The sequence below is a fragment of the Panulirus ornatus genome, chromosome 35 (assembly GCF_036320965.1).
Source record: "Panulirus ornatus isolate Po-2019 chromosome 35, ASM3632096v1, whole genome shotgun sequence".
Classification (NCBI taxonomy): Eukaryota; Metazoa; Arthropoda; class Malacostraca; order Decapoda; family Palinuridae; genus Panulirus; species Panulirus ornatus.
Window position 1 is genome coordinate 12138035 of NC_092258.1, and position 68391 is coordinate 12206425.

The 68391-nt window shown below is 45.5% G+C and overlaps 1 protein-coding gene across 2 annotated transcripts; it reads right to left on the minus strand.

Moving 5' to 3' along the window:
• Nucleotides 1–1649: 1649 nt before the first annotated feature.
• LOC139760162 (uncharacterized) lies at nt 1650–48956 on the minus strand. Of its 2 annotated transcripts, XM_071683073.1 has the most exons (13): nt 48769–48956; nt 39840–40038; nt 25265–25300; nt 23425–23706; nt 21633–21925; nt 18437–18610; nt 17901–18051; nt 16551–16688; nt 10581–10758; nt 9550–9657; nt 8119–8255; nt 5143–5303; nt 1650–3259 (listed from the first exon to the last, which is right to left on the minus strand). In XM_071683073.1, exons 2-13 carry the CDS (start codon nt 39949–39951, stop codon nt 3095–3097), a joined length of 1935 nt encoding a protein of 644 aa, XP_071539174.1. In that variant the 5' UTR covers nt 39952–40038; nt 48769–48956; the 3' UTR covers nt 1650–3094. The 2 variants fall into 2 exon arrangements, with proteins under 2 accessions (XP_071539174.1, XP_071539175.1); XM_071683074.1 differs by lacking the exon at nt 25265–25300 and having other exon boundaries at nt 48769–48955.
• Nucleotides 48957–68391: the final 19435 nt, after the last annotated feature.

Genomic DNA, 68391 nt, shown 5'->3' on the forward strand with positions numbered 1-68391 from the left:
GGCCACGCCGAACATGACGCTGTAGGCCTGGACGAACGGTAGTTCCCCTTCGTCCTCCTGCGTCTGCACGTTACCTGCCTTACCTGTTGACTTGGTCGCTTCTGGAGCCTCGCCATCGTCCCTGCGGGTCAATCTTTCGTCCCGCCATAACTCCTGCTTCTACCTGTACACGACCAGTGGCACCTTGGTCGACAACATAACCCACCACAACTTGTTGCCGTGGCAGTCGTAGGGGGAGGAGAACCTGTCCTCGCGCTGCGAGCAGAGACAAGAGCCGCGTCCTCACACACACACTGGCCAGGGTGACATAACCCAGACCCAGAGCCGGGTGAGAGTGGCGGTGGCGCCAGACGCGGCCATGTATGGCTGGTGGCGCCGTATTCGACAGCAAAAATAATATTGTTATCTTGGTCGTCAAGTGTATGCCTAATGGCCTGTACCACTTGTTTACTTACGGTTTATGTAAAGATGGTTTAGCTAGGAAATATAACAAGATTATTTGTAAATTCAGGAACTTGAAAACTAAAGTTGGTCAATTTATCAGTCAATTCATCTTGTTCTGTATCGTGTTCTGAGTCAGTCATTGTAAATATTTATAGTCTCAAAACCGACACACACACACATATATATGTATATATATATATATATATATATATATATATATATATATATATATATATATATATATATATATATATATATATATATATATATATTCCTATGAGTCCACGGGGAAAATGAAACACAAAAATTTCCCAAGTGCACTTTCGTGTAATAATCACATCATCAGGGGAGACACAAGAGAGAAATATAACAGTCAGTTGATATACATCGAAGATGTATATATATATATATATATATATATATATATATATATATATATATATATATATATATATATATATATATATATATACGCACGATCCCTCCGGCTGTAAGTGGTAAAGCCGTAAACAACGAGTCATCGGACATAAAGAAATCCAGCGTTGTCAAGGATCTTCCAACCCTAAGAGGAGCTCCTCACCTTCCCCTGAACCTTCGCTATGCGGAGCGCAACACTGAAGCTGCAGCAACCACATAAAAGGGATCTTGAGGATACATGATGATACACACATGTACACGAAGGCTTTAGAACCAGTCACTCCTACACACAAACCTCATACTCCATCCACTGATCCTATACCTCCTCCCATACTTCCTCATGCACGGGTCTTGAGCTACTCCCCAGCTTCGTGTGGTCAGTCGTATAGACCATCTGGCATGTCTCCTGTCGTAAAGGATTGTGCCCCTGAACTAACTCCGATTCTGACTCGTCTATGTCGTCTTTATCGACTAACTTATTAAGGAAGGATGAACAGCTGGGTGGACTGTGGAGCGGCTGCCAAGACTAGGATTCGAACCAATGCGGGTTTGATGGAAGGCGGTCCTCTGCATGGTTGACAGACAGTAACGGTAACTGGTACACCGTGGAGGTCCGGATGTCCCTGCATGGATAGTAAATAATGCCTCTTGCCTCAAACATAAAAGTTCACTGCAGTAATGAACAATGATAATGACCTTTTCACATTTCAAGAAGAAAAAAAAATACAGATGTCACAAATGATGTTAGGGATTTTATTTGTCCGCTGCCGTAGGGCAATGAAACAAGCTTATATAACTTTCTGTTTTATTTTGAGGGAACAAGTTAAAGGTAATATTGCCAACAGGATGAAAGACGAGCGCCGGGGGTGGTGGTTGGTAGCCCTGGCCAGCAGCTGACCTACACACACTTGCACTTGTATGTATTTTTTGTATCTGGATGGCCACCGTAGGACTACCCAAATATTCAGTATGGAATGTAATTCAATGGATAAGGAAGGCGTCCTGTCCACACTTGTCTTAGTGTTAACACCGATGCTGTTTGCACATTAACCTAACCAAACGTAAGATTCCCTACATCAACTAAGGTTTGGTTAGGTTAGTTTTAGGTAGCATCAAGTTGGTGTACTGTGAGAACTTTGTTCGTTGGTAAACGATGGGTAGTGATGAATGGTCAGTAACCTACAGCAATTTGTTTTGGCAGAAAAAAATAAATGCAGGATGACGCCACTGGACCACGTAAGCTAGGCTCCCAGCGCTGGCTGAAACATGATGTGCGGATGAGAGAACTTTCCTTATAAAAGCGAGATAAATAACAATAACAAACATCAGAAAGATACGACTATAACAAGAGACACAGATCTTCACTCAGCCAGAGACTCTCATCAGCTAGGCTGTGGGCCTGAGGGTGAAGAATACTTTTATGTTTTGATCATGTCTTTGCGACACGCTTCTAACGCTATGGACGGACGGAACCACTAGTGTTTAAAACTATGTTCCGAATCTCTCAAGAGGCAGCCAGTAGCAAAAGGCTGCTTTAGAACCCTATAGACTTATGGCTACGGCAAGAGGAGTATTAGATACCCCAGGCTTCGTTTGTCTGTAAGACGACACGGAATCAAGAGACTTAACTGTAAGACACGTATTCAGTAATGCAGACGATATTCATATGTATGCCCGTTAGTACAGAGACTGACGATATTCGAAACTATGCCCATTGATTCAGAGGTCGATATGATATTGTCCACTTACTACAAGAATGGTCACGGGACACAAATACTCACACAGCCGGAGGCAACAGGAGATAGAAAACCAGATCATGTTGCTGAGGTGGGCTTAGTTCCTGAGTGAGTGATGGTTGGCTGGGAACTTGCCGTGAGCAGGACTGGCTCCGGACCCCGGCCCACGCCAGTGTATAACCCGAACGTAGCGGGGTTATGATGTATGCGAAAGTGGCAGCTAATTCACAAACAAAACCACAGACTTTCTTCTTCTTTTAACCATATCTTACGTGATATAACAAAATCGTCCGATGAATTGAATTCATCTCTTGGAAATGGAATGATTTTTGAAGTCTTAAAGTGAGGTAAAGCTTTATAATGATGTCTTCTTTTCAGAGTGTGAGTTCTACTATATCCTAAGCTCTTGGCATCATTCAACGCTACAATATCGAGCAGTTCCTTCTTACGACAGTCTCTCTCCTCCTCTCTCCCTCACTTGCCCAACACTTCGCCTCCTAGAAGACAGAATTGTTTTTGATCCAGTCGATGTACAGCGAAACCTCGGTGTAAACTCCTGGGTTTTCTGGACGAGCACACTGGATGCCCCAAGACACCACACCCGCCACGAACCAGCGGCGGGAGCGGAAGTCCTGCACCTGATAAGGTCCTCCGGAATCACCCTGTGAGATCAGAGAGAACGCCAACATGTTAGGAACTTTGTAGTGATGCGGAAGACTCTTCAGGAGTCGCTGTAGATAATCAAAAAGGGGAAGGAACGAAAAGAAATGTCCATTGCGTCTTGGAAATATGGAAATATACACAAATATACACAAGAATGTTATGAAAACTCTGGACATTAAATGTATTTATTCTTCGGGGTTTCATACTGGAAAATTATGGACTGTAAGAGGCCTATGCAGGAGTGTCCTTGGAAGTCCCGTAAACACTCATCAGGTCCCTTAGTCATCCTTCAGGTCTTTCAAACGTCCAACAGGTCTTTCCTTGGTCATCTTGCAGGTTCCCCTGACACCGAACAGGTCTCTCAGATATACCTAACATGTCCCCTTGGTCATCTTTCAGGTGCACCAGACACAATTCAGGTCCACCGCTTATCCTGCCATTTCCCCAGACATCCATCAGGTCCTCTGGTCATCCTACAGATCCATCAGATGCCCATAAGTTTCCCCGGTCATTCTACAGGTCCGCCAGACACTCGTTAGATCCCCTGGCCATCCTGGAGGTCCTCGGTCATGTTGTAGGTCCCCCTCAATACCCGTCAGCTGCTCTGGTCGTCCTGCAGTATCTCTAGCCACCCATCAAATCCCCTGGTCATCGATACTGCAGGTCCTTCAGGCGTCCGTCATCTGCCCTGATCATTCTGTATGTCCTCCAAACATCCGTCAAGTTCCCTAGTCGCCCTGTAGGTCTTCTGGACACCCATTAAGTCTCCTGCTCATCCTGCATTTCCCAGAGACGTGTCAGATCCCCTGGGTCATCCTGCAGGTCCTCCAAACACCCATCAGACCCTCTGGTAATCCCGCAAGGTTTTTCAGACACCCGTCAGTTGTCCTGGTCATCCTGCAGGCTCCCCAAACAGCCCGTCAGGTGTCTGGTCATCCTGCAGGCTCCCCAAACACCCGTCAGGTGTCCTGGTCATCCTGCAGGCTCCCCAAACACCCGTCAGGTGTCCTGGTCATCCTGCAGGCTCCCCAAACACCCGTCAGGTGTCCTGGTCATCCTGCAGGCTCCCCAAACACCCGTCAGGTGTCCTGGTCATCCTGCAGGCTCCCCAAACACCCGTCAGGTGTTCTGGTCATCCTGCAGGCTCCCCAAACACCCGTCAGGTGTCCTAGGCATCCTGCAGGCTCTCCAAACACCCGTCAGGTGTCCTGGAACCCCCTCCCCTGGTTATATTACAGGTCTCCCATACACACGTCAGGTTCCCTGGTCATTCTGCAGGTCCCCTAGTCACCCAGCATCTATTCTGGTCATACTACAGGTCTCCCACACACCCACCAGGTCCCTGCTCCTTCTGCACGCCCTTAGACGTCCATCAGACCAGGTTCCATAAACTGCTTTACAACCAGCAAGAAACCCTCAGACTGACCTAAAAAGAGACCCTCAGACTGACCCTACAAAAGACCCTCAGACTGACCTTACATGGAATCCTCAGACTGACCCTGCAAGAGACCCTTAGACTGACCTAACAAGAGACCCTTAGACTGACCTAACAAGAGACCCTCAGACTGACCTTACATGGAATCCTCAGACTGACCCTACAAGAGACCCTTAGACTGACCTAACAAGAGACCCTCAGACTGACCCTACAAGAGACCCTCAGACTGACCCTACAAGAGACCCTTCGACTGACCTAACAAGAGAACCCTAAACTGACCTAACAAGGGACCCTCAGACTGACCCTACAAGAGACCTTTCGACTGACCTAACAAGAGAACCCTAAACTGACCTAACAAGGGACCCTCAGACTGACCCTACAAGAGACCTTTCGACTGACCTAACAAGAGAACCCTAAACTGACCTAACAAGGGACCCTCAGACTGACCTGACAGGAGTCCTTGCCACCAGTCCTGCTGCCGGCACACATCATCCCTGGGAAGACCTTGTTGGGGTAGGCAGCTGAGCAATCCTCCCGGCTCCACACTGGCACGGTCACCTCCTGCAGCACCGTGCTCACGGGTCCTCCGTAGTAAATGGTGCCCCAGCCTGTGGAGGATAACGGTGAACATCAGATGGAATCAGGCGATGACAACCCTGAGCTTGAAGCAGCTACTGTATACTGTATACTGTATACGGCAAAACAACTGATGGCCACCTGTAGGTGGGTCATGTTCACTGAGGCCGTAACCTTTGACCCGACTCATAAGACTTGGGTAAGAAATCTTTTACTTAAGGATCGCACAGTCGAGCTCAAAGGTCGTACCGTTGAGCTCAAAGGTCGTACCGTTGAGCTCAAAGGTCGTACCGTCAAGCTCAAAGGTCGTACCGTCAAGCTCAAAGGCCGTGCCGTTGAGCTCAAAGGTCGTACCGTCGAGCTCAAAGGCCCTACCGTCGTGCTCACAGGTCGTACCATCGAGCTCCAAGGTCGTTGCGTCATACTGAAGAGAATAATACATTACCCAAAGACGAACCTTGACCCGCACGGGAGACTGAGGCCGACGTAGATCCGCGGTTCGTAAATAATCCCCTTTACGTCTCGAACCGCTTCGCTCGCTGCTTCGAGACAGCCAAACCCACTGAACTTACTTTAAGACCCGCAGATTTTTAATCCCCCCAAAGAATATCAACTGACGTTGTAATACGAACAGTTGATCGATTATGAGATGTCCAAATGTATTTCCTATAGAAAAAAACTGAAGATAGTTATCCATTTGAGAAGGATCAAAAATTGCATAAATGCCAGCGGACTTGGGTATAGGGGTGAGGAGCCAGCCACAGAGGCAACGAGCATTGTCAGTGGTCCACCACAGTTCCTGACCACATGGGCATACAACCCAATTCAGGGGGAGGGGGTCGTGCTATTGCCATACAGGGGGTCGTGCTATTGCCATACAGGGGGTCGTGCTGTTGCCATACAGGGGGTCGTGCTATTGCCGTACAGGGGGTCGTGTTGTTGCCATACAGGGGGTCGTGCTATTGCCATACAGGGGGTCGTGCTGTTGCCATACAGGGGGTCGTGCTGTTGCCATACAGGGGGTCGTGTTGTTGCCATACAGGGGGTCGTGCTATTGCCATACAGGGGGTCGTGCTATTGCCATACAGGGGGTCGTGCTGTTGCCATACAGGGGGTCGTGCTATTGCCATGCAGGGGGTCGTGCTGTTGCCATACAGGGGGTCGTGCTGTTGCCATACAGGGGGTCGTGCTGTTGCCATACAGGGGGTCGTGCTGCTGCCATACAGGGGGTCGTGCTGTTGCCATACAGGGGGTCGTGCTGCTGCCATACAGGGGGTCGTGCTGTTGCCATACAGGGGGTCGTGCTGCTGCCATACAGGGGGTCGTGCTGCTGCCATACAGGGGGTCGTGCTGCTGCCATACAAGGGGTCGTGCTGTTGCCATACAAGGGGTCGTGCTGTTGCCATACAGGGGGTCGTGCTATTGCCGTACAGGGGGTCGTGCTGTTGCCATACAGGAGGTCGTGCTGTTGCCATACAGGGGATTGTACTGTTGCCATACAGGGGGTCGTGCTGCTGCCATACAGGGGGTCGTGCTGCTGCCATACAGGGGGTCGTGCTGTTGCCATACAGGGGATTGTACTGTTGCCATACAGGGGGTCGTGCTGCTGCCATACAAGGGGTCGTGCTGCTGCCATACAGGGGGTCGTGCTGCTGCCATACAGGGGGTCGTGCTGTTGCCATACAGGAGGTCGTGCTGTTGCCATACAGGGGATTGTACTGTTGCCATACAGGGGGTCGTGCTGCTGCCATACAGGGGGTCGTGCTGTTGCCATACAGGGGGTCGTGCTGTTGCCATACAAGGCGTCGCACTTTTGCCAGATTGGGGGTCGTGCTGTTGCCATACAGGGGGTCGTGCTATTGCCATACAAGGCGTCGCACTTTTGCCAGATTGGGGGTATTACTGTTGCCATGCAGGGAGTGGTGTTGTCGCCATCCTGTCACAGGCCACACCGATTACTTGGGTCTACCCGCACGCCCTGCCAGGAAGGGCGCTCCACAGACCTTCCCTCTCCCTGAAGGGCGCAGGTGGCAGGCCCTCCCTGACCCAGGGCGCAGGTGGCAGGCCCTCCCTGCCCCAGGGCGCAGGTGGCAGGCCCTCCCTGCCCCAGGGCGCAGGTGGCAGGCCCTCCCTGCCCCAGGGCGCTTCAGTGTTCGTGGGTGATGAGCCTCGCTGGTGGATGTTGAAGCCTTGTACCAACACCCGTGAGACCCTGAAGAAGCCTGGGGCAGTACCCTCCCGCCGGAGGAGCCACCCGGGGCAGCGAACTTAGAACTGAGGAATGGATGTACACACACACACACACACACACACACACACACACACACACACACACACAATGATAAAGGAGGAAAAAATAGACGTAAAAGGATTACGAGAGAGACAATTGCACAGAAAGACCCATAGATAGAGATATGCAGATGAGAGACACTGGCAGGAATACTGAAGGGTGACTTGATACAGGTAGATAGGTGAAAGGAAGGGACATACAGACAGACAAACAGACAAACAAACAGGGAAATAGACAGACAGACAGACAGACAGACAAGGAGGCAGACAGACAGACAAACAGGGAGGCAGACAGAGCGACAGTCAGACAGGGAGGCAGACAGACAGAGAAACAAATAGAGAGGGAGACAGACAGACAAACAAACAGGGAGGCAGACATAGAGACAGATAGACAGGAAGGCAGACAGACAGACAAACAGGGAGGCGGACAGACAGACAAACAGGGAGGCAGACAGACAGAATGACCGACAGACAGGGAGGCAGACAGAGAGACAGACAGGGAGCAGACAGACAGAATGAAAGACAGACAGGGAGGCAGACAGAGAGAAGAAGACTGACCTGTGACGTAGCCATCCCGTCCAACATAGGAGGTATCAGCTGGGGGCAGACAGACGGGCCAGATGAACTCGCTGAAGGTGGCCGGCTTGTCCATCTTCAGGATAGCGATGTCGTTCTCCTGTGTGTCGGAGTTGTACCTGCGGAGACGACCGGGGTAGGTGGTAGGTGGGGTTAAGGTCAACCCAGGTCACCAGAGATCGTCAGCCATTACGAGGGAAGAAGGAGGTGATGGGAGGTTGGGAAGGTGTGATTCTCTACGTGACACACCACTGGTGGTCGAGCGGGTCACCTAATGTCAGACAAGGGTCAAGGCACGAAAGGTCTCACAAGGTAGGTCATGTGAGGCTACCTCACGAAAAGGTCAGGGAACATAAAAAAAAGGTTAAAATCACACCAGATTGCCAGAGGTTAAAAGGGGGGAGGGGATAGACCACGAAAAAGATAGGTCACAAAAGGTCAAGGAGGAGAGGTCGTCTAACACGACGTCAGGTTATTAAAGGTCAAATGACATCATCAGATGATGTTATGTAAGGTCAAATGACATCATCAGATGATCTTATGTAAAATACTGACTCACTGTTGTGAGTCAATACAGCGCTAACCTGTGTTTCAGCTGTAACACAAACTGTATCATATGATTATTGAGACCAGAGCAAGATACAGGTCATATAATTCCATTTTCAGGTCTGTCTACAGTATCAGGTCAATCTAGAGTATCAGGTCAGGCTACAGTGTCAGGTCAATCTAGAGATTCAGGAAAGTCTACAGTGTTAGGTCAGTATACAGTGTTAGGTCATGCTACAGTATTAGGTCAGTCTACAGTATCAGGTCAGGCTACAGTATTAGGTCAGCCTACAGTATTAGATCAGTCTACAGTATCAGGTCAGGCTACAGTATCAGGTCATCCTACAGTGTTAGGTCAGCCTACAGTATCAGGTCAGGCTACAGTATTAGGTCAGTCTACAGTATTAGGTCATGCTACAGTATCAGGTCAGGCTACAGTATCAGGTCAGGCTACAGTGTTAGGTTAGCCTACAGTATCAGGTCAGGCTATAGTATCAGGTCAGGCTACAGTGTTAGGTCAGCCTACAGTATTAGGTCAGTCTACAGTGTTAGGTCAGCCTACAGTATTAAGTCAGCCTACAGTATTAGGTCATTCTACAGTGTTAGGTCAGCCTACAGTATTAAGTCAGCCTACAGTATCAGGTCATTCTACAGTGTTAGGTCAGCCTACAGTATCAGGTCAGGCTACAGTATCAGGTCAGGCTACACTGTTAGGTCAGTCTACAGTGTTAGGTCAATCTACAGTATCAGGTCAGTCTACAGTGTTAAGTCAGTCTACAGGAGTATTTTGATCGTATAAAAACATCCTCCGGCAACTGTGTGGGGTGGAGTTGCCAAGTAGTAAATATAGAGAGAGAATAAGCTCACCCCTCGTGCATCCGGAGATCCACAACGTTGAAGTCGGAGTGGGAGTTGTCTGTGGCGACGTCGAAGTTGTACTCCCCCAGCCGGATCAAGATCTCCTCCGCCTTGAAGCTGTGGGGAAGAATGTAAGCTTCAGCTTCATAGCGGGTAAGGAAGTAAGCCTAGTCCACTGGAGTAGGTGGGTTCAATCTATACACATTTGTATAGACAAGGTCCGGTAAAGTAAGTGTGCTATAGATATCAGGTGACCTAGTATCAGGCATTAAATCTATACACTTTGTATGGACAAGGTCAGGTAAAGTAAGTGTGCTACAGATATCAGGTGACCTAGTATCAGGCATTAAATCTATACACTTTGTATGGACAAGGTCAGGTAAAGTAAGTGTGCTATAGATATCAGGTGAACTAGTATCAGGCATTAAATCTATACACTTTGTATGGACAAGGTCAGGTAAAGTAAGTGTGCTATAGATATCAGGTGAACTAGTATCAGGCATTAAATCTATACACTTTGTATGGACAAGGTCAGGTAAAGTAAGTGTGCTATAGATATCAGGTGACCTAGTATCAGGCATTAAATCTATACACTTTGTATGGACAAGGTCAGGTAAAGTAAGTGTGCTATAGGTATCAGGTGACCTAGTATCAGGCACAGTTCGTATCTTGCCCTACACCAGACACTGCAGGTATCAGGGGTTTGATACATCAGGTGGTTCAGGGATCAAAAAAACCTCTCGTATCAGGTATCACAGGTATAAGGTACCTTAAGTATCAGGTACCCCAGGTATCAGACACTCCAGGCATAAAGCACCCCAGACATCAGGCACCCAGACATCAGGCACCCCAGACATCAGACACCCCAGACATCAGGCACCCCAGACATCAGACACCCCAGACATCAGGCACCCCAGACATCAGACACCCCAGGCGTCCAGCAACAAGCACCAGACAACACAGGCGTCCAGAGACGCACGCCAGCCAACAGACAACAGACACTACAGGCATCCAGGCAAGCGCTACTTGGCGGTACTGACGGCTTGAGACAGTGGGCAGCTGTGAGGATGTGTCTGTCTGTGATGAGGGTTCCGCCACAGTACTGTTTGCTGCCAGACTTGAGGAGCAGCGCTGCCATCCACGGCCAGTCCTTGGGGTCGGCGGGCTTCCCTCCAACGATGCGGTTGAAGAGCGACTTCTTCGGGTTGATGCCGCATCCTGGAGAGTTCAGAGGGACAGGTGAGGTGAGGGAGAGCGGCGCGCAGGGAGAGGATAAAAACGTCAGGATGGTGTTACGTAATACTGTTTATTTCCTCGACATTCTCTCTCTCTCTTTCTCTCAGTCATGGTCAAACATTCGTCGTGAGTAGACGTGTTGTTCTGACGCTCTCAAGATCACCTCAGTGCTACGCAAACTGGTGCTCACTTCACGTTCTAGCTGTTCCAACTGTGTGAGGGAGTCCACACGGGACCACCTCTTCATCTAGATAACTTTATTCTATGTTTGGTGGCATGTTATAGAAACTGTAGGTATAAATTAGGAAGAATCACGAAACTCTAGTTTAAACGCAGACGAAACGCTGGGATGATGATGATGATGTGGCCTTACTTACTACAAATGTGACAGAGAAGTTAAAGAAGTGTATTACCTTCCAGCCAGCTAAAAAGACTCCAACAATCCAAGTGTTAATTGGAATACGTTAACAGGTGAGTCGAGGGAAAGCAGAGAAACTGATGTGAGTGAAGACATCTTCCTGGACCAGTTCAAGACATCTTCCTGGACCAGTTCGAGACATCTTCCTGGACCAGTTGACGAATATAGAAACCGAGTTGAGAACAAGATATGCTCGACTTTGCCCTTACCAGCGACAGAACATTGATCAGCTCCTAGGAGGAAAGCAAGGCCCAGGCAAACAGCGACCATCATGCTAGATAGTAGAAACCAGATTCCATATTAAGGATGAGAAAGTCTTGATCCTACATCACAGACGAGTAAACTTTGAGACAATAAGACACATTATTGGTAAATGTATCTGGATAAAACTTAATGTTTATACTGTGGAGGAGACGTGGGATACCTCTGAAAACAGATCATTTCATGTTCATTAAGAAAATGTACCCGTCGCCACCCCGTCACACATGAATTGACAACCCCCTCCCCCCGCATGTGCACGAGGCAGCGCTAGGAAAAGACAACAAAGGCCACATTCTTTCACACTCAGTCTCTAGCTGTCATGTATAATGCACCGAAACCACAACTCTCTTTCCACATCCAGACCCCACAAAATTTTCCATGGTCTACCCCAGACGCGTCACATGCCCTGGTTCAATCCATTGACAGCACGTCGACCCCGGTATACCACATCGTTCCAATTCACTCTATTCCTTGCACGCATTTCACCCTCCTGCATGTTCAGGCCCCGATCGCTCAAAATCTTTTTCACTCCATCTTTCCACCTCCAATTTGGTCCCCCACGTCTCGTTCCCTCCACCTCTGACACATGTATCCTCTTTGTTAATCTTTCCTCACTCATTATCTCCATGTACCAAACCATTTCAAAACACCCTCTTTTGCTCCCTCAACCACACTCTTTTTATTACCACACATTTCTCTTACCCTTTCATTACTTACTCGATCAAACCACCTCACACCACATATTGTCCTCAAACATCTCATTTCCAACACATCCACCCTCCTCCGCACAACTCTATCTACAGCCCACGCCTCGCAACCATATAACAGATATCGGCGCTTTATCATCAGCGAACAACAACTGACTCACTTCCCATGCCCTCTCATCCACAAAAGACAGCATACTTGCCCCTCTCTCCAAAACTCTTGCATTCACCTCCCTAACAACCCCATCCACAAACAAATTAAACATCCATGGAGACATCACGCACTCCTGCCGCAAACCAACATTCACTGAGAACCAGTCACTTTCCTCTCTCCCTACTCGTAAACATGCCTTATATCCTCGGTAAAAACTTTTCACTGCATCTAGCAACTTGCCTCCTACACCATCTATATACCTTCCACAGAGCATCTCTATCAACTCTATCATATGCCTTCTCCAGATCCATAAATGCTTGCTTTTCTAAGTATTTCTCACATACATTCTTCAAAGCAAACACCCGATCCACACATCCTCTACCACTTCTGAAACCACACTGCTATTCCCCAATCTGATGCTCGGTACATGCTTTCACCCTCTCAATCAATACCCTCCCACATAATTTCCCAGGAATACTCAACAAACTTATATCTCTGCAATTTGAACACTCACCTTTGCCTTTGTACGATAGCATTATGCATGCATTCCGCCAATCCCCAGGCACCTCACCATGAGTCATACATACAGTGAATAACCTTACCATCCAGTCAACAATACAGTCACCCCCTTTTATAATAAATTCCACTGCAGTACCATCCAATCCCGCTGCCTTGCCGCCTTTCATGTTCCGCAAAGCTTTTACTACCTCTTGTCTATTTACCAAATCATTTTCCCTAACCCTCTCACTTCGCACACCACCTCGACCAAAACACCCTATATCTGCCACTCTATCATCTAACACATTCAACAAACCTTTAAAATGCTCACTCCATCTCCTCACATCACCACTACTTGTTATCACCTCCTCATTAGCTCCCTTCACCGATGTTCCCATTTGTTCTCTTATCTTACGCAATTTGTTTACCTCCTTCCAAAACATCTTTTTATCCTCCCTAAAATCTAATGATACTCTCTCACCCCAACTCTCATTTGCCCTCTTTTTTCACCTCTTGCACCTTTCTCTTAACCCCCTGCCTCTTTCTTTTATACATCTCCCAGTCATTTGCACTATTTCCTTGCAAAACTCGTCCAAATGCTCTCTCTTCTCTTTCAGTAACATATATATATATATATATATATATATATATATATATATATATATATATATATATATATATATATATATATATATATATATTGGGAGGTAAGTTTGAATGGAGAAAAACTGGAGGAAAAGAAGCGTTTAAGATATCTGGGAGTGGATTTGGCAGTGGATGGAACCATGGAAGCGGAAGTGAGTCATAGGGTGGGGGAGGGGGCGAAAGTTCTGGGAGCGTTGAAAAATGTGTGGAAGGCGAAAGCGTTATCTCGGAAAGCAAATATATATATATATATATATATATATATATATATATATAATATATATATATATATATATATATATATATATATATATATATATATATATATATATATATATATATATATTTGCGGGAAATGGCGAATATATATATATATATATATATATATATATATATATATATATATATATATATATATATTCGCCATTTCCCGCGTTAGCGAGGTAGCGTTAAGAACAGAGGACTGAGCCTTAGAGGAAATATCCTCACTTGGCCCCCTTCTCTATTCCTCCTTTTGGAAAATTAGATACCAGAGGGGAAGGATTTCCAGCCTCCCACTCCCTCCGCTTTCAGTCGCCTGTTACGACACGCAGGGAATACGTGGGAAGTATTTTTTTTCCCTCATTCCCAGGGATATTATACACACACACACACACACACATATATATATATATATATATATATATATATATATATATATATATATATATAAAGAACAATCAATTCAAGTTTATGGAAAACAATGAAAAGGACATATGACAACACGAACATGACGGGGAAAATAGAATTTCCAATGAAGGTTGAATAAAAGGAAGGCAACAGCCTGCAGCAACATGACCCACATCCGAACATTGTTAGGTTAATGAAGACATGTCCTTCATGGTGAGTGAATCCCTCAACTCTGTACATGCAGACGGAATCATGCACCACCACCACACACCACAGGCACCGAGGGAGGGCTTCGATATCACAGAGAGAGGTACGGAAATAAAGACTCATGAAATGCTAAAATACTTAGACCTGACCAACACAAATAAATCGACTTGGCTTTGGTAACTGAGCCGCAGAGATTCTTAGCGGAGGTCAGATGGTAACTGACATTTCTCATGACCAGAATATTGAACCAATCACTAACGATAGACGAGGTATGTACTTTAAGACTGGATACTGGCTAATTCTACCCTAACTGGATACTGGCTAATTCTACCCCAATATATAATATAGGAGATAAAGAAAAGAAAATCTGCCTTAAATTACTAACAATTCTAAGTATGACGATTAGAAAAATAATACAAAAGCCAAACCAATGACGGCTCAAGATGTACAATATAATCTTAGACAACAAATAGCATGACTTCCATGACAAAAGACATGTCTGATAAAAAGCTAAAATGTTATACACCAAGACTTTCAAAAGACATTCGATAACGTCCCTCACAAGAGACACTTATGTGGATTAAGGTCAGAGGGGAAAACACGAGACGAATTATGAGCATGGATCTGTGGCTCGATCATGAACAGGAAGGCCGAGACTGGCTGATAAACAGCTAAAATGTTATACACCAAGACTTTCAAAAGACATTCGATAACGTCCCGCACAAGAGACTCTTATGTGGATTAAGGTCAGAGGGGAAAATAAGAGACGAATTATGAGCATGGATTTGTTGGCTCGATCACGGACAGGAAGGCCGAGGCTGGCTGGACGTGACGAGTGGCGTGCCACAGGGGTCGGTCCTTGGCCCTACTCTTTTCTTAATATACGTCAATGATTTTGAATTAGGTCTCGTATCTAAGATCTCCAAATCTGTATGCGATACAAAACTAGGAGATAGGACTCTAATCAGACAAGACGAGGCAATGATTCAAAGAGATCTCGTCCAATTTTGTAGATAGGTCACACAATGGCCAGATCCAATCTAACGCAGACAGATGTAAAATCATTTGAAGATAAAACGAACATAACGTCACTTATTAAAGTAAGCGATTATTAATGACTTTGTTATCAATAACGTTTTGTTAATGGCGTTGTTATTAAAGTACTTGAATATGAATGACGTTGTTATTAATGGCGTTGTTATTAATGAGAATCTGAGGAACACTCAGTCTCCAGGCAGTCAGTAACGAGGGACACCAGAAGCAATGTGTCATAATTAGGGAACACTGATTGCGAAGCTTCCAGTTCAATCATGACCATTATAGCACTCTAGTAAGACCACACCTTGAATGCACAGTCTAATTCTGGTCCCCAAAACTACGAGAAAGATGAGGACAAGTTGGAAATAAGAAGAAAGACGAGCAACAAAACTGATCCCAGGTCTGTGAAATCTGACTTATGAAGAGAGACCAAAATTACGTATCTATTTGTATCCTAAAGTAGCAAAGACTTCACAGTGATAATGTATACAAGTCTTCAAAATTCCATGCATATTCGACAAGGAAAATTACGAAGATGTTCTTCAAGTACAAGAATATATAGTTGATATGACGACTGAAATGATGCTTAAAATGCTAAAGAATGCAACAGTGACATGGGGGAAAAGTTTCCTCATACGTATATTCTCTGAACACTAGAAGAAATTTTGTCGAACGTTGCTCATGCGAAGACAATGAATACATTCATAAACCTATTGCAAAAATATATATACTACATGAATACAATAAAAAAATACCCCCACATTAATGTCTTTTTCTCATTCCATATTCTAAGAATGTACTGTAATATTCCCTATTCTATATTCAAATCTCACTCTAGGATTGTTTCCTTTCATTGAAATTCCTTTCGTTCTATCCTCTTCCATTCCATGTAGGTTTACGTAACAAATGCATGGTAGAACTTTATCTATTTTCCCGCCAGCTGTTGCATCCAGAAGGATTGGATAGTAAGGAGAGAGCCTTCCTACTTTTCGATCCTCTATTTACTTTGAAATAGGAATACGTAAAGTTCAAAAACAAATAACCTAGACATGAGCCAATGGGCCTTATGTTCTCTGTTTCCCTATGTACATTCTCTCTCTCTCTCTCTCTCTCTCTCTCTCTCTCTCTCTCTCTCTCTCTCTCTCTCTCTCTCTCTCTCTCTCTCTTCAGTCAGACGTACCGGAAGATGGCTGTTCTCCTCCTCCTCCACCTCCTCCTCCACCTCCTGTTGTTGGGGGTTTCCTGGTGGTGGTGGAGGTGGTAGTCGTTGTAGTCGTCGACGTGGTGGTAGTCGTGGTAGTTTGTGGTCGACCTGTGACTGTAAAAATAAAGACAAAAAGGTAAATGGAACATGTGACGATTGAGATAGGGAAAACAAGGGAGGGAGATGTGAACGATCATTTTGTCAAAATGGATCTCGTCGCTTTGGCGTCTGACTTATGATAGACTTTACAATCTTATATACAACATCTGAAGGAATGATTGGAGTGTTAGTGTGTGGGGCCAAGTGTGATTTTGCACCACAATTCTGGGCGTTTCTTACTGTATTGATGTGAACCGCTTGAGCAAGCCAGGATATTATACCCACGGGTCGTACCGTCGTGTTCAAAGATCACATTGTCGTGTTCAAGGGTAGCATCGTCGTGTTCAAGGGTAGTATCGTCGTGTTCAGGATCGTATCGTCGTGTTCAAGGGTAGTATCGTCGTGTTCAAGGGTAGTATCGTCATGTTCAAGGGTCGTACCGTAATGTTTAAGGGTCGTATCGTTATGTTCAAGTGTAGCACCGTCGTGTTTGAGGGTCGTATTGTCGTGTTCAAGGGTAGTATCGTCGTGTTCAAGAGCAGTACCGGCCTGTTTAAGGGTCGCATTGTCGTGTTCAAGGGAAGTACCATCATGTTCAAAGGTCGTACCGTCGTGTTCAAGGGTCGTATCGTCGTGTTCAAGGGTCGTACCTGTGTCTCCTGAGAGAGCGAGTGACTTCCTCTAAGTCTACTAACACTAGCAACACCATATTCACCCATCACTGAAGCTACTTACACCACTCTACCACTAGGCATGCTGACCCATACATCATAAAGCCTACTAACACTTTATCACTTCAGAAGGATTACGACTAGGCCTACTTACTCCTAACACCAGGCATACTTACAATACTGACTCCAGACATACTTACAGTGACGCCTGGTATACTTACACTTGAGATACTTGGCATTCTGATAATCCCGACACCAGATATACTTACAGTCCTAAAACCAAGCGTACTTACATACGTATTGACACGAGACATACTTACAGTCCTGATACCAGGCATACTAATAGTTCCGACACAAGACATACTCACCGCCCTGACACCAGATATACTTACAGTCATGACACCATACTTACATAGCTTCACTACTTAACAGTGAGTCTCCTAGTGGACCTATTACCTAGCCACCTGACATATTGCACCTTCGAACAATCCTGACATGGCCTACTGACAGACCTAAGACCAGGCCTACCATCATGACTAACACTGAGCCTACTTACACTGGCACCGACGTTGGTCGAGGAGCTGGTAGCCATTCTGACACTGGCACTGGTAGGAGCCCTGGGTGTTGATGCAAAAGTGGTGGCAGCCTCCGTTGTTGAAGCGACATTCGTCCAGATCCTGACACGTCCTTCCGTCTCTCTGCAACACCTATGGAGGGCGGAAGGCAGCGTGAGGCGGGGATGTCACAGACTAACGTGAGGTTTGAAAAGTGAGGGACGAATATGACAAGATATCTTACCTGGTGGGGTCTCACCTGATTAGGTGATGTACACAGAGTGGGGTTCATGTCCACTTCTCTCGTCCGCCTCCCCTACCCAATGAGTCTCTAACAAGCATGTAAGTTGTCTGTTACCTTAACTACGGTCCCCATATCAGACCTCTAGCAAACCTCATAGCCACAAGTAAAGCCTCTGGAACACCACAGAAAATGGAACCCCTTGGCCCAGGACCTATAGTGCTTCTCACCAAGAGACCCACCTTGTCAGGGGGCCTCAACCAAGACCTTCTTGCTCCTCCCTAGGACACCACTTACCTTGCCAGGCTGGCAGGAGCAGACGGGCCCACGCGGGGAACTGTTGCACACGTCCTGGCAGCCGCCGTTGTTACTGAGGCACTGGTCGACCTGCAGGCAAGTGGTGCCGTCCCGACCCAGGGAGAACCCGGGCCGACACAAGCACGTCACGCCTTGCCTGTTCTGGGAGCAGATCTGCAGAAAGACAGGGAGGTCAGAGCAGTAGACAGAGAGAAACAGAGGAGACAGACAGACAGAGACGGATAAAATAGAGAAACAGAGGAGACAGACAGACAGTGGAGAGACAGATAAAATAGAGAAACAGAGGAGACAGACAGACAGTGGAGAGATAGATAAAATAGAGAAACAGAGGAGACAGTCAGACAATGCAGAGACAGATAAAATAGAGAAACAGAGGAGACAGACAGACGGTGGAGAGACAGATAAAATAGAGAAACAGAGAAGACAGACAGACAGTGGAGAGACAGATAAAATAGAGAAACACAGGAGACAGACAGACAGTGGAGAGACAGATGAAATAGAGAAACAGAGGAGACAGACAGGCAGTGGAGAGACAGATAAAATAGAGAAACAGAGGAGACAGACAGACAGTGGAGAGATAAATAAAATAGAGAAACAGAGGAGACAGACAGACAGTGGAGAGACAGATAAAATAGAGAAACACAGGAGACAGACAGACAGTGGAGAGACAGATAAAATAGAGAAACAGAGGAGACAGACAGACAGTGGAGAGACAGATAAAATAGAGAAACAGAGGAGACAGACAGACAGTGGAGAGACAGATAAAATAGAGAAACACAGGAGACAGACAGACAATGGAGAGACAGATAAAACAGAGAAACAGACAGTCAGAAGAAAGTTATGTCATCAAATCATACGAAATTCATAAGACATACATAACCAGCAGGTCAACATCACTTGCACAGTTAATTGAAATCGGAAACAGCAAATCATTGGTTAACATAATGGCCTCTCGTATATCGTCAGGTGTTTATTACTCTATTTGTGTAACGGGAATATTTCTTTATCCAGACTTATAGAAATATATGCTCTTTATAATGCCATGAGTAATGGCATGATCGAGTCTACTCTTTGATCCGTGATGTGATTATCATGATCGAGTCTGCCCAAGTGGATGGCGTCTGTTGATTTCAGTCATTTGGTCATCCACTGCCTCACCTCAGTGCTGGACGGCCTCACTATCTTTTAACCCGTTGATTCTGATTGTAAGAGCCTTGACTATGACGGTATGACCCATAGATATGATAGCTTAGCCTTTGACCTGACCCCTAAAGGTCAGGTCAAATGTCACACCATCATAGTAAAAGAGTATTACCCTTCTGGTCAAGGCTCATTACCTTGTTCAAAGGGGTTATTTTCCCCAGTTGTTCTCTATCATACCCTGGCGATATATTCTTAGGAGAAAAGGTTAGAAGATAGGGTGACATATTAGATCTAAGACGTTGATGGAGCGAGTAAGAAAGAGCCCAGTAACTCTTCCTTCATCATATGAGTTGGCAACAGAATTGCTACGAGACGAAAGATCAGGGTCACCCACACTACAATGTTTCTCACCCAGACGGAACGACTGAAATGAATCATGACGTGTGCGTAGAGTTTTGAGTTGCAAGTTGGTAGGATCAGGTCTGTTTGGAGGGGCTGTGTGATCTCTGAGAGAATTTTACACTCGTGTTGTCTCGTCTCTTAGTTCCAAATGGGAGGATGTACAGGTGGGTGTGCTGTGAGCCAGCTACCTTATCCTGGACTCGAATCTAGGCTCGTTAGACTGTGAGGCTGTACAGCAAACCAGTGCACCACCAAGTCTCGTATGAAGAGGGTCGCTACTGACGACGTGACTCGTAGGATAAAGTAGAAAGCCCCTCCCTCTACATCGCTGTGTTCTTCTATAGGAACTGTCGATCCCCATCACCTCATCTCAAATTCTAATCTCTCTCTCTCTCTCTGGCCCACCGTCCGCCTCACCAGCAGGAAACCTTGTGGGCCCCCTGGGGTAGACATGGGTGCCCGGATTAACGAAATTTCCCCAGGGGTTTCCCACGCTTCGGATCGAACCCAGGCTCTCTCTCTCTCTCTTCTGCACCGAGTGTGTTCATAAGTCCGCCTTGGGTTTCGATCATTGAATGTAATTAATCACCTATTTGTACTGTAAGGAGATGGAGTTTAATACACTCCTGGGGCCCCAAGCTCTTTAACATTCTCTACTATCACACAGTCACTGAAGGACCTGTAAGCAGTTCGCAATTTCTATGTCCTCATTCAATTCATTCCATTCATCCACCAGTCTTATTCTATGAATATATTTCCTTACACCTTTTCTTAATTTCACATCATATGTCCAGTGGTTGCTCTGTTACAATTCGTGTGTTAAGGTAAGGAAGCTTTGGCAAACGTGTGTCCCGTCTCTTAACCTTCTATATATGTACTGTATCTTTAATCCTCTACGTGTATTCACACACACACACACACACACACACACACACCAGCCTAAGCCAGGCACCCATTTATCAACCAGTCCTGAAGGGAAGATGAACAGTTGGATTTGACTGTGGGACGAGCGCCGCGCTCAGGATTCGGACCCATGCGGGCCCAATCCCTGGGCAGGTCCGTGCTGACTCATGGCCACTGTGTGTGTACCTCGGTAAGACAACGTACACCCGACGGTGTTGCATGCATGAGTCCTGAGTCTTTAACGTTTCGATGAAACTCAAGCAAAGACTAGGGGCGAATTGGATCGATGTGGTATACTGGGGACGACGTGCTGTAAATGGACTGAATCAAAGCATGTTGAGTGAGGGAGGAGCCACAGTGAGGTCTGCGGGGTCTGGTTCAGGATCGAGGGCTATGGTTTCGGTGCATTACACATCACAGCTCTTGACCGCTTGGGAACGAAGGTATGACCCTCGGAACTGACGATACTATGACCTCTCGGTACGATAGTATGACCTATATGTTCATTTTCTGTTCTACCTTGGACCTCTTTTTTTTAGGGGAGACTCCTGCTGCTTCGAGGCTGCACTTCACGAAGGAGCAGGGAAATGATGAACTCCTTTTGGAGCGAGAAGGTTCTTGACAAGACTGTTACTTCTATCTGTCTCTACAGACGATGATGGTGCAACCTCGCCGAAGGTGACCTCGCACTGGCGGGGTCTGGCGGAAGGATGCGCCAGTGACCTACCTGAGAACAGCCACCGTTGTTAAACCTGCAGCTCTGGATGATGGAGCCGGACGAGCCGGAGGAGCAGCTTCGCTGGTCGAAATTCAAGGCGCCGTTCCGGCAGGAGCACGTATAGGAGCCGGGGCTGTTGGTGCACACGTCGCTGCAGCCGCCATTGCCCTGGCGACACTCGTCGATGTCAGAGCAGGTGCGACGGTCAGGGTTGAGGAGGTAGCCAGGGTTACAAGTGCAGCGGGACCCACGGCGTGTCTGGCGGCAGCCTTGCTCACACCCACCGTTGTTCCGCCTGCAGCCTGCAACACAGAAGCGGCAAGAGAACGTTAATAATGAAGATAACGATAGGTAGGAGAAGGTACCTAAGGCATGTGAGTCAGTTTAAACTAAAGGGTGCAGGATACCCTGGGTATACATGTGCGAGTACAAGGCCTCACAGGTTAGAGCTAGGAGGTATGGAAGGTCAATATGGTTTGGTGAGGAGATGATCTCTCTTTACGCCGGCTGCAGGAGTTGCACGGGGAGCTACCTGACGGAACAGTAGGTCCAGGCGACGCTGGTGATACTAGAGATGAAAGGGAAAGACAGGCGAAATGCAAGCTCATACAACGTACCGAAAATTGTAAGTCTAATATCCAAACGCGATGAAGTGGTGTGGCCCAAATTCCCTTTAGAACGCGCTCGCTGGGTATCATGCCTTTGAGGCAACCGAGGGAAAGGTGGAGAGAGAGAGAGAGAGAGAGAGAGAGAGAGAGAGAGAGAGAGAGAGAGAGAGAGAGAGAGAGAGAGAGAGAGAGAGAGAGAGAGAGAGAGCTGTCATCACGTAACCTACTGAGGTCTTTGCTGGTGATGGTGACGACTAGGATGGTGACAGTGACTACAAGGATAGATGATGGTGAACACCAGAAGAAGCGGAACTTACATACAAGCATGAAGGAACCTTACCTTTACAGGATCGAAAATATCACTGTGGAAGGGAACAGAGGTTGTGCCGCAAGGCGCGGTCTGAGGTCCGTTGCTATTCTTGATCTTTGTAAATGAGTTGCCACGATGAGTGGATTCATACCTGAATATATTTGCAGATGATGCCAAGGTCATGACGGAGGTGAGGAATGACGACGCCAACTTACATAAGGATCTGGACAAGTTCGAGGGTTAATCTTGAGGCATTGTACACGAAGGTCAGCTTCTCCAACAAACGGAAAGTGATGAAAATGGGACACAGTGATTGAAGGTCTCCATGTATCTATGATCAAAGAAGAAACATTGAATATGACTTTGAGTCTGGGAAAGAGTTGAGGGTCAGTTACTGTACTTAACCTATCGCGGGACCAGCGAAAGAATCTCTTTACGACTGGGTCCTGTCCGCATCCCGAGAATATAATGAAATGAAAGGATTGAAAAAGGATGGATTCTATATTTTTTTTTTCTTTTTAGATTTGGTCTATGATTTAAGAATGTGAATGAGAGAGAGAGAGAGAGAGAGAGAGAGAGAGAGAGAGAGAGAGAGAGAGAGAGAGAGAGAGAGAGAGAGAGAGAGAGAGAGAGAGAGAGAGAGAAGGCGTGGAGCTGACTTACTCGACTGGAGACCACGTCGCAGAGACTACACTGTTTTGAGTCACGAATCCACGAAGCAGGGATCTGAGCAGGACGAACTTGTGGGGGAGGGACAGGGCAGAGGGCACTGGATGAACTGGATGGTGGCGCAAGAGGACTAGACAAGGGGGGGTTAAAGGTGAGGCGAGAAGGAGTCATCCTCCTCCTCCTCCTACTTCAGGATGTGTCTGAGCCAACTTACTGTTCCCGCCGAAGGAGATGCCGAAGTTGCCAGTTCCATCTCCGGTGACTTGGATGGGCACGCCGCCAATATTGATGTTGCCCAGTACGTTCCCCCCGGGTTGGCCACCTTGGTTGTTGTTCTGGTTGTTGTTGTTCTGGTTCGGGGGCCTGCCTTGGTTCAAGAACCCGCCGATGAGGTTGCCGAGGTTGCCCAAGGGGTTGTTGTTGTCCTGCCTATTACTGCCGTTGTTGGGGTTGCCACCGCCGCCAAAGTTCGCGGGGAAGCCGAAGTTGAATCCAACTGAAGAAAACGGAGGCGTTGTAAGTGAATATAATTTCCTGGTTCCAGTATCCCAGCCTATTATGATTACCATTATTATCATAATTATTTAACTTTTTACATTATCTTCAGTCTCATTATCATCTTACATTGCAAAGATAAGAAAATACTTCAGATCTTATCAGTTATCATCATCAAATGAAATGAGATTGAAATATTACTTTCTTGGTGAACAAAATACTAAAGGAACGTGTCCCCTGGATATAGGGTCTCTCTCTCTCTCTCTCTCTCTCTCTCTCTCTCTCTCTCTCTCTCTCTCTCTCTCTCTCTCTCTCTCTTTCATCGGAGAGACGCAACTAACCAGAGACCCCAAAACAGGCAAAACATACACCAGAAAACTAATGGAAGACAGGGACACCAGAACCATATCTAAGACATCCACAAGAACCATATATGAGACATACACCAGAGACGTATACATAAGACAGAGACACCAGAACCACACATGAGACAGAGGCACCAGAGCCATATATAAGACAGGGGCACCAGAGCCATATATGAGACATAGGCACCAGAGCCATATATAAGACAGAGACACCAGAACTACACATGAGACAGAGGCACTAGAGCCATATATAAGACAGAAGCACCAGAGCCATATATGAAACATAGGCAGCAGAGCCATATATATAAGACAGAGGCACCAGAGCCATATATAAGACAGAGGCACCAAAGCCATATATGAGACATAGGCACCAGAGCCATATATAAGAGAGGCACCAGAGCCAGGTGTAAGACAGAGGTACTACAATATCATGCATGGTGCAGATTCTAGACTCTCGTACATGACATTTCTAGTCACATATATGTTAGTTCTAGAGCCACATATAATACAGTCGTTCTAAAGATTTCTAAATACACAAGACGAAGAAGATCTTTTTCACATGTATAGTTCTAAACTACCGCAGTCACATGTAGGACAATTCTTAAGACAGATGTAAGTAAACCACATATCAGAGAGATAACAGAGTCTTATATATATATATATATATATATATATATATATATATATATATATATATATATATATATATATATATATACATGAGAAGAGCAAGGAGAGAAGATGTAGAAGGAAGGAACCAACAGGAGGCAACAGGCAAGACATCACAACAGGAGGAATTAAGCAAGACGTCACAACGGGAGGAAGCAGGCAAGCGGTCACAACAGGAGGAAGCAGGCAAGGGGTCACAACTGGAGGAAGCAAGCAAGAGGTCACAACAGGAGGCAACAGGCAAGAGGTCACAACAGGAGGTAACAGGCAGGACGTCACAACAGGAGGAAGCAAGCAAAAGGTCACAACAGGAGGAAGCAGGAAAGAGGTCACAACAGGAGGCAACAGGCAAGACGTCACAACAGGAGGTAACAGGCAAGACGTCACAACAGGAGGAAGCAAGCAAAAGGTCACAACAGGAGGAAGCAGGCAAGAGGTCACAACAGGAGGTAACAGGCAAGACGTCACAACAGGAGGAAGCAGTAATACTACACAACAGGAGGCAGGAGGCACTCTGTTTTTTACCGTTGCCAAACTGGAGCTGCGGCAGTCCGAAACGTGCTGTAAGAACAGGAGTCTGTTAGATGGTCCAGCTCATCCGAAGGTGTGCCTACCAGAGCTGCCTGTGTACCTACCAGAGCTGCCAGGTCTTCCTACCAGAGCTGCCAGGTCTTCCAACCAGAGCTGCCAGGTCTTCCTACCAGAGCCACTGGGTGTTTCTATCAGAGGCACCAGGTGCTCCTACCAGAGCCACCATATGTACCTCCTTGAGCCACCATACTTACCTACCAGAACCATCAGGTGTTCCCACCAGTTACCAGGTGTTTCTACCGGATCCACAGGAAGTGCTTCTTCCAGCTATTATCATTTTCATTATTATTATTATTATTATTATTATTATCATTATCATTTCTAATGAATTAATTTGATTATTCATTTTCATTTATTATGATGACCCACTATTATATCTATAATCTGCTTTACTACAAGCTATAGTATCAATGCAATTATAAGCAGGAGCAGGTATAGAAGCGACAGGAGTTGCAAGCAGGTGAGGCAGGAGCAGTGGCAATGGGAGTATCAAGTCTTTAAAGCCTCAACTAACAGCAGAAGACAAGTCAAGAATAAATGTCTTCTCGTCACAAGCGTTCATACTTCCTATGCCAGCTTAGGTGTAACTGATGGAATATCAAGGATAATACAATAAAACTCATCCAATAACAATATAAAGTTCAAAATCTGTATCCACGTTTCGTGTTTACCTTCTCCATGTTAACTCTCTTTTGCTATACCACAACGAACAATAATTTCTTTGTTTATCATCTGCAAAGATCACTCTAGACTATCTATTCAGTTTTCTTCAACAATTCTGATGCTAAGTCAGCGACCAATCACAAATATCGCAATTAACATAAGTAATGGTACTTAAATGCTAGTGTACAATCTGTTAAAAGAAAAAAGATAAAATGTAATTATGCAAAAACAAAACAACAAAGAATTTCACTCAAGTTGGTAAATACTTACGAGCACACTTCTGTTCTCAAACACCGTCATGAAAATGATTAGAAATCTCGTGCACTGCAAAGAAAATACAATGACAAAGCCAGCAGACAAAGGTCTAAGTAAGGGACAGCTTCATGATCCACCCCGCCCCCATTGCTGCATCAACACAAAACATAACAAAAGCCTAGCAAACCATACATGGAAAATCAGGTAGATGCACCTCTCAGAATCATTAATATATATATATATACATATATATATATATATATATATATATATATATATATATATATATATATATATATATATATATATATATATATATATATATTCAGACGAACTGTGTAATATCTTTTCACTAAGTTCTCAAGGAAAGTACTGTTTTCTGTCAGTATGTGTTGCATTAGCATATCGCCTACGTTACCTCTGAATACATTTACGACAGGAAACTGAGCCAAGGAAGGAGAGTTTGACTAAAATCTGCGCTGCTATCCATTGCATCAGAACTACTGTCAGCGACATGCCTTTGGTTAGGCTAGGCTCGACCATGCAATAAAATCTGACTGAATTTGAATACTTGGGTACAGACTTGGGGGAGGGAGGGTTCATGCAGATAGCATACATGGACCAAATGTTCCCGTCCAACAAGCGGACCTTGGGAATCCCAGACGCTATCCGGGTTAGAAAGGCAGAGGAGGACAACATCCTATCTCCCAGATTCCAGGAAATTTCCAGTCCAGTTCAGCAGGGCCTTTTTTTTCCCTAGTATAATATATTACTGCGTGGGAGGTCAACTTTCTCTTTTAGCGAAACATTTACAGATTACAAACTCAAAGCCTTAATTTTCGCTCGGGTAAGGCTGGGGTTAAGGTATATTCATATGCTTGGTTTAGTTCCTTGTGTTGTGTCATTGGCTTTAGCTGATCTAACTAATAAGTCCTAACCTAACCTAGGTTATATGTGTCCTTCCTATACATCACGGATTATCGGCATTTTGATCTAATCTCAATCGCTAACAGTCACCTCCTAAATCTGATCCAACTGAAGAAACCACAGCCAAAGTTGAAGGTAGCATGTGACGTGCTGGTAGCACCGTGAGCGACCCTGAGGTAAGACACGGGTGAGCCATAGCACCGCCACCAACTTCCCGGCCATCATAATGCATGACGCACAACAGACCTTTGTTGACGCTCGTCCGAGGGTGTCCGCTGGCCTGCCGAAAACCGCCTCTGCATTATTTTTCCTATTTTTTTTTTTACTTCAGCTTCTCATTTCATGGTAATTACAGTAACCGCTTTTTCTTTCAGAATCTTTGTCAATTTACATGAAAAGGAGAGAGAGATTAATCTATGATGACTATTTACAACCACAGGGCAGCGTGAGTTAAGACTCAAATTGGTCGACGGTCGCAACCTTGATGCCATATGTACCAAGCTTTACGTATTGCGCCTCAGGGCTGGAAAAATGAATATTCATTACCGGGTACTGCGCCTCACCCACAGGCAAAAGAACTCGACGGCGACACACCTCTTGCTGCTTAATGACTTTGGTCTTTAGCTTACAAGGGGATTTCCGTCGTGCAAGCCTATGCTGAGCGATCAATTCTGCAACATGGATTGTAGCGCTGAGTTCGTGATCGCTAGATGGAGCGTAGGAACTGGAGGGGTTGTGGTTCGGCAGCGACCATAGGGCAAGGTGTAATCCAGAGTCACGTCCTGGTCAGAGGATCCGGTTATAAAGGGCGTGTGACACTGACAAACGTCCTCCAGGCGGCTTACGGGTCCCGCGTCCCGTCTATTCCACCGAGCCCGAAGCTAAACCGGTTTTGCTAGTGTTGCATTCCTTGGCTTCTGCTTTTAGCTCACTGCTACAGACAGCTCTCCCTGCGCACCATCGGGAGCCACACTTGCTGGAGCGCCTGGCTGCTGTCTGTCTTCACGCTTGCGCCTGCTGTAGTGATGAAGGATCTTTACTGAGATCATATCTGCATCTCCGTAACTCCCCCTCCCGACTTGTCATCCTCTTTGGCCCTCTACCGACTCTTGGCGGAGGCTGCCGTACACCACCACTTAAAACGAATTTAGGAGAACAGTTGACGAGCGCCACATCTACCAACACGGTAGACGACAATTTTCATTGTAGTTTGATTGGTTTTCTAAAATTCCTCAATCTTTAGACGGCCAAAGAGCGCTGGAGCTAATACCATGACTAGACAGGAAACGTATGTCCCAGATCTTTCCACAGGCCTCGCCAGAAACCTGCCATGACCACACCAACAGGATATAGTGAAAGAATGATGCTTTTTTGCTTGAGCGGATATGGCTTACATTTTGCTATGGGAGGTTCTCAAGAAAGTAGTTAGCAAATACTCTTTGAGGTAAAGCTCACTCGCCATCTTAATCATAAATGATATTATCACTAAAATATAACGATTTGGATCGTTGTGGTGTCACTTCGTAGCTCACTGTGTTTGTCCTGAAGAATGAACATCATATTTCCGGAACTCAATTACAATACATAAACATCGGATTAAGTTCAGATCCCACATACTGGTGTCAGGCAAATGGTAGGAGTGACGAGAATACATTGAGGACAATGTAATGTATATGAAACCATTTTTTTATCGGATAAGTGTGTGCATTCCTTGATTTGCATTGTAATTACTGACTGTTTTCTTCATATCTTCGATAGCAGAAGATAAGATAAACCAAATCCACTGAATTTGCAGTAAGATTCATCTAATACAATACATGAATGGCATGGCAAATCAAACGGGCTGCCATCTGAAGATGACAATAAAACACCTCCCGGTTTTTCATAACGGTTCCGACACTCCGTCACTTAATTAGTTATACAAGTAATTTCCAGGAGTCTTTGACGAAAACCTTCGAACATCGGCCATTTAGAATCATGAAGTGGTACGCCTACAGTTGGATCAGTCACTGGACTTAACCTGCGTGTCATACCACGAGTGAAAAGTCTTTGCTTCGAGGCTGTATCATCGTCAACTGACGAGAGGGAGTCCAGGCAGTCTTAGTCTCAACGAGTAACTTCTCACTGCAAAGGAATCTACCATTTCCCTGCTCCTGATGCTAAAACATGCGTCGAACTGCAGGATCCCAAAAATGGGGTCCTGGGATTAATTTGATAATAATAATAATAATAATAATAATAATAATAATAATAATAATAATAATAAAAACAATAATAGTGATAATGATAATAATAATAATAATAATAATAATAATAATAATAATAATAATAATAACAATAACATCTTGTACTGTTGTCAATTAGTAGAAAACAGGAAGCAGGACGCTAGACTAAGCAAGGAGTTAATGATGTGGATAGTTCGTGGGTACTAGGTCGGATCTGTGAGTTAGTAGCTAAGGTCACGGTGAAAGTGGGACATCTGGAAGCAGGAGTCTGTAACTAGGACTGGCCTAGCTTAGCAATGACATCAGGACGCCCATGTAAGAGGGAGAATGTAACTTAGGGTAGCCTAGCCAGGAGGAAGAGGCTGAAAGGTAAGGGAGGTGAGCGCCAGTTGATCTCTAACCTCAGTCTGTGACCCGACCCAGAAACCCGAAACGCTGTGCTACATCTTGCCAATGCTGGAATTCCCCGCCGTGCCTAGTGGTGCTTAACATCCTAGAGACAATTTCTTTACACATATGTACCTGCAGAACTTGCCTTTTTGTCACTGTCACCATAAGTGGTTCGTACGGTCGGCTGGTGTGCAGACACACCGCCACTTCCTTGTGTTCATGTTGTATTTCTTTTAAACCTTTTTGCTTCTACTGCTGTATGGCAGTCAGAAAATATGCTAAACTAATATCTTTTTGCTCAGGAAGACGTCCAGGAGCCTAGCCTACTCTACCATGAACAAATTATTCCGCTACTTACGTAAACTCAGTAGCATTTGTTTGCATTTCTCGTGCTATTGCGAGTGTGCTTGTTTTGTAAATATGGTGCTGTCGACGTTGTGAGAATTCTCAGATTTTCCGTTTTAGTTCATGTTAACGTCAGGAGTCATGTATGACTAAGTATGAAGTTTGAATAATGTGGTCAGCAGTCATGTATGAATAAGTATGAAGTTTGAATAATATGATACAATAGATATGGCCTTGGACTTGGCTCAAGATACTGACCTATTCAGCTCGACAGCCAACGCAAATGACACTTTGTCTAGGTTAGAATTTATGAGTTAATACAAGGTTCCAGGTGTATCATTGCTGGGGAGATGTATTTTCTTAACGCTTCACCATATCAGGATCATTGGTATTAGTCTGTACCTCGTTAAAAATAAACAGCTAGGCTAGACGTCAGCAGCTTTACCGACACCCAACTTCGCCACAAGTTCTTCATACAAATGTCCATTATTATCATCTGTCTCTTCCATTCAAGGCCTGGCCTCGACTGACGGGCTGTCCATGACTGGAGAAATCTTCATGAAAAAAAAAAAAAAGAATCCCTCAAAAACTAGTGAGGTATCATGTTATGAAATCCTGATCTATGACCCGGGTATATAAGCCATCATTCGATATTCAACTTGACAACAAAGGGAATCCTACCAATTGTGATTACAAGGCCCAGTGATGATGACTATAATAAGTACAGGATGACCAAAAAAAGTCTCTCGCTTGACCCCCCAAAAAAATATCATAGAAGAACATGAATGCTAAACCCAACGATGCAACTAGGTTTATTTAAGGATCAGATAATGAATCCTAGTTGTTGCCGCCCACGTACACACGGCCATATTACCTGAGCACAAACCTGCCCCCTTGGGCCATGTTCTAGTCTGTAGCTGGAGGCGAGGCGACGGGTGGGTTCCGTAACTATGGGCGGCTTTTTGTGGTATGGCCCTCGAGATTGCAAATAACCATCATTATAAGACCCATAAGCTTAAGTTAAGCTTACGTCGGCATAATAGAAGGTAGAGGGTATATTGTGTAAGGTAAAGGGGCATCGTGGAAGAAGCTTGAGAGGGCGAAATGGGGAAGATAAGGCATGGGTAGAGGAAGGTGTAAGGTACAAAGTGGGAGGGACTTGAGCTAGGCATCGCGCCAGAGGCAGCCCGGTATGTTGACTTGTGCACGTTCGCCTTCCTCTCATTGGTACAGCTGGTTCAGGGTATCTTAGCGATTCACTTCGTGTGTTGCAGCTGCCTCAAGGTATCGTCCTTACTTAGTACAGTGCAGCTGGCTTGTGATGTCTTCCCGACCTGCTTGTTATAGCGCAGTTGGCCCAAAATGGCTCATTGTGATGCAGCAGTCCCACATCGTATGGTGCAGCTGATGCAGAGTAACTCAGCGAACTACTTGTCATGCTGGAGCGGGCCTGGAGTAAGTTAGAGCCCCGCTTGGCATGGTGCAGCTGGTCAGGCAGCTCAGTGACCCCAGGAGCGGCCGATCCACCGCAGTGTGGATGGCTCCCTCACAACATACCGCTAAAGCGTCAACGATAAGCCACGCAGGAGTAGGGACGCTTGGAGGGACAAAGGGGGGGAAGGAGCAGGACTCAGAGGGGCAAATTCATCCTTCCCTCCTTAAAATAAATGGCTCCTCTGACACTAGAAGTAACGAGAATATGATAGTAACAAATTCTTGTATGGCGTAAAGGTAGCTTAGCTTCCTAGTACAGGACTGCGTGACCTTCCCGACCACGTCAAGTGAATGTAACAAGTCGCTCAGCTTAACCCCTCGTACATGTCACATCCAAGATATATATATATATATATATATATATATATATATATATATATATATATATATATATATATATATACGAACAAAGTGCACATTAACGTGCACTTTCATAGAGCATACAAATAAATTAGGAAATAGTAATTCTAGCAAGAGAGTTTTCGTAGACAATTTTCAGAGGCAAACATTCTTTAAACAGGAATCTACACAGGCCAGAAAAATTTCTTGCAATCGAAACAGCGAGTAAAAGATTTCTATCATGTTCTGTGTTAGTCCACACAATGATAGAGAAGAGGAACGCTTCCATCTGCCCAACTGACGTATTTCCCAGAGTGCAACTGTCATGTGCAACTTATCTTACTGGTTGACCGTCTTGGAAGATGGCAGTCATGACTGAATTGGTCTTGTGCTAAATCCCAGGCCGACCATACAGGATCTGGGTAAAGGTGCTTGGATCGCGAGATCGTACCAATCTATCAGGCTTGGGTGACGGTGACAGACCAGCAAACCAAGCCGTCGAGTTTACCGTAACGCCTGAGTACAGTCGTGCAACCCTTGCGTACTAACAGTACAATCTCTCAACATTGACGGTACGACTTTTGGGGTATGATGAGTTTGACCTTTGACCTGACCCTCTAAGGTTGGGTCGAAGGCTAGGGTATCATTACCCTTAAGTGGTGCTCAAGGGTCGTCGCATCCTCTTGCACAAGGGCTTAAGGGCGTCTGTCACCCACACCTAACTTCTGATATCGATCGGTATCAACACCGCGAAAGCTGGGAGGCGACTCCATGGGAGCAGACGTGGGATGGCGTGCGTGTGAGTTGGTCATAATGAACGCTGTATACTGGTACCTTTCCGTCGTGGGTACGCTGTCTGCTCGGCTCCCCCCCGACACATCCACAACAACAATGACCATAGTGAAGGTTGGATTTTCACATCCAGAATCAGTTTCGTGTTTCACACCTTTTAACTGGACTTACGGTGCGCTTTCTTCTATTAGCTAGAGACCAGGAGAACGCCCGGCAGTAGAGGCCAGCAAAACACTGATCCTCGCTGATCATGTGCCATGCTGAGGACGGACCCTCGTCAGAAGACGCAAGGTCCGAATTCTCGCCCAGAGCAGGTTCGTTCCCAAGTTGGTGCCTCCAGCATAACATCATAGTAATGGACCAGGCCTTTTTCTATTTTGGGACACACACACACACACACACACACACACACACACACACACACACACACACATTGCTTACTGTTGTTGAGGGCCACACGCTACGCACTTGGGGTGCGGGCCACACGCTACACACTGGGGGTGAGGGCCACACGCTACACACTGGGGGTGCGGGCCACACGCTACGCACTTGGGGTGCGGGCCACACGCTACACACTGGGGGTGAGGGCCACACGCTACACACTGGGGGTGTGGACCACACGCTACGCACTTGGGGTTGTGGACCACACGCTACGCACTTGGGGTGCGGGCCACACATTGGGATTGGGGGAGGCCACACGTTGGGAGTGGGAGGGCCACATACTGGCATTGGGAGGCCCACACATTGGGATTAAGGGCCACACGCTGTATATTGCCTGGAAAACCACCTATGCAAGAGAGCCCGATTCGCACATTTGGTCTGGCGTGCATCACTTGCGTCTTAACCAGACGCAAACGCTGGAGTTCCCGCATTTCGCTTCAGCTTCAGCGTTGTCACGAATGCGTCTATCCATTCCTTCGAGGCTCAGAGGTGCGTATCACACGTGACTGGCCCTTACTCTCATAGCAGTCTGCTACGTGTAGAATCAGATCATGGAAACTAAGTCTAACTAACGATTATAACCAAGATCAAGTCTCGCTAAGTGTAGCATTTGGCAAGGTTGGGTTAGGAGCACGTTTGCAACGCTGGTCTCGGTCAAGGGCTTCTCCCCTCATGACGTCAAGGACTTAGCTCCTCCCTCATTATGACGTCATATTTGGTTTCTCCTTTAAAGGTCCTTCCAGGACCCAGCCGAAACAAAGGAAGTCACAAACCTCCCTCTATTTTGCTCTAGTGACATCAGTGTGGCTGAGCCTCCATTTTGACGTCACAGTGTGGCTCGGCCTCCATCTTGACGTCACAGTGTGGCTCATCCTCAGTTATGATGTCACAGTGTGGCTCATCCTCAGTTGTGACCTCACAGTGCTGTCTCATCCTTAGTTATGACGTCATTATTCTGGTTTCTCCCACCGTGTGACGTCAGTTTCGCTCCCTTTTTCCAGTGATGTCACAGTCTTACTAACTCCCATTATAAGACGTCACCTTCCCGGCTCCTTCCATATCTCCCACAGTTATGTCCTTTGAATGACGTCAGAGCCTTAAATCTTCCCGGTCCAATGACGTCACAATATTGGCTCCACCCCATAAAATGACGTCAAAGCCCTAGTTACTTGTGTGACGTCACGGTCTTGGTTTCTTTCTCCTTGAGGCGACGTCATCTTGTCCAACCGTAAATGTGACGGTCACGGTCACACTCCAGGATTCCTTCCGCTCCATGATGTCACGTCCTAGGACCATGTCACGGTCGGTCCTCCCCCACTCATGATGTCACGTAATGGGCCCAGCCCCCAATTTATGACGTCATAAGCTAGGTTTCTCCCTCCCACTCATGATATCACGTAATAGATTTCTCCATAACTCATGATCTCTCTCGTTAGCACTTCCTCATTCATGACCCTTACGATGTCGACTCATCCCTCCATTCTTGACATCACGATCTTAGCTCCTCCTCCCTGATTACGCTAACCAATAACCTCATCCGTCATGCATGACGTCACATGTTAGCTCCACCCTTAATCAATGACGTCGTGACACGGAAGGTTTGTTTACTTTTCTCTCAGCGCCATTTTTTCCAACGTTCATGTATGCTGACGACCCACCACAAGGAAGTCGTCGCAGTAAAAAAGATCTCAGAGGATCTGTGGTTTACCGTCCGTGTTGAGTACGTGGACCAATGAAAACACAAACGGTCCTCTTAGAGCATCAGCTGCACCTGTCCTTATGTTGTTAGATGCGGTAGGAGTGCGGCCAATTTTCTTCAAGGTTGTGGTTGCCCCGGGACACGTTCGTACCATCCTCTAGTTGGTCCTGCGCTCTGATGGCTCTACGCTGCCTCTCTGGGGGTCTATACTGCCTCTACTGGCTCTACGATGCCTCTCTGGGGGGTCTAGACTGCCTCTATTGGCTCTACGCTGCCCCTCTGGAATCTATACTGCTTCTGATGGCTTTACGCTGCCTCACCGGGATCTATACTGCCTCTATTGGCTCTACGCTGCCTCTCTGGGGGTCTATACTGCCTCTATTGGCTCTACGCTGCCCCTCTGGAATCTATACTGCCTCTGATGGCTTTACGCTGTTTCTCTGGAGGTCTATACTGCCTCTGTTGGCTCTAAGCTGCCTCTCTGGGGTTTATACTTCCTCTGTTGGCTCTTCATTGCCCCCTGTTGGTTCTACACTGCCTTCTTTGGCTCGACGTTGACTCTACGCTGTCTTTGTGGGCTCTGTATTCCCTCTTTTAGCTCTATACTCACTCTCTTGACTCTACATTCCTTCTGTTGGTCATACACTACCTCTGTTAACTTTACGCTCCCTGCGTTGGTTCAACACTTCCTCTGTTGGCTTTACACTGGTTCTGTTGACTCTACATTGCCTCTATCGGTTGCATATGTCACCTTCGTTGGCTCGACACCCGCCTCTGTTGGCTTTGAAGTGGGCTGTTTCTTTAGTTCTTCTGTTGGCGGTTCGTTATCTCTGTTGGCTCTGTGACGCTGAGGAAGCCATACTCTGCCTCGGTGGCCTCCAAACAGCAGCCTATCTTGCCTGTAGGCCAGAGCTGTACTGTTGTCGCCCGCACCACACAGCCTCTGTTAGCTGAGGAAGGTCTAACGGAAGACGAATGCGATGATTTCTCGTTGAACTTGACAACCTTCAGTTAGGCTTGGACTTATATTCATTACTAGAACGAAGATTTTGGCTTTGTTTCATTATTTTTAGAAAAGATTAGTCTGTATCTACGATTTCTATGTAGGACTTGCAACCGTTGCAATGTCCCTATCGTCTCTCGTGTCTTCCTCAATACAGCCTTCATGTTCTTAGACAAATCTTCCTCTCTTGTTCCCTTGTATTATCTCTGTGTTGACTCCACTGGTACTCATGCTTCCCCACTTGGTTCTATTACCTTCCTGATTGGTCTGGAACGTACGTCTGTTGCCCACTGTGGCTCACTGTTGGACCATTACGGTCTCTGTTGCACTATACCACATCTGCTGGTTTTCTACTGCCATCACTGAGTCTGTGTTCCATTCACCGTTTGAATTCTAAAAGCCTACGTTAGCAGAGAACCTTTTTTTTTTCCATCTTTTCACTGGTTCTGAATCACCTTTGTTACCTCTAATAATCCATTTATCATCTCTTTACTTCGTCTTTATCACCTCTCTTTATTTTTACCAGTTACTTCTTCGTTATCAAGATAAACTCCTTCTTGCCTCCCTGGCTCGTTGTTCCTTCGGTCGATCTTCCTCACTTTCTGGAGGTAAAAGATGAACTTCCTCACTCCTCATTTGTGGAGGTAGGGGTCCTCCTCGTTCCTCTATACCTAAAGGTAGATATCTCTCATAACTACTTTACGTAGAAATGTTCCTCTCTCTCTCTCTCTCTCTCTCTCTTTACTCTTGAAGATAGGGATCTTGCTCAGTCTTTTGAGGGAAAGAGAGACCTCTTTCATTTCTTGCTCTTGGAGGCAGAAGTGAGGAAAAGATCTTCCTCATTCCTCACTTTTTTGGAGGAGGAGGCGCAGCAAACATCTCTAATCCTCACTCTTGCAGGATCGAGATTTCCTTCCCCACACACACTCACGGATCTGGGATCTTACTCCAACCTGTGTTGGAGGAGGGAAAAGATTCCTCTTGTGCCTCACTTATCTTCCTTAGGCCCCGTCTCTCTGTCTGTCTCTGTCTGTCTGTTTTTCTCTGTCTCTGTCTGTCTGTCTGTCTGTCTCTCTCTCTCTCTGTCTCTGTCTCTTTCTCTCTCCTCTCTCTCTCTCTCTCTCTCTCTCTCTCTCTCTCTCTCTCTCTCTCTCTCTCTCTCTCAGGTATTGCGCCTGCTAATCCCTGCTACTGGGGGGGCAGGTGAGGGCGGCTTGGGGTGCCAGGGTGCGTGCTGGTCAGATCCCCAGTCACAGCTCTACCATAGTCTGGCAGACCCGCTCGCTCACCTTGACGAAAATAGTCACCTGGTGAAGCTTGTTGTCGTCCTAGTGAAGCTTGTTGTCGTCCTGGTGAAGCTTCTTGTCGTCCTGGTGAAGCTTGTTGTCGTCCTAGTGAAGCTTCTTGTCGTCCTGGAGAAGCTTCTTGTCGTCCTGGAGAAGGTTCTTGTCTTCCTGGTGAAGCTTCTTGTCGTCCTGGTGAAGCTTCTTGTCGTGGTGAAGCTTCTTGTCCTCCTGGTGAAGCTTGTTGTCCTCCTGGTGAAGCTTCTTGTCGTCCTGGTGAAGCTTCTTGTCGTCCTGGTGAAGCTTGTCGTCTCAGGATCATCCCTGCCACACCACCACAAAACACACACACACACACAACACACACATATACACAGAGTGAACGACAAAAATAAACACACCAAGTCTCCCTCACTGGGCGGAAGACTCACGCAATCAGCTGAGGTTTCCTCGTCTTCCGCTAAAGGACATAACATGCACCTCCCACAGTGTGGCCACTGGACGCTCACAAAGCCAACGACGTCAGACAGAACCACAGTCGTATTCTTACCCACAAGAAAAAAATACGTCTAGCAACTTTCGAGGATGACTCTAGCGACATTTACGTATATGAGTTGGCAACAATGCATATGGGGGCCGTCCAGCTAGCCTGAGGCAACATCCTGGTGTTCATGGTATTGCACGGCGGATCTGTCGTCCCGTCAGTGACTCTTGGTTAGTACTCCCCCGCTGTGTGGACACCTCAACCCCCCATGCGTGAGTTGATCTACAGCTCCTCTGTAAGACTTGCTATCTCAAAGGGTAACTCTTGGTCTGATCTACCTGGAATTTTGTGCTTTACTGGATAGAACTCTTAGATTTGGTGCCAAGGGCGGGTGTTCTGTCCATTCCGCTAAACCCGCCCGCTTTCAGGATCTCCCAAGTTAACATCTTCCTTCAACAGTCACGCCCTCACCCCATCCCCCGAAGGACACACGATGCGCCACTCTAGCGGTGTTGTGGTGACCCTGACCCAACCATTTAAGGTCTGGAGCCTCTCCTGAGGACAGACAGGAAAGAGAATCACTTTCTGCTTTTGGAGAGCTGTGGCAAGTGTTGGCTCGAGACGGGTGAGTGAATGGAACTTCCCGTTGGTCGCCACCACACAAGCAGCACTAGACAGGTGGCACTTTGTTGTACCTATCCAGTTCGTAAAGTGTCCACCTGTCAGGTTATCTGTCTCTCTCAACTGGTACGCTGAATATCATTACAACGTCTAGTTCTCCTCCATTCTCGTGCCCTCTGGTGCCGACGGGGCTCTCGAGACTACCCCCGTAAACAGGGGAAGTCTTACCGAAATTCCACCATGACTGTGAGGTATGAGTGATAGCCTCCTCCCCTCAAGGTGTCCCTCATTGCCACCAGCGGGTCAGCAGCACCTTCCCGCCGTCGATGCCTGGTTGCTGGTGAGCCAAAGTCTTCTCGCTGTGTACTGGGTACGTCTCTGTACTCCACAGGGAGGGGGCCGTCTTCGTAGACGTGTATGTCTTCGGCCGGTCAAGTTTCCAGGGAAGTAACAGCAGTGCTGGACGTCTCTGACGGTAGTTTTGGTAGATTGGTAGCCTGTTATGGAGACATAGTTGTGCTCCTAGAACGAATCCTCGTAGACGTTATGTAGCTGGTGGGTGCGTCTTGTCCCTGGTAGGCCTTGGGACATACCTTCACGTCCAAGATAGCTAAAGATACGCTTGCGTAAATCCTGCTTCAAGGACTTCCAGCTCAAGGGAGAAGAGGACACCAGCGTGACAGGATGGTAGGATGGTTGACAGGGGAGGTGGCTTTCACGGCCACTCCTGCAGGTGGTAATTTCTGTTCTCGCCCCAGGTGCTGCTACTGCTGCTGCTGTTATACCCCTGCTGTTCCTGAAGTGTTGCCGTCTCCTCTGATATTGCTAAGGCGTTTCTGTCACCTCTGATGTTGCTAAGGCGTTTCTGTCACCTCTGATGTTGCTAAGGCGTTTCTGTCACCTCTGATGTTGCTAAGGCGTTTCTGTCACCTCTGATGTTGCTAAGGCGTTTCTGTCACCTCTGATGTTGCTAAGGCGTTTCTGTCACCTCTGCTGCTGCTGTTGCATTCTCGTCTGTTGTTGTCAATGGCACTGTTGCTGTCATTACCGTTGAGGTCTCTGTTGGATCTACCGTCTTCAGTTGTTAGCTCTACCGTGCCCAGGCCCTGCGTCACTAGTGGTCTTCTGTTGGTGTTGACAGTGGCAGCGCGGAGAGCCACCTGACGCAGGCAGGTCCTGCCTGGCGCTCAACACCCCCCCCCCTCACTCCCACTAGGAATCATCGTACGACGGCACCCATGACGTACGGTTGTGCTGCCGAGAGAGAGAGAGAGAGAGAGAGAGAGAGAGAGAGAGAGAGAGAGAGAGAGAGAGAGAGAGAGAGAGAGAGAAGGAAAATACTTACCTGAGAGGACTTAAGAGGAGATCTTGCCAGATGGCAGAGAGAGAGAGAGAGAGAGAGAGAGAGAGAGAGAGAGAGAGAGAGAGAGAGAGAGAGAGAGAGAAAGAGAGAGAGGAAATGCGTCTTGAAGACGGCCCTGCCAGAGAGCCCCCCAGGCTCCCCATCCACGATGCTACATTCCCTCAACAGCGCCACACACTACTCACTGTCCTGCCGCTTGGAGCGGTCGGCACCTAGCACTGTGCTGGGTTGCAGGAGAAGCCCCAACACCCCCACCACCACCAGCTGGAGCTGGCAGTCTCGTCTCCTGCCCACCATCGCCAGGCTCGAGGGATCCGGGTCAAGCGAGCTGTTCCTCCCCGTCCGTGTCTCCGGCAGGTATTGTGGGTGTTCTGTCGTCGTCACCTGTGGGAACACAAGGATACATAAGTATTCAGTTCAGTAGAGAGAACTCTGTGTGTTCTTTACCATATACAGAATCCTGCCATATATGATTTTTAATGACAAACAGTACTAAGCGTCTACAGGAAGTAGGCCCCACGGGGCGGTAAGCCTTCGTGAGGCAGTAGGTCCCCACGGGGTAGCGGGTCTCCATAGGAAGTAGGCCCCACGGGGCAGTAAGCCTTCGTGAGGCAGTAGGTCCCCACGGGGTAGCGGGTCTCCATAGGAAGTAGGCCCCACGGGGCTGTAAGCCTTCGTGAGGCAGTAGGTCCCCACGGGGTAGCGGGTCTCCATAGGAAGTAGGCCCCACGGGGCAGTAAGCCTTCGTGAGGCAGTAGGTCCCCACGGGGTAGCGGGCCTCCATAGGAAGTAGGCTCCACGGGGCAGTAAGCCTTCGTGAGGCAGTAGGCCCCCACGGGGTAGCGGGCCTCCATAGGAGGTAGGCCCCACGGGGCAGTAAGCCTTCGTGAGGCAGTAGGCCCCTACGGGGTAGCGGGTCTCCATAAGAAGTAAGCCCCACGGGGCAGAAGGCGTCCACGGGGCTACAAGACCTCCGTGGGGCATTCTTGTACCGTCAGGTAGACCCGGGGAGAGTGTCTTGAGTCAACTGAAACATGATCTGGGGTCGAGTGAGGCGAAATGACGAAACATCGAGATGCACTATTGCAGCGTTCGAGACTGGATTCGAGATTTGCTGCATCATTAAAGTTGGCTTAATGACTAGGGTTTCCTTAACTCATACCTCGTGGCCTCCTCACTAATATTAGATATGAGGTAAGCTTCCGGGTATCCCAAGCAAACCCAGCAAGAAATGTCACAACACCTCATGGTTCATAACAAGATACCTGAGATTTGAAGCTTCTATCCACTTTTTTTGCATCTAGTCGATAAAACTTACCATATGAAAGACTATGTAATTGATGCAATAAAATACGAACTATATCATGTAATATCAACCCACTGGGGTCTGAGTAAGACCCTTTGTGACCCCTGGGATCCTTTTGGACTACCGCTTACAGGATGAGCATAGGGTGCACAATAGATTTGCCGGGGACACTGGCACAAAATCAAATCAATCTTGCGAGGGGTCGGGGGTACAGGACGTCTGAGCTGTAAATGTTAGACCTACAAAAAACTATGTGTTTGGCTGACACAAAGTCTCTGATCATCGTCACACACCAGTTTTGGTTCATCGTAACAGTAAAATCAATAACCTTGAAAATATATATTGCAAAATGATGTTTTAATGATTATACTTGGCTGTCGTAAAACCACTAAGTACCCAGTATGAGGGACGAACAAGATATAACCATCGCTGAGGAGAAAATGCCTCAAGTCAGTCTCATGATGAGACTGAAACCTCTGCCTCATGATTCTGATATGATGGCATCTCTACAGAACTGCTGAAGCAAATGCGCCATAGAACAGGTAATTCTCAGTGGATCCAAGTCCCAGTACGACAATGCTTGGGGTACGTCAACTACATGGAATTAAGAAGCAGCAGCACCTCCCTCCTTCCAGGATTGGACCTTTTAAGAATAAGTTCAACAAATCCTTTAAGAAATGGTGCAACACCGTATTGTTTACAATACGGCACCTAGGATTCTAAAACTGTATCCACGCTTTATATCTAACATATATGTTTGCTGTGAGAAAGACTGTGAAGTTATGGCAGGAACCAACTCTGAAACAGTTTATGTGATACACAGTAGATTCCGGCCATCGCCTGCTTGCTCCTTCGAAGGGCTACCACACCAACTCTCCTTCTCACGACCACTAGGCCCTCCCACACTGGGTGTCACACCCTCCCTCACCACCACCTTACTCCGTGGCCACCATACCTTTCTTCATTACCACCACTCCCTCCATCCCTGGCTCCACATCCTCTCTCACCACCACACCCTTAACGGCGGAATGGCATTGTTCAGTGTTATAACCACTCATCCCACCATTTTTCCTCTCCAAACCTCCCATACTGTCGGTACAACCTTTCCACACTACAACCAAATATTTTCCAGAAATGTATCATGCCAGCAGTCAGCACTTCCTATTTACCGAAGAAGTGGAGGAATTATCAGTTGCAAATGGGAGTTAGTTTTCGTGAGTACCTGCAGACTGACAGACAGTAGACACGACCGCCTTTCTATATATAGATGATCTGTAAACTGGGGTCTGACCTGGACCATTTTCTATCCCTGTAATCCTTCAGCGCTACGGTTCACAGGATGAACATCGGCTGTACGGTAAACTAGCCACTAATACTGGCAAAAATAAGAAGGCGTATATCCGGCTGTTGGCCCAAAGCAGTGTTCGTTACATTTCATGAAGAACCAGTCTAGCTTCGACGAAGATTGGGTCAGTCATGCATGAACGCAAGCACACACACGCACACACACACACACACACACACACACACACACACACACACACACACACACACACAAATTTCCCCATCATGGAGGAGGAGAAGAAGAGGTGACTTGTCACAACCTTTAAGCTCCTAAACCAGTTTCTTGACATCAGTGATCAGTTCCTTGAAAGATGTAAAGATGGAGCAACCAGAGGCCATATAAGAAACTGAACAAGAAATATGTCATTTTTCACACACACACACACACACACACACACACACACACACACACACACACACAGTAGTAAATATGTCTACGACAAAGCTAAGTACAAATGGCTTCTTCCCTGCGATTATCACAGTTGACGCCGAGATGTCCCAAAATCTCTCAGTTTTGTACTTATGAATTACAACTGCTACAGTGAAAAGTCTCAAGTGACTCGTTTTGCAGTGAAACGATTCACTACAGTTGACATAGGACGGTGTTTCCTCCATGTCAGAGTCCCAGATCAGGCATATAACACACACCCAACTAGGGTGTTCATCCTCTTCTCTGAAGCTGGTCCCTAATTGGGCGTCTGGCGTGAGGTTGGGAGGCGGCAGTTCAGACAAGCCCGCTCCTCATATAGGCACCAGATCTCATGATTCATGTCCAAGTATGAAAAAGGACAAGAGGAAAATTCTGTTGGTTTCGGTAAATAAGTTTGTGCTTTTCTACATAGGTGATAGAAGATGGAACACTTGCCCTCCAGTGTCCAGGTGAGTAATGGATCATGGAACACCTATCATCCAGTTTCCAGGTGAGTATTGGATCATGGAACACCTATCACCAAGTTTCCAGGTGAGTTATGGGTGATGAAACACCTACCACCTAGCTTCCAGGTGACTGATGGATCATGGAACACCGAGCATCCAGTTTCCAGGTGAGTTATGGATGATGGAACACCTATCACCTAGTTTCCAGGTGAGTTATGGATGATGGAACACCTATCATCCAGTTTCTAGGTGACTGATGGATCATGGAACACCTATCATCCAGTTTCTAGGTGACTGATGGATCATGGAACACCTATCATCCAGTTTCCAGGCGAGTGATGGAACATGGAACACGTATCATCCAATTTCCAGGTGAGTGGTGGGTGATGGAACACCTATCATCCAGTTCTTCCTGTCTGTAAACTGTCAAGCGGTTACCTCTGACTGTGAGGACAGAACAAGACAGAAGCACACATGTTGTACCGTCACATACATGATACAGATGAAGGAACTGAGAGCACAGACCTCCATACTGGTAGTTCAGACCCCCAGACTGGTAGTTCAGACCTCCAGACTGCTAGTTCAGACTTCCAGACTGGTAGTTCAGACCCCCAGACCGGTAGTTCAGACTTCCAGACTGGTAGTTCAGACCTCCAGACTGGTAGTTCAGACTTCCAGACTGGTAGTTCAGACCTCCAGACTGGTAGTTCAGACCTACAGACCTCTACATATCGCCAGCACTCAAGGTAAAGGCTGTGGCATCTAGTCGCTACCAGCAATCGAGGGTAAAGAACGTAACCTCTTGACACAAGAAGAAGAAGAGAAGAAGAAGAAGAAGAAGAACAACAACAACAACAACAAAAGAAGAAGAAGAAGAAGAAGAAGAAGAAGAAGAAGAAGAAGAAGAAGAAGAACAAAAGAAGAAGAAGAAGAAGAACAAGAACAAGAAGAAGAAGAAGAAGAAAAGAAGAAGAAGAAGAAGAAAAACAAGAGAAGAAGAATAAGAAAAACAAGAGAAGAAGAAGAAGAAGAAGACGAAGAAGAAGAAGAAGAAGAAGAAGAAAAGAATAAAAAGAAGGAGAAGAAGAAGAAAAGAAGAAAAAGAAAAAGAACAAGAACAAGAACAACAACATCAAGAACAACAAACACCCCAGGATCTAGCGGTTACATTGAGAATGACAACTTGATCATCCTGTGGAGCCTCTCTTGCCATTGTCCACAGCATCTGTGCACATTCCGTGGAGCCTGTCTGTGGAGCCTCTCCTGCCATTGTCCACAGCATCTGTGCACATTCCGTGGAGCCTGTCTGTGGAGCCTCTCCTGCCTCTGTGTACAGTTGGGTCACCTCAGAACCACAACTCCAGTCGAGTATATTCTTTAACATGATGGCCATAGATGGCCCTCACGTCTGTCTTCTGGGACTTGAGCAACACTAGTCTGGTATCTCTCCGGTCCTGAGCAGCACTAGCCTGGTATCTCTCAGGTCCTGAGCATCACTAGCCTGGTGATCTCTCAGGTCCTGAGCATCACTGGCCTGGTATCTCTCAGGTCTTGAGCATTACTAGTCTGGTATCTCTCAGATCCTGATCAACACTGGTGTCTCTCAGATCCTGAGCAACACTGGTGTCTCTCAGATCCTGGACGATGACCCGGAGCAGCGGGCTTTCTCACACACGTCAAAGTGTCAGAACCCGCCATGCCCCAGCAGGGGAATATAGAGGACTGTGTCTCAGTATGAGATTACCGAGAGCTTAGGAAGCAGCTTACATTATAAAGCTGTCTCGTAGATTATGAGTTGCTAGTTATTTGTGTATGATCACAACTACTTATTACTGCATAGATGTACAGTATGTTGTGACTGAGTATTCCCAACAACTCTGGCCATCTCCAAAGTAGACGTGTGACTGTGGCAACACGGCGCTCAACAACCCTCCCGAACCAGTTGCTGTTTTACGAGTCGCTTAAGATCCATCATCGCTGAAGCGGGTCCCACCTTGAAAATGGGGACGATCTTCCATCTGAGATGGACGGCCGTTGGCGAGGACTGGAAGAGTCTACAACCGGATGGGAGTCACACATCTCATACGGAGATGAGTAGGAGGGCCGTCCATGCAGTTTACCGTGGGTGGGGAACCCCTTCGTTTATCCTGATGCGTCCAAGTTCCAGTTCCCCCTAAACGCATTCAGCCACTGGAACGGGAGCTTGGATTACCTGCTTTTCTTCGAGGAACATAAGAACCTTGAGCAACGACCCAGGTATTGCTGGGGAACTGATTATTGCCATCACGAAGAACCTGGATCCGGTACCAATGGCTACAGAGGCATTAAACGCGCCTCTCACCTTGGCTGGGCGCAGTGTGGTCGGTGGTAGGGAGAAGAATCTCTGAGTGGGACAGTCACACGAAGCCTCGACATTCCAGGCTGGTTCCCTCCTGCAAGGTTGTCACTGTCGGGACCACAGCGTTAGCCGATGTGACTCTACCACCAGGAGGCGTTCCTCCACTGGAGGCCACAACTCGTCTCGATGCAAATAGAAGTTAGTTCAAGGGGAAAAAAAGTTCTACCCAAGTGTCTCTGCTACTGAGGGACGCGCGGTACTTCATCACTTGCGTCTCTTAGAAGGTCTTAGGTGGCAACTTCGAGTACAACATCATCAGTATTCTTGATGGCATCGTCATCCAGGCTACGAAGTCACTTACGACTCGTGTCACAGGCTCTCCCTCACTACGGTGAACAGATCCGGCAAGACACGACGGCAGGACAGTGGGTCTGGTGCGCTGTAAACCGATGGGGCAACAGAAGGATGGTAGTGTGCTGAGCTGCAAGCCCAGGGAAACTTGTGGTTACCAGTCACTTGAGTAACTTGGTTCCGACGTTGCACACTTCGTCCCAGACGCGCTCAGGTACAGACACATGTGCTTCCTGACAGACTATCGCTGACCCGACTAGAGGCATTGGAGACTTACACCAAGAGAGGAGATTGTACTCGTGGAGCACCAAACACGATATTACTAAACCACATCAAAGTGATGTAATCAGTTGTAAGATTATGCCACAGGTACTGGACTGGAAGTAGTTCAAAACCTGGTGTTATTACAAGGAACTTCCAACATTGGCTTAGGCTTATGTTAATCATTACGGCGGTACTGGCAAGGAAACGCCCTTGTCAAAACCACCATTACCTAGACCACGCAATACCCGGACGCTGCTCGTCATATGATTACTATGTGGCTACTGGAAACTCAAGGGTGGGCCATGTTGATAATTGTTTCTTTCCGTACACCTCCAAGCTTTGGAACTCTCTACTCTCTCATGTCTTTACCGATAGCTATGACCTGACACTTTTTAAAAGGCAGGTTTTCACTTCCTACAAAATTCGCAAATACCTTTGTCTCTTCTTTTTTTTTCCTTTTATCAACCTCTTTGTATTTCAAGTAAGGTCTGGCCTTGACGTGGACTTTGGTCTATGACTGGAGCGTCCAACACAATATATATATATATATATATTTTTTTTTATTTTGCTATGTCGCTGTCTCCCGCGTTTGCGAGGCAGCGCAAGGAAACAGACGAAAGAAATGGCCCATCCCACCCCCATACACATGTATATACATACACGTCCACAGAAGCAAATATACATACCTATACATCTCAATGTACACATATATATACACACAGACATATACATATATACACATGTACATAATTCATAGTCTACCTCTATTTATTCCCATCGCCACCTCGCCACACATGGAATAACATCCCCCTTCCCCCTCATGTGTGCGAGGTAGCGCTAGGAAAAGACGACAAAGGCCCCATTCGTTCACACTCAGTCTCTAGCTGCCATGTAATAATGCCCGAAACCACAGCTCCCGTTCCACATCCAGGCCCCACAGAACTTTCCATGGTTTACCCTAGACACTTCACATGCCCTGATTCAATCCATTGACAGCAGGTCGACCCCGGTATACCACATCGATCCAATTCACTCTATTCCTTGCCCGCCTTTCACCCTCCTGCATGTTCAGGCCCCGACCACTCAAAATCTTTTTCACTCCATCTTATATATATATATATATATATATATATATATATATATATATATATATATATATATATATATATATATATATCCTAGAGTTACCCAGGTACCCATTTCATCGATCAATCAGCAGAGGAGGATGAGCAACTGGGTTGACTGGGGGACCGACTGCCACTGGAACCCACTAGCTCGACCCTGGTCGGCCCCTGAATGCGTCAGCAACGCTAACCACTACACCACGGAGGCCCATACACACACACCTGCACCTATCTTTTATTCTCTACATCAGAATCTAGACTTTAAATATGGCTTTATCTTTAAGAGCCTTGCTAAAAAAAATTGCCTCCTCACTCTCTGGGTCATTCATATATGTTGACTATTTCCTTCCATACTGTGTTGTTTCTCACATCTACAACTGTTGTTCACTCTACGGATGGGGAAGTTATTGTCATGGGTTGGTCAACTCGTCTCTATCATCTACCTCACCTCACAAGAGGCTGTCCACATGCACCTCACACAGCCGACAGCAACACTGTGAGGCACGCACCTCACAGTGGCATGGGGCGCCCTTGTCTCTTGAGGACAAACTTGTGAAATCGGAGTCCCTCACGACACATACCAGTCCTGGGTCGTGCTACCCTCACCCCGGCCACCGTCACCCCAGCCGTCGTGTCAGGGTCACCCCAGCCGTCGTGTCAGGGTCACCCCAGCCGTCGTGTCAGGGTCACCCCAGCCGTCGTGTCAGGGTCACCCCAGTTGTAGTGTCAGGGTCACCCCAGCCGTCGTGTCAGGGTCATCCCAGCCGTCGTGTCAGGGGTCACCCCAGCCGTCGTGTCAGGGTCACCCCAGTTGTAGTGTCAGGGTCACCCCAGCCGTCGTGTCAGGGTCACCCCAGCCGTCGTGTCAGGGTCACACCAGCCGTCGTGTCAGGGTCACCCCAGCCGTGGTGTCAGGGGTCACCCCAGCCGTCGTGGCAGGGTCACCGGCACGCCGGCACCCTAAACATCGTGCCACCGTCACCCCAGTCGTCGTCTCAGCGGCATCCCGGTCGTCGTGTTCCCGGCATCCCGGTCGTCGTGCTTAACACATTGCCTAACGTGGGAAGCGTTCTGGCCTTAGTCGAAGGCACACGCCCTCCCCAGGCCGACCTACCCAGACCGAACTTGGGATAAGTTAGGTCAGGTCATCTGGGGCGTGAACAGTAACACCCCCAACGAGGCCAGTTAATCCGTGGTTACTATTCCCTCGAAATAGATGGTTAACACCATAGTAACACCATAGGAAATGGTTTTACGGTGGAAGGAAATGGTTAACACCATAACCCATCCTGGGGTTACGGTGGAAGGAAATGGTAGAGGGAGTAGGTCAGGATGGGCACCACAGACTTTCCATTCGACTAACTTCATACCAATAACTGACATCCGTACTTGGGCACTGATGTCGCTTGATAACTTCGTGAAGCACTACTGCCCACCTCACCTACCACTGGCGGTGACTTCGCCTACCACAAACGCTGTCTTGTCCAAGGATAAACACTACATCAACATACCAGGTATAACACAGGGACGAGTCTATGTGGCGAGGTAGAGGCGAGCGCGCTCTTTGGGGCCACAAGTAACGGAGGGAGGAGCGTACGACCGACGCGCGCCAAGTGCGACTCTCTACTACCCCGAGGTGCGACGGTCAGGGTGGCGTCCCGCTAGTGAGGAGCGACGTTCGATTCTGCCTTGGCCCTCTTACCCGGCGCTGCCTGGAGGCCACCGGAGGCCCCCGCCCCACTCGCCCGTCTGGCTACTGCAGGAATGGCCTTCAACAAGACAGTGTCAGCATCGACAACTCCAGTAATTACGACATTACATCACACAACCTCACTTGACGGCAAGCCCAGGGGGGCCTGTGTGATATATAACATTATCGGCCAGTTTTTCTTAATGGCTGGCTGCCGTGTGACTGGTGGGCCAACACTCTAGGTTGAGAACGTATTATTTCAATTGTTACGTAAGGCGGGATAACACGAAGACCAAGCCCGCGCCGGAGTAGGTGTTCGGAGGAACGCTGGTTTGCGGCAAGGTGGCAAGCTTTGACCTTCTCTGTTCACTCGTATACTCGTTAGCGGGAATGATAATCAATATCAACAACGCTGGGGTTCGATGCCGAAAGCTGCTTACCAAATCCTCGTCCAATCATCAACACCACACAGACAACAGCTCATGCGCTACAAGCCGTAACAGGGTTAGGTGGGCAGAAAATAAAATCCACCGCATCAGCGCCAACCCCAGGAGCGAAGGATACGGGGGAGGGGTTTCCCGTCCCCCTGCACGGTAGGTCCTATGATGGGGGAAGTTGAGGCGGGGGTGAGAGGGAGAGGAAGACAGTAGGGGGTCCCACTCGGGGATTCCCCGTGCCATGTTAATCCATCCTGCTCGAGTTGTCCAGAAATATAGCCACTGTATTTCGCCTTCCAGCTGTGACCACAGTGCCTACCATCATATTAACACTCACCATACTACCATCCATCATACTGCCTCCACCATGCTACCGCCCACCATACTACCACTCACCATACTGCCTCCACCATGCTACCGCCCACCATACTACCACTCACCATACTACCACTCATTATACTACCACACCTGCCTCTCATCATACTGCCTTCTACCATACTGCCACCCACCATATGTGGCTGCCACTCACCACACTGCCTCCCACCAATACTATTTCCCACCATTTTGCCGCCCACCATGCTGCTGCCGCCCACCATACTGCCACCCATTATACTGATCTTTTCTCTTTACCACATACTTGCCTCCGCCTCCCTACCGAGACAACACAATCAAAAATGAGCCTTGGAGGAAATATCCTCGCTTGGCTCCTGTTGTTCTAATCTTAAAAAAAAAAAAAGAATTAATGATACCTTGCAGCCCCCAGCTCCTGCCCCTCTTAGTCGCCTTCCAAGGCAGACAAATATGGGTAGGATTCTTCCTCCTCCATCCCCTGGGTAAGATACGTAAGATCTCAATATTTGCCTCGGCGCAAGTATTCGTCTGTTGGACCTCGCTTAAAGATGTCTTATTATTTTCGTTGGTTATTGTACATTTACAGAGATAAGGATACACGTACAACATTTCCTGCGCTCTTCTAGAAGTTTGATAAAAAGAGAAAAAAACTGAAGACGGAAGACGATAACTATGTCGTCAATCTCAATTTCTCTCCTTTAAGACCTTAGGTTCTTGTTTTAAATCTTCGCTTCTTTTCTTTCATTAAGCATGCTTTTCAGTCACATGTAAGAACGCAAGGAATGACACATATTTAGTAGCGTAACGTAAATCTGTTATTGATTACAAGTTTGATCCCATATTTTATCTCGAAGATCTTTTCTGAGTTATCTTTTCTTAAATCTTCTTGAATATATGTATTCAATGAAAAAAAAATTTCCTACTATTGTAACTGGAGGAAAATATGTTAGTATAACAGTGACATACTCAGTGCTATAAAGGTCATGTTAACATCAGCAAGCCATAGTTATCACAATAAATGTGTAATATCAAAAATGCGACAAACTACCGAGAAAATTGATAACAGATTGGCTGGTTGGTTATTTGGTCTTTAGACTCATCGACTACCAGGGTCATTATAGCCGTCAACGTCGAGTTATAACCTGCAATCAAAGTAGTTTGAAGCACCTCCAAGTGGTCAAGATAAGACCCTGCACACTCTCACCGCACATATACCCTGTGTTAACCGTACGACCAGCGTCTCCTGCTAGCGTGCCATTTTACGCTCTTTGTTTACATGAGAATATGTCAGCTGTTGCAACGGTCGGACTAGTTTTTTTTTTTTTTTCTTATGGCGCGTTCCTCCTGACTCGGTCGGTTCCGCCGGAAGAGGCGTGAAGTTTGAACCAAGAGGCGAAAGATATATAGCCAAACGCAGGTACGTTCTACGCGCTTCATAGATAACATTTGATATACCGTCCTCTTCAGTCCTTGGATATATATATCAGCGAGAGATGTACCAGGTTTTACTGACAGCGTGTATGTTCTTGGAGTATATATTTCTTTTTAACACCTGGCATTGTTTTCATGGCTTTGAAGGGGTTGTAACTTGTCATTGACGACTTTAATGACTCGCACTTGATTGGCCGAGAATAAGGCCGAAGTAACCTAAAGCTCAAGAGCACCATATTGATACGATTAAGACAACGGAAAAAAAGACATAGGCGGACAAACCCTAAATGCTGACGCATGCGTGGTTTAAAAGCTCACCTTCAGACGATGATTGGAGCTCAAACCGTGGAAGGGGAGCGCCTAGACCACCGATGAAGCAGACTTCCTTCCCAGGGACGCAAGCAGACGTAGCCGGCCACGAGCTGTGGTGCTCATGTGCAGGATGGCGGGGTGGAGCGGAGGAGACCCATTTACTTCAGCTAGCTGTAGATATCATGTTCAGGAAAAGAGAATGTTATATTGATGCTCATATAAGAATTTGATTTAGAATTACTTGATAATTGAGTGAGATAGCATAAGTATAGCTAGAACTGGGCAGGGCTAGCGCGTAGTGCTTACTGCTAAATATAGAAAGAGGAAAATGAAATAAGGTAAATAAGGAAATATCATTCTCTCACACTGACTAGAGTATTAGTCAATGGATCATGTGAAGCTTTCCACTAATCATCCCAAACAAACTTGGGCGTCAGCAGCTGGTCCTGGGAGTCAGCAGCTGGTCCTGGGCGTCAGCAGCTGGTCCTAGACACCTTTACCTCCAAGTGCCTCTCATTTTGCTCTCTGAAGGTACTTGCCAACCCCTCACCTGACTCACAGACCACCTCCTAACCTTGAACATCTCACCTTAATCATTGATCTCTTGAACTTGAACCCCTTTTACGACTCTCAGACCTAAGCTCTGAACCTTTCACCTAACTCACTGACCTTCTAACCTTGAACCACACACTTGCACTTTGAACTTTGACCTTCTCTTTGAGGGTAACGTTGTCAGTAACTTGGTTGTCAGTCTTTGCTACCATAGTCGAGTCCGGAGAAATCCTAGGCGTCACCTGTATGTCCCTAACCATTCCTTTGTCTGAGTTTATCATATGATTAATTTTAAGACCTTTTTCTCATACCATGAACTACTTGATATTTGGATTCCACCTGGTGTAGATATACTTAAGCTTATCTTCATGTTTAAAGAAATCTTTCGTGCTTGAGAAGCACTTTTTTTTCGTGCACCAGCCTAGTCGTTTTGAACTTCTGTCGCACCATAATTTACCATTTCTAATCTTCCATTACATTCATTTTTCCCCCCATGCCTGATGGCATATCTAGGAGCTGCTGGAACTCTTGTTCTACAATGACATTCAAGGAGTAAATTACGAGCGAACAAGAGCGGATATACACAACAAACGATGAACTTTAAAGACACGGACGATTTATTCTATGAGCATGATCCTCATGGCTGCCCTTCTCCTGGGTGACAATGGGTTTTAAGTGACATTCAGTCGCAGAACGTCGCACTCACACGCAAGAAGCAAGATCAAGGTAGATTTGGGAAGAAAATGACGTTTAGTTGAAGGCATTCATACTCTATATGGTCACCTTTTTAGAGATGGTCTTCACATAAATGGAAACGATGAACTTATCAAGTTGAAGGAATGTACTTCTTTCTCCATTGCCACATACGGTTCACAATCTTCTGCCACAGTGGTCTAACGTTTGTTGTTATATGGTATAGAAAGCTTTGTACAGAGTGTGAATTAGCTATCACCAGGAATCCAGTCATATGTCGTTTTAAGTTTATAGTTGTGTAAACAAAATGTCATTCATGCATGAGAACCAGAGTAGAGTCAAATTTATCAAGAAGAGAGCTTTGAAATGTTGAATACATTGGGTTGGATCAGAGACAAATTTTAAGATATGTGGGTTGGATGAGTGATACAAATGTTGGAATACATGGATTGGATGAGTGAGACACATGTTGGGATACATGGGTTAGATTTGTGAGACAAATGCTGGGATACATGGATTGGATGAGGGGGACATGTTGGGAGACATGGGTTAAATGAGTGAGACAAATGTTGGATACATGGATTGAATAAGAGACAAATGCTGGGATACATGGATGGGATGAGTGAGACATGCTGGGAGACATGGGTTTCTGAGTGAGACAAATGCTGGGATACATGGGTTAGATGAGCGAGACAGATGTTGGGGTACATGGACTGGATGAGAGACAAATGCTGGGATACATGGATTGGATGAGAGACAAATGTTGGGATATAAGGGTTGAATGAGTGAGACAAATGCTGGTATACATGGGTTGGATGAGTGACACAAATGCTGGGTCCCATACAAGGGTTGGATGAGTTAGACAGACGTTGGGATAAACGGGATGGATGAGTGAGATGAATGAGGAAGAAAAGAGGACCCAGCATATTACTCTGTGGTCCTCCGACACCACTGAAATATGTTCACATACCATCACGTAAGACAACATGTCAACTTCGCTTTACGATCGTACCTGTGAGCGATTCTTTATACCACAGGGATGCGGAGCGTAAGAATATCTGAATGATTTACAAAACCGAGGCTCTGTAAAAGGCAAGATAATATTGCCAGCGAGACTGGCTGATGCCGAATGTACTGAAGCCTGCCAATATTAACACGAAGGAGCTTATCCAGAGGTGCGCACGGAAGTAATGCAGGGGATCTAACCTAGCATAAAGGGGATCTAACCTAGCATCAAGGCTTATTTCAGGAGCCACGTTAGTGGGGGAAAAAAGGTGGTTCTTTAGTGTCAACACGTTTACTTACATACGGAAGGAAAGACCCCATAACTACACATCGAACTCAAGTGGATACACAATGTTATATTAGCCATTGCATCAGTCAGTCTTCTTGGAGGTAATCTTTTCAAACATGTTTTATGGCAATGGAAGGGTGGAGACTAGTCCGTGGGACGCCCGCTCTTACTGTATTTCGATAATCGCAACATGTCTGGGAAGTACCGCGGCACAGATGATAATAGGCTACACTAAGAGAAACATCCTCTACATCTTCTTGTACAGCTCTACTGGCCGTTGTATACAAGCATAGCGATATGTCTTTTGAGTGACGTTATTACTGAGGTGGGTATGGTGTGGCCGGTGTGTAGTATGTCCTGGGAATGGAGATGATTTATATTAAGGTTGATATCAATCTCTCGATCACCCTTCAGCACGAATGCACGACCTTTGAGCATAACGGCACGACCCCTGAGCATGAATGCTGCGACCCCCTGACCAAGAAGGTGTACACAACCCTTGAGGACGATGTATTCTTTGAGCAGGACGGTGCAATCCTTAGTCACAATAGTAAAATCCTTGAACACGATGGTACGACCCTAAAACAAGACGGTGTAACTCTTACGCATGATGGTATGACTTTGGGTATAGTGGCCTAGTCTTTGATCCAACCCAGGCAGTTCCTGTCAAGTTTTTAGCACAGTGTCTTCTGATGTTACCTACCATTACGGTGTAATACAATCGATTTAGGAACTCCCTCTACTGCTGCACCAGGCAATAGTGTAACGTTTGATGATCTTAAGTTTCGCTAAAAATGTACTTACCAGAAGTTCTGCGTTTATGACGCTTGCATAGTAAAGTGAACTCAAGACCTTACATAATCCTAACATCCAGCGAAGCAAAACCTAAGGCAACACATATTCACAAAACATGGGACATAAACACAACAGGATTCCGGAAATCCCTTGGGACTTATTTTCCAGCACCTAAAGGTGCAACTGAGATCATAACAAAGCGGAAAATACAGAGGGTAAAGCACTTTCGTATATTAGGTTTTCTAAACAGAATTAAGAGTGCAATAAATGAAAGTACTTCACACTTCGTATTTTTCGTTTCCGTGAGGTTTTACCTAAATCTTAAATACGCTCGTTACACGTAAACTTTTCACAGATTAAGAGTGTGTTCAATATTTCTGGGATGATGAATAAAACTTGAAGTTGACGGCTTTGATTTGGTGATTTGGTAGGTGTATATAGGCCTAAAGGAGAAATAACAGGCTAACCGACCAACCTATACAGGGTGTAGTTGAGTCACAAATATCGTAACAGCGCTGTAGTAAATTCTTTAGACAACGGTGTGATAATGTGAGGACGAATTGTGCACGTCACGGTGTAAGATCTACCATTGCTATGGGGACGTTGTACAGTTCTGTGTACACACTCGTCGCTATCTCCGTCTAGCGAGTAATCTTGCCGAAAAATGTATTTGTAACAAAATGAAATTCTTAAGCTTACAGCTTCAGACAAAGGACTGGTAAATTTGCTTTAAATGCTTTTTTTTTTTAAGTAAACCAACTGATACATTGCATTTCTGGCGTTATATTTGTAACACAGGAGATATACGTTTTGATATAACATTATTTACCAGCAGTCTTCAAACCCGAGTGATATCAACGAAAAATTGTGCTGAATATTGCATTGTTGGTTCGCATTCCTCATTTTTGTCTTCTGTGGATACAGCTCTAATGAGTTTTTTCCTTACTATGTAGATTTCACTTCATTTGAATAAAATTTAGATTAGAAGATATAAAACTAATCTTTTTCAACATTTAAAACCAGGTAGTTACATACCTGACATTTGTTTCAGTACGAAAATAAATCTCAATTCTGCAGATATGGAAGGACTTTCACGTTGGTTTGCCTGAGGAAAGTGGAAGTTGTACAGGAAGAGTTAGAAGAGAGTTGGAGAAAGAACAGCTCCTTGAGCACTCCAATGTAGAGTTTAAGTGCTGTAGTGAAGCCGTTGTGAGAGACTCTGACAAGGTGGACGGCTATGAAACCAAACACTTTTTGTCATTCTATTTCTCATAAATGCAGCCAGATGGGAGAGCAGGGAGTGCGGTGCTCTCACCTGATTTGGACCCGCCAGAGGGTGGATGGGTCGACCGCAGACTTCCTGACTGCTCCAGCTGTACATTCTGTGAACTGTATAGTATTCTGGATGTAGTTAGTCTTCTCAGTCAGAGACGACTAAACTGAATAGTTATATGTGATTCACAATTTACCCTTCAGGCTCTCTCATCCTCTAAATCTACTTGTGCAAAGACGATTGTCTTTCTTAGTACGCGAGGGTAGATTAGATATTAGATTTTTGTGGCTACGATCACATGTAGGACTCACACACACTGACACACTCGACCAAGTAGCTAAACCCCCGTGGCGCTGGTCTCCTCATCCTCACTCACCTGCAATCGGTCGAGAATTCGCTCAGCGGCACTCCTTCCCATAGTTCATTATAGAGACAGACTGAGACCCGACAGTGTATCAATACAACATTATGATTTGTTCCGTCTACACCGATACAAATACCGTCGCCGGAGCCTTGTGGTCCGCAAGCACAATGCAGTTTCAGCTAGACTAGCACTGAGTTGCAGATCTATGTGGCTGGGCAGGGAATGAGCCTCACTTTTCCTCTTGCCCCCAGTGTAACTCACCTTCACTCGAACACATTACAACACTACTGCCTAGATCGTCCCGTGGTCAGTGACATGCTGCCGCGTGGACAAACCCCTCCTCCCCCTCACCACACTATGTCACCATCTCTTAATACACGAAAACCTACGTAGATCTGATTCTCATTCGCCATCCGCATTAAGGCGGGTGTTAAATCCGGGTGCCATGCACTAGACAAGGGCTTTTCAGATTTCATCATTATGTACTGTACTGTAACTGTATTGGTCTGACGCTCTAGGATGCAATATATTAATCAAAAGAATATGCTAAACTTAAGCATGTTTCTATCCCTATGAATCTTGCAATCTAAAAATGGTAACATGTAATCCTTTTCCATTTTCAGATTGCATGAGTCATAGGGATAGCAACATGTTTAAGTTTAGCATATGCAAAAAAAACAGCAAGGTTTGTTCAAGTATTCATTGTTACTCATCTCAACATGACAGAGTTAAATTATCATCATTCCAGTCTATGTTCCTTAGGGCAATACGTATATGCATTCCAGAGTTTATTGATGATGAGTCTGAGAAGATATATTCTGTTGGATCCAAGTTAAAGTAACCTAGATCTTTCATTGATAAATCCCCTAAGTTGGCAAAGAAATCATTTTATAGAGTTAAACTCAAACCTCCCCTTGACACCAAGAATCTTTTAGTTCTCCCTTTTCGTGATAATTTTACATTACTTCCCAGCTTGCTTAGATCCTTTAATGTAATAACAATACTATCGAGAATATCTTGATACAAACTCATCAGAAAATTCTGCGGGATGTGTTTACTGAATTCCCTATAAAAACTGTGATGTTTTATGTTGGGCAGACTGGTAAGGATCTTTATGTTAGACTTCAGCAACAGAAATATAGTAAAGAACAGAACAAGAATTTGATGCTTTGCTTAATCATATTAAGAATTATGACCGTTGTATTGACTGATGTAACGCTAATTCAGTTATTATATATATATATATATATATATATATATATATATATATATATATATATATATATATATATATATATATAAGAGATGAGAGAGGCATTTGGACGATTTTTGCAGGGAAAAAATGCAATTGAGTGGGAGATGTATAAAAGAAAGAGACAGGAGGTCAAGAGAAAGGTGCAAGAGGTGAAAAAGAGGGCAAATGAGAGTTGGGGTGAGAGAGTATCATTAAATTTTAGGGAGAATAAAAAGATGTTCTGGAAGGAGGTAAATAAAGTGCGTAAGACAAGGGAGCAAATGGGAACTTCAGTGAAGGGCGCAAATGGGAAGGTGATAACAAGTAGTGGTGATGTGAGAAGGAGATGGAGTGAGTATTTTGAAGGTTTGTTGAATGTGTTTGATGATAGAGTGACAGATGTAGGGTGTTTTGGTCGAGGTGGTGTGCAAAGTGAGAGGGTTAGGGAAAATGATTTGGTAAACAGAGAAGAGGTAGTAAAAGCTTTGCGGAAGATGAAAGCCGGCAAGGCAGCAGGTTTGAATGGTATTGCAGTGGAATTTATTAAAAAAGGGGGTGACTGTATTGTTGACTGGTTGGTAAGGTTATTTAATGTATGTATGACTCATGGTGAGGTGCCTGAGGATTGGCGGAATGCGTGAATAGTGCCATTGTACAAAGGCAAAGGGGATAAGAGTGAGTGCTCAAATTACAGAGGTATAAGTTTGTTGAGTATATATATATATATATATATATATATATATATATATATATATATATATATATATATATATATATATATATTGTGTGTGATTCTTGGATTGTTTCCCCGTTTCATATCAACATTTATTGTCACTAGTGTAGGTCTGACACCCCTCCTATTAATGTAGCTTTGGAGAACTCACGTAAAAATTCCAGATGGTGTGTGAAAATGTCCGTTTTCTATATAACTTGAACATGTTTGTGACAAGAACAAACTATTTATTTCGTTTGATATAACGTCATTCAACAACTGTAGTGTAGCGGCGTGGTTAGTATGGTCAGCGTTACTGACCACGCGTCATCGCGGGCCAGCCCACCATCGGATTGACATGAGTTCGAATCCTGGGCCTGGCAGTCGGCCTACACTAGACTCTGGTGTTCATCCTCCCATCGGAGCTGGTCACTGAATAGGTCCCTGGCTTAGGCTGGTGTGTGCTTGTAAACAAATGAATAGATAGATTGACAGACAGCTGTTTGTTGAATCTAGGCAGCCATTCGGCTGAAAAAACACGCATTTGAGGTATGACGAATATCATAGAACTGGAAGATCATAATACTAACATGCTATGGTCAAGCATGTGTGTGAGGTGGTGTATATATACGGGAATCTATACGTAATACATCCTTCGGGTTATACATCATTCACTCAGTTGACCACTAAGAGATGAATACCGTAATACCGTGGGTGACATGCCACATAGCCTAGCTCTGAAAAACTGAACTGTTTCCTTGATATATGCATTTGTTCATGGATTGTTTATGACGTTCACAGTAGTATCTACAGGACTGTTGTTATGTCTGCCTTTACGAAGCTCTCATGGTCTGTAGATTGTGGTGATGACTGGCGTGCGTGGTCCGTGGAGGTAAGGCGTCTTGCTAGGTGGTGTAAGATGGTCCCAGGATGATCGAGCAAGCTGTTTTCTACTCTCTCTCTGGCTGGCTTCTCTGTGTGGCCGTGAGGGATGAGGACCAGGCTACGGAGGCGTAGGTGAGCTATGAATGAAGATGGTATAGACATTTCTGGGCTCAAATGGCGGCACGCCTGGTGATCTTCCTCGGCGGAGAAGGTACAGATGGTACGAGGAAGATTTGATGATAGCGCTGATATGACTCCTCCAGTTTAAACCGTCATTTGTAGTGAAACCAAAAAGTTTGAAATCTCTGACTACCCAGGTGATGTCAGGGTATAGTGTGATGTCAGGGGGTCAGGATATACTCAGGATGCGCGCGTGTGTGTGTGTACGTACCCAGGAATATAGACATGGTATATGCACACAAGCGAAGAGAAGGGGTAACACGAGTACAAAACTCTCTCCCCAAATACACAAAGAGTAATTCTAACTTCTGGTATTATCTGTATGTGGAACGCATTAATCGAGTTTTCCTCCAATTCTCTTTATCTCAGTTGACTTTATCTCCTTACTCCGCTCTACAGAAGTAATTGTTAGAATAATTGAATTCTTCACAGTGAGCTACGGGTTGACCCCAAGGGTATATTTTTCACCCAGGACAGACGAGACGATCCCTCACCCTAAGTAGGTACGGAAGGTGAAAGTGTGACGTCATCAACGCAGTTGCCGATAGCGTACATTTAGCTGATACTCGTCACTTGCTGTATCCCTGAACGCTGGAATGAAATGAAAGCTTCCACAACAGTGAATTGATCAACGTCGGTCATTTCACAGCAAAGACTTCCAATACGGTTTTAGTTTTTCTGATGATGTCTCTGGAAACACAGTTCTTTCAGTTCGATGACTCTTTCAGGAGTACAACGACGCGTTAGTGTTTTTGTTTATCTTAAAAGCTCAAAAGTGAGATTTAAATCGTTATGTATTAATGAGCCTTTCAGCCGACGACTTCATTCTGTCAGCACCACTGGAATTCAGTCAATGAAGTAGAGTGAATCAGGGAAAGATATTCTTGGCGAGGTGTTTACGGTAGAGCACAGGGTCAGGTAGGCTGCCAGCTTGCATGATAAGTGGTTGCGTCCGAGCGGCCAGGAAAATATATCTTTACATAGAGATCTAAAATAAGATTTATAATATATCAAGTCGTGTGTACTAAGCGGGAAATGAAGAAGTCCATATACCTAGAAATAAGAGGAACAACGTTAATTATTCCGGGAACGTGCACATCATTGTAGTGCTATTTGATCAAACCTTCTTTTACCTACTAAATCTATTGATTGTAATTTATTAAGATTTCTATATTACGATTTAGTTTAAACTGAAAATTCCCCAAACCGAACTACATCAAAGGCAAATAAATGTGGAAAAGGAAATTAACCTTATCCAAAATTACTTGTTTCGTATGGTCGTAGAGTTGTTTATACTCATACTGGCATTATATATATATATATATATATATATATATATATATATATATATATATATATATATATATATATATATGTATATATAGTGGCCAGCACTCTAGCACACTTAACTGTGCCACCCGCAGCTTCGCCAGGGTGACTAAACCTGAATGCCACAAGGTTAAGATTCACATCCCTCTTTTTTCATGTCTGTGGGTGTCTGTAGGTGTCTGTGGGTGTCTGTGGGTGTCTGAAAGTGAAAGTCGTGTAATCTTATGAGGTAAAATTGAGTGCATCAATTTGTCTTTGTATCGATTGTGAACCGAGTTTATATATATATATATATATATATATATATATATATATATATATATATATATATATATATATATATATATATATATATAAAGGCCCAGCTTACACTTGTTACCCATTTATCAACTATATCTGATGGAAAGAATGAACCACTCAGGTGGGTGTGATCCCACTACTCTATCCGGGAATCGATTCCCGGCCCGTTAGGTCGGTGAGTCGCAACGCTGATCATCTATTCGTTATTTTCCTTCACTGTGCAAAGAGGGAGTTTAACGCTCGTGTGATCCCATCTTTGTATATTTGCGAGATCATTTGATAGTCTATGTGTAATTACCTATTTGTACTGTATGGGGAGGGAGTCTTATACTCGTGGAGCCCGATCATGTAACCCCCTCTCTGCTATGTAGACTCATATTTGTTAGTTTGTACTTAGCGCGGGTTTGCACGTACAGTAAAATCGTTCCTCAAACGACCCGTTTACGACGAGAGAAACGGGAAGTGGCAGTCCCTTTCACCAGTGTCAGGTTCATGGCCTCCACTAACTCCTGGCCTCAGGACATTCTCGGCCTCCGCTCACTCTTGACCTTCACACATTTATAGGCTGCACATCTTGGCCACCACACATCTCTGACCTCAATGTATGATTAACGCTCACATATACTTTTCCTTGGAGCACTGCTGGCCTATGTTCTAAATTCAGATATCTATATCTATCTATATCCATTTAGCTTCTCATCATCTCTCGTCTCCTTACACATTCCCTGCCAAGACTACGAACATCCTTGACCTCCACACATTCCAAGCGAGAGACGCCTCCGCTCACAATCCTGGGCTGTACACATTCTTTGATATCCTCGCTCACTCATATGTTCTCGGCTCCAAACACATCCCTGGTCTCTCTACACATTTCCGGCCCCCTCACACTCCATCCATTCATGATCTCTGCCTCGAGTCTTATTGAGTCTTGTTCACCAACGTAAACATACATCCATCTGTGGAGTCATGGCTGGTTACTTGGTTACTTTCTAAATTGCTAAGGTTAAGGGGCGGAGCGTCGTAGGCGCCATGTAAAACAAATTCACTTCGATATTTCTTTTATTTTTTCCATCAAGTAACGTTACGTTACTTAGATTCAAAATAATTGAAGTTTTTGTGATAACTGAAGTACTCTGTCGTATGTGTCACCAAGTAACGTTACTTAAATTCAAAATACTTGAAGTTTTTGTGATAAATGAAGTGCTCTGTCGTATGTGTCACCATGCAAAGAAAATTACATGAAAATAGGAACGAATTTAAAAATTGGACCTATAATAAGTATGCTATATAAGGGCGCGAAAAGCGTACCAGTAACAATTGTCCCCATGTTCATTTTAAATTGCCATCAAGCATTAACATAGATCTGTATGAAACTGTCAAATAAGGAGTTAATTTCCAAAATTGACTTTATGAGGAAGTTTTACCAATTGCAGTATACTGAAAGTGACATAAGTGTATATTTATTGGTTCTGAATGATAACTGACTGAGAATTCTGCGGACTGTGTGATATTAGTCATTTCTTCCTGTTCTTATCGTATTAATAAAGGTTTATTGATTACCACGGGGCAACTGCCCGCAAGGACGTATTTCGCTGCAGCGTAAATGGCACTCTCTCGCTATACGAGGTGCATGGAAGGATTATGTTTAATATATCTTATTAAGAATATCAACTAACGAGTAAATTCTTCTGTAATGCAAGATAATACTTATCCAATCTCGCCTGCTTGACTGCGCACTGAAGCGTAGCCGTCCTACAGAAGGCCAGTCAGTGGACGCCTGCATGCATTTGTATATGAGTAGTGTGATGTCTCCATGGTTGTTTAATTTGTTTATGGATGGGGTTGTTAGGGAGGTGAATGCAAGAGTTTTGGAAAGAGGGGCAAGTATGAAGTCTGTTGGGGATGAGAGAGCTTGGGAAGTGAGTCAGTTGTTGTTCGCTGATGATACAGCGCTGGTGGCTGATTCATGTGAGAAACTGCAGAAGCTGGTGACTGAGTTTGGTAAAGTGTGTGAAAGAAGAAAGTTAATAGTAAATGTGAATAAGAGCAAGGTTATTAGGTACAGTAGGGTTGAGGGTCAAGTCAATTGGGAGGTGAGTTTGAATGGAGAAAAACTGGAGGAAGTGAAGTGTTTTAGATATCTGGGAGTGGATCTGGCAGCGGATGGAACCATGGAAGCGGAAGTGGATCATAGGGTGGGGGAGGGGGCGAAAATTCTGGGAGCCTTGAAGAATGTGTGGAAGTCGAGAACATTATCTCGGAAAGCAAAAATGGGTATGTTTGAAGGAATAGTGGTTCCAACAATGTTGTATGGTTGCGAGGCGTGGGCTATAGATAGAGTTGTGCGCAGGAGGATGGATGTGCTGGAAATGAGATGTTTGAGGACAATGTGTGGTGTGAGGTGGTTTGATCGAGTAAGTAACGTAAGGGTAAGAGAGATGTGTGGAAATAAAAAGAGCGTGGTTGAGAGAGCAGAAGAGGGTGTTTTTGAAATGATTTGGGCACATGGAGAGAATGAGTGAGGAAAGATTGACCAAGAGGATATATGTGTCGGAGGTGGAGGGAACGAGAAGAGGGAGACCAAATTGGAGGTGGAAAGATGGAGTGAAAAAGATTTTGTGTGATCGGGGCCTGAACATGCAGGAGGGTGAAAGGAGGGCAAGGAATAGAGTGAATTGGAGCGATGTGGTATACCGGGGTTAACGTGCTGTCAGTGGATTGAATCGGGGCATGTGAAGCGTCTGGGGTAAACCATGGAAAGCTGTGTAGGTATGTATATTTTGCGTGTGTGGACGTATGTATATACATGTGTATGGGGGTGGGTTGGGCCATTTCTTTCGTCTGTTTCCTTGCGCTACCTCGCAAACGCGGGAGACAGCGACAAAGTATAATGAATATAAATAAATAAATATATATATATATATATATATATATATATATATATATACATATATATATATATATATATATATATATATATATATATATACATATATATGACCCCCTTTACGGAGCTCCTGCAGCTTCAAAGCTGCGCTCTGTCAGTAGGAAGTCAAAGAGGAACTCCTTGAAAGTGAAAGGTTTTCGGTGAGATGGTATTTCCTTTCGTTCATTAACGATGACGCAACCTTGTCAACGGTGACTGTCCACTTGTGGCAGAGTTATATAATAGTGGAGTCCGGCAACACACACGCAAATGAGTGAATTGATGTATATATATATATATATATATATATATATATATATATATATATATATATATCTTTTCTTTCATACCATTCGCCATTTCTCGCAATAGCGAGGTAGCGTTAAGAACAGAGGACTGGGCCTGAGGGAATATCCTCACCTGGCCCCCTTCTCTGTGCCTTCTTTTGGAAAATCAGAAAAAAGAAAAAGAAAGGGGAGGATTTCCAGCTCACCGCTCCCTTCCCTTTTAGTCGCCTTCTACGACACGCAAGGAATATGTGGGAAGTATTCTTTCTTCGCCAGGAAACAGATTAAGAAAGACCCATCCACTGACATACACACATGCATAAATACACGTACATACATGTACATATACATAACATATACACATATACATGCATTTACATACACACACACATAAATATATAAGCATATATATATTTATACTTGCTTTCCTTCATCAATTTACGGAGCCAGCCCACCCCACAGGACACAGCATCTCCACCCTCCGCGTCAGCGAAGTAGCACCAGGAAAACATACCAAAAAAAGGCCACCTTCTTTCACTCTCATTCTTTAGCTGTCATATGTAATGCACCGAAACCACAGCTCCCTATCCACATCCAGGGCCCACAGACTTTTCCATGGTTTAGACATATATATATATATATTATCCCTGGGGATAGGGGATTAAGAATACTTCCCACGTATTCCCTGCGTGTCGTAGAAGGCGACTAAAAGGGGAGGGAGCGGGGGGCTGGAAATCCTCCCCTCTCGTTTCTTTTTAATTTTCCAAAAGAAGGAACAGAGGGGGCCAGGTGAGGATATTCCAAAAAAGGCCCAGTCCTCTGTTCTTAACGCTACCCCGCTAACACGGGAAATGGCGAAGTTTAAAAGAAATATATATATATATATATATATATATATATATATATATATATATATATATATATATATATATATATATATATAAATATGTTGGAAAGAATCACAATTTTGCGCCTGATCAAGATATTCTTATGATGATATGATTATTACACGAAAGTGCACATGGGAAATTTTCGTGTTTCATTTTCCCCGTGGATTCATAGGAATATATATATATATATATATATATATATATATATATATATATATATATATATATATATATATATATATATATATATATATATATAGGAAAAGACAACAAAGGCCACGTTCGTTCTCACTCAGTCTCTAGCTGTCATGTATATTACACCGAAACCACAGCTCCCTTTCCACATCCAGGCCCCACAAAACTTTCCATGGTTTACCCCAGGCTCTTCACATGCCCTGGTTCAATCCATTGACAGCACGTCGACCCCGGTATACCACATCGTTCCAATTCACTCTATTCCTTGCCCGCCTTTCACCCTCCTGCATGTTCAGGCCTCGATCACTCAAAATCTGTTTCACTCCATCTTTCCACCCCACACTTTGGTCTCCCACTTCTCCTCGTTCCCTCCACCTCTGACACATATATCCTCTTTGTCAATCTTTCCTCGCTCATTCTCTCCATGTGACCAAACCATTTCAAAACACCCTCTTCTGCTCTCTCAACCACACTCTATTACCACACATCTCTCTTACCCTTTCACTACTTATTCGATCAAATCACCTCACGCCACATATTGTCCTCAAACATCTCATTTCCAGCACATCCACCCTCCTCCGCACAACTCTATCTATAGCCCACGCTTCGCAACCATATAACATTATTAGAACCACTATTCCTTTAAACATACCCATTTTTGTTTCCCAAGATAACGTTCTCGACTTCCACACATTCTTCAACGCTCCCAGAACATTCGCCCCTGCCCCACCCTATGATTCACTTCCGCTTTCATGGTTCCATCCGCTGCCAAATCCACTCCCAGATATCTAAAACACTGCACTTCCTCCAGTTTTCCTCCATTCAAACTTACCTCCCAGTTGACTTGTCCCTCAACCCTACTGTACCTAATAACCTTGCTCTTATTCACATTTACTCTCAGCTTTCTTCTTTCACACACTTTACCAAACTCAGTCACCAGCTTCTGCAGTTTCTCACCCGAATCAGCCACCAGCGCTGTATAATCAGCGAACAACAACCGACTCACTTCCCAAGCTCTCTCATCCACAAAAGACTGCATACTTGCCCCTCCTTCTAAAACTCTTGCATGCACCTACCTAACAACCCCATCCATAAACAAATCAAACAACCATGGAGACATCACGCACCCTTGCCGCAACCCAACATTCACTGAGAACCAATCACTTTCCTCTCTCTCTCTCTGTATATATACCAACACATTTAACTTTAACCAAGTTTGTTTTTTCAGCTTTTCTCACCACACGTTTTGCTTCATCACATAAAGTGTGAATTAGATGTCCTTTATTATTCTCAATTTATTCTTAAAATACACAATACGTTTCGGGCATACAAACATTGCTAATCTTTAGTGAAATTAATCATAAATGATACAATATGATATGAAGAATAGTACAGGGAACAGTGATATATATATATCACATATTAACCTCCAACAGCCAGGATCGAACCCGGGACCCCTGTGCAAGAGGCAGGACGCTAACCGATAGGCTATGGGCCTGCCTCTTGCATAGGGGTCCCGGGTTCGATCCTGGCTGTTGGAGGTTTGAATGTTCTATGAAGGTGCGCGTTTCTACGCACTTTATTCGTATATATATATATATATATATATATATATATATATATATATATATATATATATATATATATATATATATATATATATATATATATTGATCCGTGGACCGCGTTCCATTGTTCATGCGTGGTAATATGGTCGGTAGATGTCAACCGCGTTGGGTCACCAGCTGAGGGTTTGCTTCAGGTCTCCACACCAGGGAAGGTCTGGTGGAGGTAGCCACACTAGGGATGGTCTGGTGGAGGTAGAGAGTGGGCTCATTTGAGATGCATTAGATAATAACTGCAGAATCCTACCTTACCCTGTGCTTGGTGGATTCATGAAGGGGTTATAATCTACGTACATGGCTTCTGATATTTATAGTTTTATAAGGTCGTGGCAATGTTCCAAGTTGACGGTGTCAGCAATTTGATGAAGGCAGTGTGTGGTTCCTCACGCTTGCGTTCTGGTCATACTACTCTTTTGTCATGAACTCTATGCCCCATAAACGCATACACATCACAACAGTTTATAACCTGTGGTTTCTACTGGTAGTTGTGGCTATTTCCTAGCTGCTGCAAGAGCCTTATAAGGATGGAACCATGGAACCAGAAGTGAGTCACAGGGTAAGGGAGGAGGCGAATGTTCTGGGAGCGATGAAGAATGTGTGGAAGGAGAGAACGTTATCTTGGAGAGCAAAAATGGGTATGTTTGAAGGAATAGTAGTTCCAACAATGATATATGATTGCGAGGCATGGGCTATAGATAGAATTGTACGAAGGAGGGTGGATGTGTTGGAAATGAAATGTTTGAGGACAATATGTGGTGCGAGATGGTTTGATCGAGTAGTAATGAAAGGGGAAGAGAGATGTGTGAAAATAAAGTGTGGTTGAGAGAGCAGAAGAGGTGTATGTTAAAATGGTTTGGACATATGGAGAGAATGAGTGAGGAAAGATTGACAAGGAGGACATGTGTCAGTGTTGGAGGGAAAAAGGAGAAGCGGGAGACCAAATTGGAGGTGGAAGGATCGAGTGAAAAATATTTTGAGCGATCGGGGCCTGAACATACAGGAGAGTGAGGAGGGTGCAAGGAAAAAGAGTGAATTGGAACAATGTGGTATACCGGGGTCGACGTGTTGTCAATGGATTGAACCAGGGCATGTGAAGCGTCTGGGGTAAACCAAGCAAAGGTGTGTGGGGCCTGGATGTGGATAGGGTGCTGTGGTTTCGGTGCATCACACATGACAGATATGGACTGTTTGTGAACGAATGTGGCCTTCTTTTCATCTGTTTTCCTGGCGCTACCTCACTGAAGCGGGGATTAGCGATGCTGTTTTCTGTGGGTCAGAGTAGCGCCTAGAATGGATGAAGGCAAGTATGAATATGTACATGCGTATATATATGTCTGTGTGTATGTATACATATGTTCATGTTGATGTGTATATGTATG

Bases quoted from the DNA above. Each gene is read 5' to 3' on its own strand.
- LOC139760162 (XM_071683073.1), bottom strand. From the start codon at position 39,951: ATGGTGGGCAGGAGACGAGACTGCCAGCTCCAGCTGGTGGTGGTGGGG. The intron at 23,707-25,264 runs GTAAAAAACAGA...CGTTTTCTTCAG, and splicing joins GCAGCTCCAGTTTGGCAACG to TTGGATTCAACTTCGGCTTC. The intron at 16,689-17,900 runs GTAAGTAGGCTC...TTATTTTTACAG, and splicing joins CGACCAACGTCGGTGCCAGT to TCACAGGTCGACCACAAACT.